Consider the following 62,380-nt stretch of genomic DNA (forward strand, 5'->3'; position numbering starts at 1 on the left):
ATTTGACCCCGGGTATTTCTGGAGCAGTGGTTGTAGCCCTGCCTCTTTCGCCCAGGAAGTTAGAGCCACCTGGCAACAATGTGAGGGTGGAAGAAGTCAAAGAGCAGCCAGGCATGGACTTTTAGGGGAAAGACGGTCATCTTTTTAAGTGGAACTTGAGAAGTGCACTTTGTGTCAGTAAGCGAAGCTGAGAGGTTATGGAGAAAGGGTTCCTGTGCATGAGTGCCTGACTAATTATCAGAGGCACTCTGCCAAAATCATCAGTTGGTCCTGAATTTGATCTAAAAGACCTGCTATTGGAACAAAATCCAGATCTTGAGATGTATACAGATGGGAAACTATTAAGGCTTACCTGCCTAACCACAATTAGGAGGTTGGTTACTACATTTCTTAATCTCTAGTAACGTTTGTATTTTCCAGATGGCAAGTTGCATGGTTAAGATGATGACAGTGCACAGATTCCAACCTGTGACTGGTCCCCCTGTCCTCGGGGGTCAGACAGACAGTGGCTTTAGATACCTGGCTAGACTGAGTCACCAACCTTCGCCAGCATGAAGTATTTGTACAAAATAGACCTTTGTCCTTCATTGACCCTTAAGAATAAGGGATCACAAGTCTGGAACGTGTGGAGGTGGGGAGGGGATGAAAGAGGAATTAGAAGACACCAAAAAAGAAAGATAAACCGAGTCTCAAAATAAAGGCACCCTTTCTCCTGCTCTCCTTTCTCCATCAAGAGCAGAATTTGTCTTCTCCAAGACAGTTCATAGAAACTAGAACCCCTCTGCTCCAAAGCAAGCCATGAAATAGAAACGTCACTCGAACATTTCGTCACCTCTTTGTGTAAGAACTGGCCAAAAAGAAATTCTCTGACATAATTAAAACAAACTGACATTAAGAGTCTCTCGGAAACTAAGGGCAACTCCCTGATAACTTGTTTGTCTGTGTCCTGTATTTCTTCATACCAAGAGGAAGCCTGAAGGCCGTCCCCCACCCCCAACCCGAGAGATGCCAAGGAGGCTGAGAGCAGTAGTTGCCCCTGCCTGACCTGGTGCCAATGTATGCCCTTTGTCTAGCATGGCTGACTGGATCTGCACATGTGTTTCCTGCCGTTTGTCCCACTTTTCTACCTCCTGCATGAAAGCTTTCCTGGCCTTTCAGTTTTCCAAAGATGGGAATTTGAAACATAAAACTTTCTTCTACCTTCCTTCCAAGATGGCTTTAGGTAAAACCTATTTTCCTGCCAATTGACGCTGAGTATTTTCAGAGTGCCAAGCGTGGGGAAGCCTAGCTTGTCCCCGCTGCTGCGTGGTAACGTACCTCCCGGTAGCGTACCTCTCCTGAGAGTGGGTCACAAACCTGAGAAAAAGGAATGCCACACACACAGACTGAGAATCATCTGGACGGACAGAGCAGACAGGCCTTGCTGGATTCCCCACTCCGGCCGTTGTCAGGGTCACATCCTTTCTACCTGATCACATTTCTGCAGATCTGTTCATTCTTCATCCATCAACTCCAGCGACAGTTCCCTGTGTCTTTGGCTTTCACTTCTGAAGGTTCCTGTGTCCTTAATTAAATAATTATGTTATGCTTTTCTCTTACTCACCTGTCTTTTATAGGAGTGTCTGTCACCATGACCCTTATGATGGGGAGGAAAGGAATTCTCTTTCCCCACATGTCTCAGATTACTTTGGTTATTATTTTCCATGAAATTTCTAAATGGGCAGAGGTAAATGTGTATTCAGTTGGAAGCCTTTTTGTCTTACCCGATTCTTTTTTTTTTTTTTTTTTTTAATGATTATCATTAGAAGGTAAATATTCCTTGAGCGGACTCTGAATGGCACCGAGGGAGAATGGCCGGCCCAGCAGTTGCAATTGCATCAAGCTTCTTATTAAACACAACCATAACTGACATTCCTATCGCTATTGTTAGGCTGATGAAATCAAAGCTAGTGCTTTCTGATTTCCCCAGAATTCTGTCATTATCTGGCATTTCCAGCAGCCAAAATCTCTGCTTTTATAATGCATTTAATGATTGTGCTTGAGGGAAGAGGGAGCGGTTTCAGGTAGAGGTGGCACTGCTATTAGGTGCTAGATGAAGGGGCTGAGAGGACCTCATGAATTCTGCAAGAGAAAGCTGCTGGCGTGTTCACGTCTGCAGAGTCCTGCTGTCTTTGTGTTTGGAATTTAAAACTATTCCCCAGGTATGTATGAGCATGCTCTTTGTTCACAGTCCTCTTCCACAACATGATGATCTCTCACAATCCATTATCTGTTTTTCTTTTGATATATATATATTTTTTGGTATTATCACTTTGATCTCGCCTCTGTCCCATTTGTTCTGATTCATGCCTGCTTTCCTTCCATTTTATCATCTCTTTATTTTATTTCAGTTGCTGCACATCTTGTTATGTTGTTTTTTCTTATGAAATTCTACTCTGGTTTAATAAAGGAAAATGATTCTTTTGCCTTGCTGAGAGCAAACTGCATATATCTATGTGTGTATATATATATATATATATTTTTATATATATATATATATATTTTTTTTTTAATCTTGTAGTGTGTGAAGGAAATCTATTGGGGTAGGGGGGTTGTGAAATTTTTAATTGAGCCTTTACTGTCTTGCTTTTTTATTTTTGTTTTGTTCTTGTAATACTGGGTTACTTTGTTTAAAATACTGGATTAATTTGGTTTTGTTTTCTTTAATCTTATGTCTTTATTTTTCTTAAAATTACCTGTATCTTTTGTTCCAGGGGAAGGGAGTGCTGGTTTTAAATTTGGTGATTTAAAACCTGTTTGATTTTAGAGAGAGCTACCTAGAGACAGTGTGAGAATAAACTTGGTCCTAAAAATGTTGCCTTGGGTTTTCTATTCACTCTGGAGCCTCCTCTCCCTGAGAGTGGAGGAGAGACTGTGGTGTGGAATGGCCCAGAGTGTCTTCTGCAGCAGTGAAATCTTTCAATATTTCTTAGTTCCCTCTGTAGATGCAAACTATCAGTTTAAATCATCTACACAAAGAAAAAAGACCTCTCCAAGTCTAATCTGAGATGAAAATCTCCCTGGGAGTGAAGTCTCAGTTCAGAGAACAAAGGAAGAATAGACCAAAGGCTTATGAACCTTCCCCTGCTTCAGGGATCCAAGACAGCCAGCATACAGATGCGAAAGAAGGCTCAGGGCTAGACATCTTTTGCTCTGCTTTTTCTTTCTTCTTCTTTTGTGAAATGAAATAGACAGACCTGCCCAGAGGCAAGGGAGCTAAGCAGTTTCTAAACTTGGGCTAGGGGGCAATGCCGTGCTAGTATTGTAAAAGCCTCTGTTACTGAATAAGGTCAAGAAGATAATAAAATATAGAATCTAGAGAGGAAGCCTTATGGGAATGCTGAGTTTGGGGAAATAAATAGTAATTTTTTCCTTCTGGCAGGATCAACAGGATGAGGAGGACTTCCTTCAGGAGATTCTGATAAGCTAAACTTGGAGAGGGCTCTTTTGCTAACATCCAGCCTGCCTGCGAGAAGCATTAACTGTTAGCGAAGGGTGTCACTCACAGTGGCTGAGGTTAAGACAAGGTGACTTGGGCCCTCACGGTGATGTCCTCAAAGTCAGGTGGTGAGTCCCATCTTCTGCACAGTAATGAGAGAAATACTGGCATCACCACAGCCAGATAGGGAGCTAGAAAACAGAATATCCTTGAAAATGGCCATGAGACCAATGGAGATGTCTGTGGGTTGTCTTTATGTTTACTTTATAATGCTTCATCCTGGATGTCGAGGTATGATGTGTTCTGATTACTTTTATTCTTTTGTTGGAAATGGCATTCAAAGAGCTCTAATTGGGAAAACACACTCCAGCGAGGTAGGCTAATGTTTGACATTCTCAGATCAGAAGTCTCATCCCAGAGGGGTTGTATTCTGACTCCAACCATCTTTATTTCATATTGATCCCAGGAACTTTGTTAATTAGCATAATAGATGTTCCAAATGATTTTTCATGGATGAAGTGAGTTCATTTTGTGTGGATTGGCTAACAGTACTTAGTGGATACTCTTGGCCTTGTGTAAATGGGGTACACAAATCCAGCTAGCCTAAGAGTTCATATACTTTGAATTTCCTCTCCAGACTTTAGATTCCAAACTGTGTTGAGAGCTGTGATGGGAATATTCTGTCCCTTGACTCTACTTGGAAAGTGTTGGGGAGAAGACGATGTAACCTCTTCCCCACCATTTAGTTCTTTGGTTTGATCAAGAAACCAAAGTGACACAAGGCAGATTAATAAGAGAAAACTACATTTTTAAATTAACTTTACATGTATAAAGACCCTCAAAAGTGGAGACCCAAAGAAAGACCAAAGCACAATGTTTTTATACTTTTTAGACACAGAATAATAAATTTGCAAAGAGATGACCCACGCAAAGGGATTTGGGTTAAGAGCAGTAAATTCTAGGGGAGTCACCAGGCGATATACAGAATACTTCTGGGAAGTACACCATTAGGCAACTTTGTTGTTGTGTGAACACCACAGTACACTTACACACACCTAGATGGGTAGCCCGCCACACAACTATGCTTTCTGGTGCGGCCTATTGCTCGTGGGTCATGAACCTCGACAGCACGCCACTGTGCCCAACAGAGTGGGCAGTCACAACCCAGCGCTAAGTATTTATGTATCTAAACACAGCAAAAGTTCAGTAAGGGTATGGCAGGAAGGAAGAAGGGGGTCCACCTGGAAGGGCATCACCAGGCCTGGAGCCTGGAGGGCTGGTGGTTGCCCTGTGGTGGTGTGTGGATGTGACAGTACTGATGTGAGTGTACCGCCGCAGGTTCTAGAAACGCAGCATCTGGGCTGCACTAAAATCATACTTAACAAAATAACGAACTAACCTTAGTGTACTGTGACATGTTTACTTTATAAACCTCAATTTTTTTTAAAAACTGATGCTTTTGTAATATAAAGGAGTAGCTCCTTTGGGACGATGTCCTTGGCAAAGTTAATTTTACCTCCCCTTCCCCTTGCCTTTCTGCAAAGCTGTTGACCCTCCTTAATTCTTTTTCAAGTATTACTGTCCCCTCCCTTTGTCTTGGCATTCTAAAATTCTAAAGAAAGGTGGTTAAGATGGTTAAAATGTTAACCATTAAATAAACTTAAAGATTTACAGAACTCGGAACATGGTTGGATGTTAACTGTCATGGTTAAGAAGTTAACTGTTAAATAATCTCTAAGATTTATAGAACATCTGGTAACATTTGTAATGCCCCTCTTTAATCTTTTTTTTTTTTTTTTTTTTTTTTTTGGTACTGGGGATTGAACTCGGGGTTGCTCTACCACTGAGCTACAACCTTCAAACTTTTTTCCTTTTTGGGACAGGGTTTTGCTAATTTGTCCAGGTTGGCCTAATGTCCATGATCCTCCTGACTCCATCTCTCAGAATGCTTATTACAGGTGTGCACCTCCACACCTGCCTCCTTCGTCTTTTGCATTAACTAACACAAAGCATGGAAATTATTGTGAAGTTTAACTTGAAGAAAAGCTGCTGCGACCAGCGGGACCAAACTCTCCAGCACAGCGAGGGATGAAGGGGGATTGGAAAATAAAGATTCACAAACACAGATTTTGAAGATTAAGCTGGGATCAGGTGGAGCTCTACTCTTTGATGGAGATGCAGATCTAAAGAGTTACACCAGCAATCTTTATTTATATATATCTCATTATCAGGTTAAAGACTATGCAAGCATTATTTTTTGTATTCAGGAAAGTTACAGAAACTAGAAACATCTATGTAACTTTTCTGCGTTGCAATTCCCAGTTGCAAAGTGCAATGTTAGGAGCTTTGTGTAGCTCTCAAGAAAGTCCATTGTTAAAGGTTGCATAAGGTGGGCAGGAACTGGAGAAGCCTAGCTGGTGAAACATTGTGGTTGTCAAGCTTAAGAGTTCCTTCCTTCCTGGGAGCTATGTGCCTGAGATCAAGGTCAGAGCTGATAGGACTCTTGCACAGAGCCTCCTCATGCAGGGCATTGCCACAGCACTAAGCATCCTGTGCCTTGCACAGAAACATTCCCAGGCACCTGGCATGCCACAACTATACGGTCATCAGAGACCCCCATCTCAGTAACTGCTCTCCCATTCTGTTACTGCTCTCCACAAAAAGCAGTAGTATAAAGAACTATAGGAGTTAGCCGTCAGAGCTGAGGTTCCTTTCAATATTCTTGCCAGAGAAGCGATAGGAGACACACACCCTGAGTGGTGAAAGCCCAGCTCAGCACACAGCCTTCTGCCCTGTTTCTCCTTTTCTTCCCTGTGAGAGCCCTTTATGCTCCTGAGTTCCCCAGGAAGGAATTTTGATTTTGTTTTGTGGAATTGAACCCAGGTTCTTGTACATGCTAGGTAAGTACTGTACCCTTTTAATTTAATACTGGCCCTTTTAATTTTATTTTGATATGGGGTCTCAGTAAGTTGCCCAGGATGGCTTCAGACTTGGTATCCTCCTGGCCTCAGTCTCCTGAGGAGCTAGGATTACAGGCACCCAGCCCCGTGATGGAGTTTGAGGATGATAACTCCTGTTTTCCTCAGGGTTGGCCCTTGGATAAAACCAATTCCTTCCTACCAGCTCTCATCTTCTGAATATTGACCTTTGAGCAGTGAGCAGTGCAGTCCTTATTCTGATAAGAATAACACTAAACTTAAAGCACACATACATTGTAAGTGACAGAACTTTTTCAGCTCCATTGGAATTTTAGGGGACCACCAAAGTATATGTAGTCTGTCGTTGACCAAATTGTTATGTGATACATGGCCACGTAGGGGATTAGAGCTAATGGAAGTTAAGGTTACTTTAGTGAGTTCGTGTTATCCTCATTTCTGGCGATCAGGGTTATTTTCATTCTGTGGTAGAAGGAAGTTATCCTCTTACCCCCAAGGAATCTATGCTCTGCTCTTTGTAGGAAAAAGCAGATCAGATACCACTTTTTGTACTACAACTTTTCCAGTGTTTTCAGTGTAAAATAATTGATGTACTAATACATTTTTGGATGGGACACCTTTGATTCCTTTAAGGGTTAGCTGAATCCTGCCCTGCTTATAAGGGTTATTGCAGTTTTGAGAGGTCAGGGAGCTAAGACTTCATCAAGCTCACGAGAAGAGTTATATGACGGGAGACCTGACTGCTAATACATGTTTACCCGTGTGGCAGAATGAGTTCTGTGCTTCGCTTTCATTGTAACATCATCTGGAAGTGAGCTCCTTGTGGTTCTTACCTGTTTCTAACAATCTGAAATGATGACTAACTATCAAAAATCAACTTACCAGGGTGCATGACCAAGCTGGATGATTTTTTTGGCAAAAAAAAATCTATTTGAAATTTTATAACTCAGTATTTTTTATATTTCTTTTGGGTTATTTGAAACAGTGTCACAGATCCTTCCTTACATGGTTCATGGTCTTTGGCCACAAATGCATGCAAATAAATAGGAGAATGTTTTACATTTTTAAAAATTGCATTAGTTTTAAAATCATTTCTTCTTTCTCAAATTATCCTTTATTGTGCCAGCTAGAACTTACATATTTTTATCTGATTCAGAGAATCTGGCATTATGAGAGAAGGAACAAGCTCCATGGAGGAGCTAATAAAAATGAGAATTATGTCAATAAAAGTAGTTTTTTTCTTATTGTGAAATTAACTCTAGCTCTCAGCATGTACAAAAATACATTTAAAGTAAATGAAAGAAAATGAAATAAACACCATAAAAATCACAGAAGACACAGATAATAGTTTAATGTTTGGGAGTCAGGAAATCTCAAGTATGAAACTGTAGGGAAGAAAAATACCTTTTCTTCACTCAGTACTAGGTTCTTCACTGAAGTACAGTAAATAAAATGCAGATTAACAGGTGAAGAGCATACAAACTTATTAAATATAAATTTATTGAATATAAATTTTATTGTGCTATGGGAGGCTTCATAAGGAAATGATAATCCAAAGAAATGAGTAGATCTGTGTATGTTTTTATGCTAGGTTTGATGGAAAAATGAGTAGTTTTGCAGAAATATGATTGTTTAAAGGGGGAAGGACTTAATGGTAATAAACTGAGGAGCACTTTACAAGGCTTGTTTATTCAGATTCTTCTCTGCATCCTGGTGTCTCTAGAGATAAGGATGCTCCTTTCCTCCAGATATAGGGAGGGCACCTTCATACGAGAATCTTATGACCTACTTTAGGAGATGGCCAGAAAATCATTCCTGGGTTTTATGTCCTGCTTCAGGACAGAGGGGTAAGGGAGATGAGAGTAGCTTTATACTTCTGCTCCTTTCTCAGATGCCAAGGTCATATCTTATGGGAGCATGTCCTGAACTCCAACAACACAAAGCTGAGTCAGAGGAGAGGGGGAGAGGGAGGAGGAGGAAGAGGAGGAGGGAGAGGGGAATGGGGAGGGGCAGAGGGAGAAGAAATTGACAGACGTAATCAGAAAGAAGCAAGACATTAAGGTATGGTATCATAAAAAGTGCTGTTAAAAACAACATTTTGGCAGAAAATACTTGCAACATATAAAAAATATTGGAAAATACAATTGTACGACTTCAATGAGGACAGATGATGGTTCTTAATCCCCTAGCAGGTGCATCTATCTTTCATCTCTCTCTCAGTATCGTAATTCTTTACATGTGGTAACACAATTTCAACATGTTTCCATGTTCTTGGGTCTGCTTCTAGAACACAGTTGCTAACAGCTCCATGGTGCTCCACTGTGCTGTGGTTCAGGTGTGGGGGGATGACTCAGGAGGAGAATAAGTGGAACACTTCTCTTTGCCCCCTTACATTCACAATGGACAAATTGATGAAGTAGTGCCACATCTGTAGCCTGCATGGGTTATCAGGTCTCCTGATCCAGAACTGCCTCCCTTTTTTAGGTTTTATCAAAATCTCTTCCTCCCCTCCCCTCTTCCTTCTTTTTAAGCAGAAGACAGAGGTGAGGCGGGAGAGCTGCATTATGTGGTAATACAAAACCAGCAAATGTGTGAAAACTGTGACTAATTTTCTCAAATTATAAGGAACTTTCTCAGCGAATATATATATATATATATAAATATATATATATTTATATATATATATATATACACTTTCACAAAATAACAGAAAACTGAGCTTGACATAAAATTAAATGTAATCTTTCCTTTCTGATACCCATAAATGATCTTTTAATTCACAGAGAATACCAGATTAAAACTGTTTTAACAGTAGTTTCTTTCTTATAGATTTTGAAAATGCTTGTTTTCTATTAAAGTTAGCATCTTACAATTTATTTAACGATTTAAATTGTTTTATTTGGGAAGTCCATGATTTCAGATAAAATGTTAGAAGGTTTACATTCGTGACATAAGTAAAAAACAATGAAGTTGCTTTAACAAAACTAAATGTACTCTAAAATATAATATTTTAATGTTTTGCAAGTTGATGACAGTAATAAATTCTGATTAAAAACTAGGAGGGTTATGAGTGGAAATATCTTTAAAAATCCATTCAAAGACTTATGGCTGTTTTTATTTCTGTCTTCCTTTTCAGTCATTTTCTAAGCAGCAGGTCCTCTCTTTCATCCTCATGATTATATACTATACATGCAAGGTGCATTTTTCATTTTTCATGTGACATAAAACAATGGGTTTTTAACAGAACTTTCATGCTGTAAAAAGAATCTTTCATCAAAAGACTGCTCATTTAAGATAGCATCCCTCTAACAGTGAGAAACAATGTTGCTTAAATAGATATGTTTATAAGTCCCAGTCCAAGTCCAAAGCCATTTTAGAATTTAGAAAGAAGTTTGGATAACATTACTCATTTCAGCTTTCTTCCCAATAGCAAAGAGAATGCTTTTGGCAGCTGGGCTTGTGATATACTGCCAATCACCAGGGGCAATGCCTGACAATTAACTTAGAAAATCTCATTGCTTTTGACTAATAAGAAAGGAAAGGGCTAGTTTCCAATTTATAAATATTTGGTTTATTAGTGCATGGCAGACACAAAAACAAATGTTGCAAGAAAGTGCTGTTGATGTTAAATACATCCTTCCAGTTCCTTGGTGAACAGACATCTTCTGTCTATAGATCAACAATAATTCCAGCAGACATCCCTTAGATACAGGCAGCTCTCAGGGTCATTGTAACCATAATCAATTCAAGCATTGAACCAGGCATTCACATTTGTTCTTAACCTTGGTCCAAGAGGCATCACTCACTCCATCATTTATTTCCCTTTCGTGAAGTCTCGCTGCTCTAGAGAGAGCCTGCTGTGGAAGGTGTGGCCCTCTCAAACATCAGTGCATAGGCTGCTTTATGCTTGCAGACACAATGAATAGTGCACAGAAAATAAAATTAATGCAACTGACCAAAGTTATTTATCTATCTCTTGTACCTGAATTTACCTCCCAGAAGTAGGAACCCTGACTATACAAAGAATGGAAAGCACATAGTGCAACCATTTCAAAGCAAAACTCCCAGTGTGCACAAAACCCTGCTTTCGATAAAAGATGGCAGCTGCAGAGCTGGAATGGTAGCTGGTTGCCATGACTACCAAGGCTCTGATTCAGCCACCATATGCCACCTGGTGTTCTCAGCCTGAAAAAGCAGGTATGGGGTGTCCTCAGTTGGAGATAGGACTATGGCCATAGTTCCTCAGAAACAGTACTGCCCTGGAGGTGAAGTGGTGTTTATATTATTTTGCTCATCAGTAGAAAAAGTGGAAGCTGTAGCCTTGGTACTCAAACTAGGGGTTCAATTGGGGAAAGGAAACACAAGCTTTCTTTTTGTTTCTGATTCTAATTTACTCATGGAAACACTGCTATGTGGATATTCATTCTCAGAGATCAACCCTTTGCTGGGGATATAGCTTAGTAGTTGAGCATATGCTTGGCATATACAAGGCCCTGGGTTCAATTCCCCAGCACCATAATTAATTAATTAAATAAATAAATGAAATCAATTTTTTTCTTCTTTCCAGGGCAAATTTGTTACCCAAAGCTGATAGGTCATACAATACTGCAATAGCAACAAACTCAAAATGCTGGCTACAATGATTGTAGAACATTAGATTTTTATCAATTCTTAACTATCCACAAATGTTAGATCCGTTATCCCCTTATCTCCTTCTAAATGTACCATATGGCAAATAACAGCTTTATAACCTTATTTTTATATTTTTCAGTACTGGAACCCAGGGCCTTGTGCATGCTAGTGAAGCACTCTACCACTGAGCTACATTCCCAGTCCTATAGCATTTTAATATTGAATAATATCTGAATTTTATTTATATACAAATAATATGTAGCTTATAGAAACATTTAAATTCATGTGTCTGTGCATATATGCAGATATACATAAATATACATAATATATGACTATGTATAAGGCAATATTTAATATTACTAACTGAAAACAAGTCTTCTATAAATCTACAATTAATGTTCCATCCCACAATGGAAGGCTGAGATTGGGCTCTGGTCTTGAGACTCCTTGGAAATGTTCTCAGTTGTGGTGTAGTTGCTGTTATGCATAAATAACTAAATTGATAGTGTGTCGTATGATGATGAAATCACACAATTTTAGCTCTTAGTGTAAGTGTTGGGCACTTTGTGTTTGATTTTTCTATTTATAAGGACATCAACTAGGGTAAGATATTGCTAGTGATTCAACATGGAAATAAATATTTCATGTTACCCTTTTTCCAGTGCTACTAAAATATTGATTACTGATTTCATATTAATGATCTGAGCATGCAAATTTGTTATTTTGATGTCATTTAAACCAGTACTGAGGAAACCATGATCAACACAGAAAAGAAAATGGTTAAAAATAAAAAAAAATAAAACCCGTTAATTCTTTGGAATTATTTCTGTATTATAGTGTGTGCTTAAAAAAATTTGCCCCTAGAGATTGCTTTAACATTCAGTATCCTTTTTAATTTTGGGGTTCATTAAAATAGCCTCATTGTTTTAATCAATTGACATAAATAAGTAAATAGTATAAATTCGAATTTATAAAATGTAGCATATCAACCAAAAATTGGTTTTATTTTTCTTAAATAGTGGACTCCCAAATGCAATTCCAAATACAATTCAATTTGCAAAAATAAATTTGCAACTGGGCTCTGTTGCTTAAAAGTATGAAAATCACTAGACTTGATAATGTCAGGCCCTAGCCAAACAGAGTTAGTGGCGGTTTCACTTATAAATTTTTCAGTTTACAATGGCACAGAAGCAATATGCAATCAGTAGAAACCGGACTCCAAATGTGGAACTTTGACTCTTTCCTGATCTTGCAATAATGTGGTTCAACACCTTCTTGCCATGCTGGACAGTGGTAGTGAGTCACAGTTCTAGTCAGCCACATGGTCAGAGAGAACGCAACCAAGACTCTTTGTAGAGTGTGCTGTGTGGCTAAACTCTGATGTCCAGTGATTTGATGCATTTTCAATTGACAATATTTTCAATTTATGACAGAGTTATTGGGATGTGACTCTCATAAACCAGGGAGCATCTGTCCCATTTGGAAAGGAATTAACCCAGTCTGGGCAGAAAAATCAGTCCAAGGCATTTCAGGAACTTTGGTCTCATGGTCCATGTGGAAGTATCATTAGCCATCAGTGCAGACTCAGAACCCATGGGCTGCAGGAGGCAGAGTGGGCTGGACATGGAAAGAAACTGCCCCAGGATAACACAATCCTTGGATGTGTCCAGATGCCATGGAGCTTCAGAAGTGGCAGTTGTGTGACCAAGAAGTCATGAGCAGGTGGCAGTAGGAAGCCTTGGGGCAGCTATGTCCTCTTGCAGAAGGGTTGTCTGTCTTTCTTGCTTGCTTGCTTGCTAGTTTTTTCTACTTCTTCACTCCTGAGCTTATCTAGGAAACGTGGCCTTCTCTGTCTTTGCATTTGTTTGATAATTTCCTGAAAAACTCCTAGTTTTGTCCCTCCAGACTAATCACTGGGCTTTTGACCCTTGGCTTTTTAACTGGGACACTCCCCTGCATGCCTGCGAATGCTGCTCTTAGGGCCACCTCAGCACTGCTATTCTTCCCACCACTACTATTTATTGGCCCCCATCATGAGAGAGGAACATGCTAGTTGCTTCCTCTTACTTTCCCAGATCTTTGCAAAGACTCTTGGAAGTAGATATTCAGATTCCCATTTGCTAGTGGGAAAACAGAGGCTCAGAGACAGGTAAACCAAGTAGTGCAGGTAAACCAGGTTCAGAATTTTTGAAACACATTCAAATCTAGGTCTACCTTTAAAAGGACTTCAAGTGTCCTTTTCTCATTTTTGCTGGACTTGGCCTGAAGAGGCCAGCTGCATTCTGGCATAAGTTCCTTCCACAGCCTACCCAAGGTCCAAATCCATCCAGTTTTATTACAATGGACTGTTCCTGATCACATCCTAATAGAAAACTTGTATTTACATCATTTAAATAGAATGACTTCATCTGATGACTACTATGTACTATATAGTCATTAAAATTATACACATATAATTTTTTAAAAATAACTTTCTTGGTTTCAATGGTTTTTCTCATAGATATCACTGTATCTATTACTAGTCTTGACATATCTTTTCTCTATTACAGATGGGTCGGAAGAAAGTCTATTTTTATAATTTTCCTCCATTCTCATTTCCATTCCTTATAAGTTGGAAGACAAAATAATGATACAAATTCTTCTCTAATGGTTCCCAGAGCCCGGGGTAGGTGGGTGGAGGGAATGGGGAGATGTTGGGTCAAAGGGTATGAAGTTGCAGTTGGACAGGAGGGAAAATGATGAGAATTTAAGGCAAAAGATGTTAATTAGTCTCATTCAGACATTCCACACTGTATGCATACACATGTCCTGTCTCCACTATGTATTCCTTAATCATGTACATAGTTATAACTTGTCCAAAGAAGCCCTCTACTCAGAGCATGAAACTAAATAACTAATTTCTTTCTCAGAGCATGAAACTTAGAAATTAATTTCTTTTTCTTTTAGATATTATTACATTATTATTGTTGTTGTTATCTTGAGTAAGGTGAATGATGTCCCTTCTCCATTTTTTTTTTTTTTTTTTTTTGCGTTGTATGGATAATCAATGTAAGGAGGAATACATACAGGATACGTCTGTATAGCATGGTTTCTAATGCTCTCATGCGAGGAGATGAGGAAGGGAGAGGTGCCCAGTGTCCTTAGGACCTGCAGGCCCTGTGATAAAAGAGTGACGATAGCAATACTAACCGTGTTCCAAGTAACACTGAAGAGTTTGTCGTACAGGTACAATTTTGCACTCATTTTTTTCACTTAAAATTATAAGTATTTTTCATGTTTGCAACTTCATGGTTACAATTTTTTCTTTTTGAATATTTTTTTAGTTGTCAGTGGACCTTTTATTTTATTTATATGCAGTGCTGAGAATCTAAGCCAGTGCCTCACACATGCTAGGCAAGTGCCCGACCACTGAGCTAGGACCTGAGCCCACTATGGTCATAATTTCTAATGACTATGTTTCACTGATGCTTTACCATAATTTCTCAATCATTTTCTTTTTCTTAAGCCTCGAATAGCTTCCTAAGGTGTTGAATCTTTGCCCTTTCTCCCCTGAACATTTAAATGGGCATTTAGATTTGTTTCAATGGCTGGCTTTATTGAGATTTAATTCATATGCCATACAATTCACCCATTAGAAATATACAATATGCTGATTTTATTTGCAAACCATTATTGGATAAATTTAAGAACATTTTTACCATTCCCCAAATAAGTCTCATATCTATCGCTCCCCCTTTCTCTGATTCTCCCGACTCTAATCCACTACCGATCTTTCTGTCTTTATTGACTGTATCCTGGACATTTCGTGTAAATGGGATCATACAATGTGTGGTCACTTGTCTCTGGCTTCTTAGTGTAATGTTTTCAAATTTCATAATGTTTTCAAAATTCAATGTTTGTTGTAGCAAACATCCAAACTTCACTCCTCTTTATGTCTGAATAGTATCTCATTATGTGGATAGAATGAACTATATTTTGTTTACTCATTCATCATCCACCAATGGATCCTTAAGCTATGTTATGGTCACTATGCATCTGTTCTTTGGCTCATGCACCAGACAGCAAAGCTTGTGATCGTGTTGCTTCCTGTCTCCCAATGTAAATGCATGCAGCATGTAACAAAAGCAGAGTGTTGGAATAGGGACTTGGCCAAGAAAAATGGATACAGCAAAGAAACAGAAAGTAATTAATGCTAGAAGGGAAATTTGAATCAAACTAAGTGGAGTGATTGAATAACTGGCTGATGGTGGGAATGTTGACAATGCCACCATTCAAGAGACAGGAGATGGCAGTCAGAGGAACTGGTGCAGGTGAATTTATTGACATAAATAAGGAAGAAATGAAGATGTCTTAGCAGAAATGACATCAGCGAAAAACTTCACATTAGCAGGGCTCAGTGGCACATGCCTGTAGTCCCAGTGACTCAGGAGGCTGAGGCAGGAGGATTGCAAATTCAAGGCCAGTCTGACCTTGTGAGATCCTGTCTCTCCAAGTAAAAGTAAAGGGGACCAAGAAGATCGCTCAGTGGTAGAGTGCCCCTGGGTGCCACCCCAGGACCACAAAACAAAATAAAGCAAAACATTTCACATTAAAGGAATCTCAGACATATTTCATGACATTGAAAGCAGAAGGATAAAATGTTGGCATCAGATCTAGACTTAGGAGTATGAAAATTCTCTGAAGCATTGAAAGATGTTTATTTTTTCCTGCTAGGGGCTGAACCCTGGACCTCACGCATGTTAGGCAAGTGTTCTACTACTGAACTGTATCCCTGCCCTCTTCCAATGCTTAAATAATACTGTACATATTCCGTTCACCAGTGTGTGTGTGCGTGTGTGTGTGTGTGTGTGTGTGTGTGTAAGATAAAAATAAATTGAATCTAAATTCTGTTTTTTCCTCTGCTTACTCTGAAAGGAAAAACCACCAATCTCCTTTCACCTTCTGATAATTGAAAATTCAACATATTGACATTTCAAAAAGATTTTTGTATAGAAAAGTACTTCACAATGATCCCTAAAAACAACATAAAGAGTAAGAAATCAGTAGATTTAAAAAAAAAAAACAGCATTTGTGTTAAAAGTGGAAATTGAAAATAATTTTCAGTACCAATTAAGTTTATAAGTTACCCAAGAATAAATTAAGCAAGAAAGGAGGAATGCTTCTCTAAAGAAAACTGTACAGTTTTACTGGTGGACAAAAAATGAGTGTTTCTATGGTGAACTTAGAAATAGCATGTTTCTGGATAAGGAGATTTTAAAAATGTTGATGTTTCTCAAAATAATATATAAATTTTTCAATTCCAAATAGAATCCCAACAAAACATTTAAGTCAATCTTTGAAAAGTTTCTATTTTCATCTGAAGGGGGAAAATGAAAATTATCAGGAAACTTTTGAAGAATAATAATAGTGAGGGAGGACCTAAAAGTAAACTAAGATATATTATAAAGCATCACTAATGAGTAGTTTGGGTGGAGGAATATTTCAAACATATCAGGGGAATAAAAAGAACCCAGAAATAGACCCATGTACATATGGGAGTGGGGCGTATGATAAGTGTGACTTTTAAAATCAATGAGGAAATGGTGGCACCTGGAATAAAATGACATTGGGAAAACTTTTTCAAGTATGTTTAGATGAATTAAGGAGTTAAATATAAAAATAACAAGCAAAACAACTAGAATTATTAGAAAAAATAGGGGTGATATATTTAATTTAAAGACTGTTAAAAAGCCCATCAAAAGGAAATTTCTGGCTGATTTGATTAGGTGACATTTTATTTTATTTTTATTTTTTGGGTACCAGGAATTGAATTCAGGGACACTTGATCTCTGAGCCACATCCCCAACCCTATTTTGTATTGTAGTTAGAGACAGGGCCTCACTGAGTTGCTTAGTGCCTTGCTTTTGCAGAGGCTGGCTTTGAACTCATAATCCTCCTGCCTCAGCCTCCCGAGCTGCTGGGATTATAGGTGTGCATCACCGCAACTGGCAACATTTCATTTTAATACATGTATATTTCTTAGTTGAACTTCATGTACAGAGAGGATTGAGTTCATCATAATCATACTATATGACACATTTATCTTAATTTCGTGAGGGTCTTTTGTTTTTACATCTGTATATGTTTATCCCTTTCTATCTTCTCATCCTCTTACATGGATTAGCAATTATTATAACATTTTTTTTCCAGCCTGGGGATTAAACTCAGAGTCTCTTTACCTCTGAGCTATATTTCCAGTCTTTTTTATTTTTTACTTTGAGAGAGGGTCTCCTTAAGATATCCAGGCTACCTTCAAACTCGCTATCCCCTTATTTCAGATTCTTGAGTATTTGGCATTATTGGCCTGTGAAGTTCTGAATTATCAACCTAAATAACACCCAGAGAGAGATTCTCCAAAGAATAATATGTATTTGGGAATAGAATTCCAATGGGGATATGCTTGCCATAGTGAACAATGAGTGTTTTCGGAGAGGTTGAGGCAAGAGGAAGTTTTTAAATGCAGAATTGAGGAGAATTACATACCATTTTGAAACAAGAATCCTTGACCATGAGGATTAATAACAAGAGTGGTACCCGTACAAGGTTAAGCCAACAGTGACTGGGCAGACTCCTTGCAGAAGTATATTTTGTGTAAGGGTGCAATGGTTTTGTGCAAGGGCAATCTTTTTTAATAGTCAACTATCAGGCAGCTGCGCTGGGAATCCTTCTTTTATACCCTCCTGGTCTTATCTATTTACTCATTTATTTTTGGTAGGGTTGACCCGAGGAACTCCATTTTGACTCTGTCAACTTTCAGAATCCTCATCTCTAATTTATGTACACTGTATCCCATTATTACACCTCATTCGGCGCTTAGATATCCCTATTGCTTTGTTTACTGTGTGACAGTCTAGTGTGCCCCGATGCACACTCAGCATATACTAAGTCTCTCCCCTACCATGGAACCACATTGCTTCTAACAACCAGTCACCAAAACACTGCTGCCAGGAACCTCTTCATGTATGCAGCCTTCTGGACATGGGTGGAAATGTCTTTGGATTAAATACCCAGGTGCAGAACAATTGGACTATAGCTATAGCTATTTTAGTTTATTTTCTTTTTCTTATTTAAAAAGTTTTAAATTATAATTTTTATTTTTTAATGTACAGACGGGATATTTGCCTACATCATGAATTGACCATGTCCATCCACCCTTCTTCTACCTTTGTCTCTCCCACCTCCAATCCCCCACGCTTTCTAGTCCCTAGTAATCCCTCTTCTGCTTTCTGATCAACCTATTTATTTCTTTTCCTTTTTTATTTTTCACACATGATAGAGAATATGTATCACTTGTCTTTCTGCGTCTGGCTTATTTTTCTTAATATGATGCCCTCCAGTTCTATCCGTTTTCCTGCAAATGATAGATTTTATTCTTCTTTGTGGCTGATAATAAATGTGGGCATGGCTGGGTATGGTGGGCATGTTTGTAATCCCAGTGACTTGGAAGATTGAGGCAAGATGACTGCAAGTCTGGGAAATTTACTGAGACCTCGTCTCAAAAAATAAAAAGGGCTGGGGATATAACTCAGTGGTCAAGCACACCTGGTTTCAATTCCCAGCACCACGAACGAGCAAAAAGTGAGGATAAAGGTATCTTTTTTTTATGCTGACCTCCTTTCCTTTGGAGATATACCTGGGCGTGGGATGACTGGATCATATGTTAGGTCTATTTTTCATTTCAGGAGGGGCTTCCATACTGTTTTTGATAGTGGCTGTGCTAATTTGCATTCTTATCAAATGTGTGTAAGGGTTCCCATTTCTTCACATCCTCACCAGCATGTTATTATCATCATTTTAACTGAGGTGAGATACTGTCTGTAAAGGTTAATTGGGTTCCACCTATAAGGGCTAAGTTCCTAAAATTGTCTCATTGTAGTTTAGTTTTGCATTACCCTGATAGTGAGCAGTTTTTCATATCTTTATGACCATTTGTCTTTCTTTCTTTCTTTTTTTTTGAACTTGGGCCTCTTTAAGTGCTTTACCACTGAGCTACATCCCCACCCATTTTTATTTTGAGACAGGTCTCACCAAGTTACCCAGACTGCCCTTAAACTTGCCATCCTTCTGCCTCAGCCTCCTGAGTAGTTGGGATTATAGGTGTGGGCTACTGTATCGAGCCATTTGTATTTCTTATTCCAAGAAGTGTCCATTTAGATTATTTTCCCATTTTTAATTGGATTTTTTTTGTTTGCTAAAGTTTTTGAATTCTTTACGTATTCTAGATATTCTCTTGTTTGATGAATAGCTGGCACTTGCTTTGTCTTTACATGGCTGGTTATTTCCTTTGCTGTGTAGAGAATTTTTAGTTTGATATAATCCCATTTGTTGATTTTTGCTTTTGTTTCCTATGCTTTGGAGTCTTATCAAGGAAATCATTGCTTGTACCAATATCTTGAAGTGTTTTCTCTATGTTTTGCTCTAGTAGTTTTAGAGTTTCAGATTGTACATTAAGGTTTTTGATCCATTTTGCATTGATTTTTGTACAGGGTGAAAAATAGGAGTCAAGTTTTACTCTTCTACTTGTGGGTATTCAGTTTTCCCAGCACCATTTATTGAAAAGACTGGCTTTTATCCCATGTATTTTGGTCACCTTTGTCATGAGTCAGTTAATTATGGATGCCTAGATTTATTTCTGGGTTCTCTGTTCCTTTGCTCTATGTGTCTGTGTTTATGCCAATACCAGACTGTTTCCATTACTATGGTGTTATGGTTTGGAAGCTCACATGTGAGACAATGCAGGAAGGTTCAGAGGAGAAATTATTAGTTGTAAGAGCCTTAACCCAGTGAATTAATCCCTGATGGGATTAATTGAAGTGGTAGGGTGTGGCTGGAGGAGGTGGGAATTGTGGTGTGGCTATGGGGTATATACTTTGTATCTGGAGAGTGGAGACTGTCTCTCTGCTTCCTGATCACCATGATGTGAGCTGCTTCCATCCACCACTCTCTCCTGCCATGATGTTCAACCTCACCTTGAGCCCCCAGGAATGGAGCCAGCCTTCTATGGACTAAGACTAAGACCTCTGAAACCATGAGCCCTCAAATAAACCTTTCTTCCTCTATAATTGTGCTGGTCAGATCATTTAGTCACAGTAGAGAAATAACTGACTAAGACATATAGCTCTGTAGTATAGCATCAGGTATTATGATGTCTCCAGCTTTGATCTTTTTGATTAAGATTGCTTTTGGCACTTTCATGTGAATTTTAGGATTTTTTTCTATTTCTGCAAAGAATGTCATTGTTATTTTGATGGAAATTGCATTGAATCTGTAGCTTACTTTGGGTAGGATGCACATTTAAAGAATAGTAATTTTTCCAATCTGTGAACATGGAGGGTCTTTCCACCTTTTAGTGTCTTCTTTAATTTTATTTTTCAGTGTTTTTAAATTCCATTGTAGAAATCTTTCACTTCCTTAGTTTATTTTGATTTTGTGTGTGTGTGTGTGTGTATGTGTGTCTATTGTGAATGGGATTGCTTTTATGATTTCTTTCTCAGTGAAATATTGATCCACATATAGAAAGGTGCTGTTTTATATGTTAATTTTGTATCTTGCTACTTTATTGAACTCATTTGTCAGTTATAATGTTTTTTTGATCGAGTTTTTAGATTTTTATATATTTGAAATCATATTACTTGCAAACAGGGATAAATCATTTGTATGTCTTTTTTCTTCTTTTTCTTGACTAATCGCTATGGCTAATATTTCTAGTACTATATTGAATAACAGTAGTGAAAGTGGACACTCTTATCTTGTTCCTAATCTTAGAGGAAATGTTTTCAGTTTTTCCCCATTCATTATAATGTTGGCTATGTGTTTTCATATATAGATTTTATTATGTTGAGGTATGTTTCTTCAAAACCTAATTTGTTTGAGACTTTTATCATGAAGGAATGCTAAATTTTGCTAACTGCTTTCTCTACACCCATTGAGATGATCATATGATTTGTATCTTTCATTCTATTTATGTGATGTCTTACAGTTATTTGTATATTTGAACCATCTTTGCACCTTTGGAATGAAATCAACTTAATTGTGCATACAATCTTATTGATGTGCTGTCAACTTCAATTTGCTACTATTTTGTTGAGGAATTTTGCATCTGTGTTCATCGTGGATATTAGTTTGTAGTTTTCTTTTTTCGTTGTATATTTTTCAGGTTTTGGTAACAGGGTACTCCTGACCTCATAAAATGGGTTTGGAGGGTTTCAGCCCTTTTAATTCTATGCAATGGTTTGAGGAGACTTGGTGTTAGTTCTTTTTAAAAAGTTTGATAAAATTCAGCAACAAAGTCTTCGAGTTCTGGGCTTTTCTTTGTTGGGAGTCTTTTTATTACTGATTCAATCTCATTACTCTCATTACTTGTTATTAATCTATTCAGACTTTTTATATTTGTTTGGTTCAATTTTGTTATGTCATTATATATCCAGAAATTTGTCTGTTTCTTTTCAACTTTCCAATTTGTTAATGTATAGTTCTTTAAAATAATTCCTAAAGATCTTTTGAATTTCTATGTATTAGCTATAATGTCTTCTTTTTCAAATCCATTTTTATTTATTGGACCTTCTGTTCTCTCCTCTTTTCTCCTCTCTCTCTCTCTCTCTTTCTCCTTTTTTGTTTCTTTCATTATTATAGCTCAAGTTTTTCAATTTTCAATTTTATTTTTCAAGGAATGGAATATTTATTTCATCATTTTTTTGTTATAGTTCTTTTCATCTCTATTTCATTTATTTCTGCTCTGGTCTTTATTATTTCTTTTCTAATGATTTTGAGTTTGTTCTTATTCTTCTAAGATATTGTGATGCATCATTAGGTTATTTACTTGAGATCTTTCTCTCTTTTTTTAAATGTAGGCACATATAAACTTCTCTTATAGTACTGCTTTTGCCATGTTCCTTGTTTTGTTATATTGTGTTTCCATAGCTATTTAATTTAATTCAAAGAACTTCTAAAGGTCCCTCTGACTTCCTCAATTTCCCAGTCTGATAAAAAATGTTTGTTTAATATTCATGTATTTATGCAATTTCTATAATTTTTCTTGCTGTTGATTTATAATTTCATTTCATTGTGGTCAGAAGAGATTTGGGATACTATTTCAAAAATTATTTTGTTTTTATTAGTGCATTATAGTTATACATAATAGTGGGGTTTATTTTGACATATTTGTAGATGGATATGGCATAATTTGTTCCATTTAGATCTCCAGTACTTCCCCTTTCCCTCCCTGTCTCCTACATGTTAATCCCCTTCCTCTACTGGTCTTTATTCCATTTATTCATTGCTTTTTAAATTGGGCATTGTAATTATACATAAAAATGGAATTTATTTGATCAATTTAATTCCACAATTCCTTCCCCTTCCCATCCCTCATCCCTTCCTCTGAATTCCTTCACTCTATTCCACTGTTTTCCCTTCTATTTTCACAAGATCTCCCCTCCCTTTTAAAATCCCCATTTCTATCTAGCTTCCATATATAAAAGAAAACATTCAACCTTTGTCTTTCTAAGTCTGTTTTATTTCACTTAGCATGACGTTCTCCAGTTCCATCCATTTACCAGCAAATACCATAATTTCATTCTTATTTGTGGTCAAGTAAAACTCCATTGTGTCAAATTTTTAAAATGCGTTAAGGTTTGTTTTTTGGGCTAATAAATAGCCTATACTAGAAAAAAATTCCATGTTCTGAGGAAAAGAATGTGTATTCTGTGGCTATTGGATGAATGTTCTGTAGATGCCCATTAAGTCTGAAGTCCATGAAAACCATCTGCCTTTGGAAGTCTGGAAGGAGAAAGGATTTTTTACATCTCACCTACAAAACCAACCTCAGTCACTTAGACAGGAGCGGGAGAGAAGGCTTCGGAAAGAACTGGAGAACAAAAGATTTTCTTATAAAAACAGAAACGGGGGTATGTAATGTACAGAGCTGCTCCCCCTGACCTTTCCATTGCAGCCATTTCCCCGCCTCCCAACCACTTGTCAGTCTGTGAACATCCTAGCTAGCTATTGGTTCTTCAGTCAGCTTGCAAGTGTCCTTCTCCGTTATTGGTCCCCTGTTAGTCCGGCAGAATTCAGCTGCTTCTCGGTAGCTTCCCGGCCATCTTTTCTCATGCTTCTCTCTCTCCTCCTCACTTTCTCTATCCTCCTGGTTTTCCACTCTCTCTAGCACGCATGCCCTTTCTCTTTCCCTTTCTTTTCTTCTCATTTTCTCCCTTACCCTGCAGGGAGACACTTTGTTTGCTTAATAAACTCCCTTATGTGATTTCCCGTGTCTGGCGTGGTTTTTGTGGGATTCCTTATAAAGTATTTGATCTGTAGTATAATTTGACTCTGGTGTCTTTTGATGATTTTTATTTTGTCTGAATGATCTATTGGTGTGTGTCATGTATTGAAATCCCCACTATTATTGTATAGGAATCTCTCTCTCTCTGTAGGTCTAATAATGTTTGTTTTATAAAATTAGGTGCTCCAACATTCAGTACACATTCATTTGGGATCATTATATCTTCTTGAAGAATTGATGCCTCTATCATTATGTAGTGACTACCTTTGTCTCTTCTTACTGTATTTTCTTGAAGTCTATTTTGTCAGATTTTAAGTCCATTTTCTGTTGCTAATAATATGATACCACACACTGTTAATTTATAAATAAAAGGAGCTTTATTTTGGCTCACAATTCTGGGTCAAGGATGAGGGTCCACATCTGGTGATGACTTCTTGCTGGCAGAATCCCAAGGTGGCCCAGGGCATCACATGGTAAGAGACAGGGAGGTGTGAGGAACCTAGGCCGACTGGCTTTCACAGCAGGTACATAACAGATAACATGTTAATCCATTAATTACAGGAATGAATTTTTTTCATTGATGAGCACAGACCATAATTTTCTCTTTTTATATTGTTATTTTGGGTGTGGGTACTAGAGATTGAACCCAGTAGTGCTTTACTATGAACTACATTCCCACCCCTTTTCATTTTTTACTTTGAGGCAGAGTCCCACTGTTTCCCAGGTTGGCCTCACACTTGTGATCCTCCTGCTTTAGCCTTGCAAGTTGCTGGGATTACAGGTGTGCATCAACATTAAAATATTATAATGCAAAACATTAAAATATTACACTTTAGAGTGCACATAGATGGGTCTCACCTTTCTATCATCCTGATAATTTCTTCCTTCTACTGTGAAATCTCAAGTGACATTAGAAACAATTACCAATTTGATTGAGTTTTTGTCTACACTTTTTTCTATAAGCATTCAGTTTGCTCCATCTACTCTTTATTCCTGTGCTTTCTATCTTCTTTGGAATGTTTTTATGATTATATTACAGTCTGGATCTGGAATGTTCTTCCCAGTCTCCTGTGTTGGAGTTAAGAGGTGGGGCTTTTAGGGAGTGATTGGATTGTGAGCGCTCTGACCTCATAAGTGGATTAACCCACTGATGGCTGAATGGTCTACTGGGAGGTGGGGTCTACTTGAGGGAGGTCGCTGAGGGTGTTCCTGGGAAGGGTTTATCTTCTCTCTTCCTCTCTGTTTCTGCCTTCAGGAGCCGAGCAGCTTTCCTCTGACATGCAGTTCTCCACGCACTGTTCTCCAGCAGAGCCATGGGGCTAGTTGGCCACAAACTGAAACCTCTGAAACCATGAGCCAAAATGAACTTCTCCTCCTCCAAGTTGTTGCTGTCAGGTATTCCAGTCATAGTGATGAAAAACTGACTCACACAGATCCCATGATTAACTTATTAACTATACTTCTTAAGAATCGCTTTTCTAGAGTTCCCCTATGCATGTTTAATTTAAAACAGGCTATCATCAAATAACTTCACCTTCAGTGAAAACGCTTATTGCAATATACTTCCACTTCCCCCGTGGAGACTGCTGGTTGGTAGCTGGTTGGAGGGGTCAGTGTGGACATTCTGGCCTTCAGAAGGTTGACTGGGGAGTCCTACACTCACTGGTTTGTGCACTCTTCAGAGGCTTTGGGAGTTTGTCGTGGAGTACTTTTGACAGTCTGCCTCTAAACCACACTTTAACTCTTGCCAGGATCCTTCTGTTAGCAACCCTCCTTGAGTTGGGCCAGGCCTGCACCTCTCTCCACATAGGAATTTCTCAGCTACTACGTTTTGGTCAAATAAGATCCAAACCTAGCAGTTTTGGTCACAAGGGGTTATTCTCTTCTTGACATAGTCTTATCTCTTGGGTATCAATTTGGATAATGGAATGGTTGCCTAGTAACACGTTAGCACCTGGCTATCAGACAGAGGAGGGCAGACATATTATGAGAAACTTTGGAAACCTGTGGTTTAACAAGGAGAGTAGTTCACTCAAGTTACTTAAATAAGTGTGTGTGTGTGTGTGTGTGTGTGTGTGTGTGTGTTTAATTTTTTGTTTTTGTGGTACTGGGGATTGAACTCGGTTGTGCATGTGAGGCAAGTGCTCTACCACTGAGCCAATACCCCCTGCATGTATGTGTCTTAATAAGTGTTTTAACTGTTATTTGGTTAATCAAAGATAAATCATGGAAACACATTTTGCTTTCAAAATTCTCTCATGAGTAGAATCCACTGAAATAGAGCTTAACTCCATTTTGACAAGTTTTGATATCAGGCTTTGTTTTAAACACTTTGGCTGGAAAACAAATTCAAGAGTTGGAAATGAGAGTGGTACAGACATCAAAAAGGATTATGATGAAAGGAAAGAGTAAGAAAAAGAAGATACAGTAGCTAATAAAACCTAAGTTCAAACATGCCTCCCTTTTGAAGACTTGGTGAGACCTACACCTGATGCCATCCTGAGTCAAGGAATCTGGAATCACAGAATCCACAGGACGCCATCTGCCTTGGCAGTGGTGTGTTTCTGGAACTCTTTATTGGGTTTCAGTGTCATATTTCTAGCCAGCGTGTATGCCAAAGTTGTAGAATCCTGAGGCCTTTCCTCTTCCTCCTTCTCCCTTTCTCCTCCTCTTCCTCCAATAAAATAGATGTGACAGGGCTGGGGGTGTGGCTCAGTAGTAGAAAGTTTACCTAGTATGTGCAAGGCCCTGGGTTTGATCTGCCATTTATAATGGCACTGCCATTTATAAATACAAAATTTTATTTTATAGGGCTGCTTTACCCCTGAGCTATTCATCCAGTCCCTTTATTTTATTTTAAGATACGATTTCACTAGGTTTCCCAGACTGGCCTCAGACTTAAGATCCTCCTGCCTCAGACTCCTGAGCTGCCAAGACTGTGGCCGTGAAGCAGGCCCATGTCATTTAACGAGTTTTGATTGTACAGTCCACTGGCATTTAGTACGTGCGCTTTGAACTTGCAGCCATCATCACCATCCATTTCCAGGACTTTTTCATCTTCCCAAACTGAAAGTCCAGAGGTATTGAACACTGACTCTGTCGTCCTCCCTCCCTCCAGCTTTTGGCAGCTACGTTCTACTTTCTGTTTCTGAGGACTTGACTTCTTCTCCAGCACCTCCTGTAAGTGGAATCCTTCAGCACTTACCCTTTTATGACTGACGTAACTAAGGAACAATTCTGTTGCTGCTGATTAAGTCTAATGACTCAAGAGGCAAAGATATGGGGAAAGAAAACTTTATTCAGTGACCAAGGGATGGAAAAAGCAGGAGCTCTCCTCGTGCGTCAGCCTCTCCCCTCCAGGGGCCAAGAGATCATAGACGTAGAACAGGAATAACAAAGGAGAGAGAGAGAAGCTAATAAAGGGAAGGGACGTTGATATTCTTTCTGGGAATAGGTGGAGATCTTCCAGCAACTTGGATGCTTCCTCTTTTCACTCCTTTCACGGTCTGCATGTCTGGTCATGGCAGCTGGCAGTTTTCTTTATCCTTGAAGACAGAAGAGAGAGGCAAGGCAAGTCCAGGTCAAGTTAACCTTGTAACAGGGTTTGGGACAAAACATTTCTCAAATGATCAACATGTCTTCACGCAGACTAGAGTATTATCTGACCCAAAGGTTAAAGCAACAGAGGAGGCAGACACAATATGAAGGCAGAGCTGCGAAGAATTTTAATCTCATTCCAGTCACCCTTTGGACCTTTGCAGGTCCAAGGGAAGAGTCAGAGTTTTCAGCAAAGGCAGCCTTCACATCCCTGAAAAGTGGCCTAGGCAACTGTTACCATCCTAACTCACCTGTCAGAGCCAGCAGGAGAAGAATAATATATTGCCCAGATCTGTGACTTCCAAAGCCAACAATTCTTAAATCAACTAAGGGCAAGTGAAGCTAGAGGGTTCATGTGTTTTCCCTTAGTAACAAAGTCTTTGAGTCTCATGCAAGTAGCACTTCTAAACTGGGAGTCCAGAAGCATGATGTTGGAGCTCGTCCGGATGTGTGGCATCTGCTGGTATCTAAGTATGCAAATTAGTTAGATAATAGCCAATGAATGGACCAAGTTCAAGTCTGCCAGTGCAAGGCTCAAGCCAAGCCTCAAGGGAATTTTAAAAGTAATAATTTCCTGTAAACAGTTTATGGAAGTTTTGAGGTAGAGATGCCATTATCCATTTGGGTTAGGGGTAAAACTTTGGGTCAAGAAAGACTAACGTCCTGTCATGGCTGGATAGCATTGACTTCAAGATATCATTAACTTGTCTTTTTCTTCCTAGATCCTTGGAGATGATACAAACTGTTTCCATTTGATGTGAGTACTTTGTATTTCATTTTTTAAAAAATGTTGCTGGTACAATGTGCTTTCATTATTGATTATTTAAGATATTTTTAGGCAGAAAAACAAATCTATATGTGTTTATAGTAGCATGATCATCTTTGAGCAAAGGACTTTTTATTCAAGCATAAGCATTTATTTATAAATAATTATTAAAATATGTATCAAAGCTTTAAACAAAATAAAATTCATTTGTAAATGTTCAAATAATTCTTTAGGTAGGGGTTTTGGTCTTTGGCCTATACCTTCAGGTTTTAGGGATTTATAGAAATTACAGACAAGATTTTTACCAATAATTAGATCTTTATTTATTTTGGATATTAGATTATATAATTATCTTTCAGGTTGGGGATGTAGCTCAGTGGTAGAACACTTGCCTGGCATGTCAGGCCCTGGATTTGATACCCAGCACCATACAAAAAAGAAACAAAACCAAACAAACAAAAACTATTTATTGACTATAAGTGTTTTACCTTTTTTTTGGTATCGAAAGCATTGTTTTTAAAATTTAATAAAATTGGTATTTTTAAATGCTTCATCAAAGACATTTCCTTTCTTCTTTCTCTTTTTCTCTCACTCCTTTCTTTTTTTCTTTCTTTCTTCAATTTTCTTTTTCTTTTTTCTACAGGGTCTTACTATGTTTCCCTGTGTGGCCTCAAACTCACAATCCTTTTGCCTCAGCCCCTGAGTAGCTGGGAAACCAGCATTTTCTTCCACTGTGAGTGGTGGTGATCAATACAATGACTACTGAATCACTACTGTGATTTATGTTCAGGATCCAGCAATTATACCCACTGTTGCTTTTGCATCATTAGTGAAAATGTCAATTCTATAAAAACTGCAAACCATATGTTACTATTACTCTGAAATAGTTTAACTTTGTCAATCCATGAAAGGGTCCTGGGAAGCCCCCTGAGGTTAACAGACCACGATTTGAGAATACTAGGTTATATCATTAGGACTAAGGACATCATATTCAAAAGTTTGAATTGGGTTTGAATCCTACTTTACTATTAACTAGCTATAAGAATTTTGGATAGTTACTTCTCTCAGTTCCACTTGCTTATCAGCAAAATAGGTATAAGACCCCGTAGGGCTTCTGAGAAGACTTAGTGCCATGATGTATGCAAGTACTCATTACAGACCTGTTGTTGTTACTAAGTGCTAATGGTTCTCCAATATCATTTATTCTGGAATACATGTTCCCTCAGGTTTTGACTCCCTCTTCATCCAGCATGAAAAGAACCAGCCTCAAGACTTGCCACCAATGATCAGGAGTCATGTTGCCTGGTGGGGTCTTCATCAGCTGCATTATTGGCTTTGCCTCAGTCCTGAGGCTTGTGAAGTTTCTTGGGCACTAACAGAGCAACGGTAACTATGGCCTGGATGATTCCCTCTTGTTGGTGGAGCAATGCAGATGAGTAAGTTCTTTCTGAACTGTTCAGCCCAGGAAAATGGTGACAACCCTTACTAAGCGGGTGGATTTTGTTGTAGCACTGGGGATTGAATGCAGGCGTGCTCTACCACTGAGCTACACTCACAACCTTTTTTATTTTGAGATAAGTTGCTAAGTTGCTCTGGTTAGTCTTGAGCTTGAGCTCTTCCTGCCTTAGCCTCGCAAGCAGCTGAGATTACAGGTGTGTACCACAATGCCCAGCTCAAAGTAGGTACTTACCTGTACTAGGCACTGTTCTAAGTGCTATACAAATATGAAATCCTTAAGTACACCATGTAAGTAGGTATAATGATGTTGCATAATAACTCAGGTAAAGCATTTTCTTTGCTAGCTTTAAGCTTATAAGATTTTCTTTGCATTTTGGCTCATCTGCAGTGATTTTAATGGACTTCATAAAGGAGATAGAAAAATCCTTTATTTTCAAAGCATGGCAAATTCATGAACAACTTTAAACTCATATCTACTAAAGATGTTGATTCTTAAACCTCTGGTAATGCAGAATGCTTGGGTCAGAACTGTGTGATTAGAATGATTTACTGGTAACAGTATTTTATAAAAAATATTTATAAATGTCCTTATTTTAATACCAAATAACATGATATTAAGAGTATCATCATCATCAAAATTGAGTACCAGAAAAATTAAAGTGATAAAAATTTAGGGTTTTACCTTAGCACTTTTATTCAAACATAACTTTGACTTTTATTCATTTATTTTTTGCAGTTTTGGGGACTGAACTCAGGGCCTCATTTGTACTAGGCAAGTCCTTTACCACTAGGTCGCATCCCCAGACCTACAACCTTGACTTTCAAGACTAGCGGAAAAAGCTTAGCAAAGGAAGCTGCCCAAGATGGTGGAATAGAGGAGGTGGTTTTCCAGGTGCTCCGTGGCATGAACCCAGGCAGGCAGTTTCTCAGTAAGGTGAGTAAAAAATAAAGTGGGGGGGGGGTACACTGGGAGTTAATACTGGATAGTCAAAGGAGACTGGAGACTCAGGAGGTTGGATATAAATAGCAAAAGGAAGAAATTCCCCCCCTGCTGCTGGCGCCTGCAGGAGCAGTCTCTTCCCAAAGTGGAAGGAGAGCAGACTAAAGGGAACCCACACTTTTAGGAGGCATGTCTTCATATGGAAAAATCAGAGACCAAAGACACCGCTGGACTAACCTGAAAGTGCAATAGTACTTTTGTGTGGGAAAGAAGACACGATCTCCTGGCTGCTGTGGAGAACAGAGGCAGAAGCTGTGTTCAGCCACAAAGCAGGGGCTGGCGGCTGTGGGTGCAGAGTCCTGGCAAACCTGAGCTGGGTTCAAAAAACAGGCCTGACAAACCAGCACCCCATGTCACGGAGCATGCCTAAGTGGCCAGGAGAAAATCAGATGTGGAGAGGGTTTTACACAGGGGACTATGGGAAGTGGAAGCCCACCCAGCTCCCCGCTCCCTCTTGAGTCCAGTGGCTTGTAGGACCAGCTGGAGGGCTGTGCCAGGCTGCGAATTGGAAGGGGTGTGGGAGTAACTAAGTCTGGGCACTGAACCAGAGAGTCCAGGAAAGGTGGGGCCCACAGGTGACAGAGGGGCAAAGGATTGGCTCCTCCACTGCATAAATGGTTCTGTTTTAGTCGGCTATTTTGCAGCTGTGACTACAGAATCTGACCAGAACTATTTAAAGGAGGAAAAGTTCATTTAAGGGCTCACAGTTTCAGAGGTCTTAGTCCATAGAAGGCCGGCCCTATTCCTTGGGGCTCGAGGAGAGGCAGAACATCATGGTGGAAGAGTGTGGCAGAGGAAAGCAGCTTGCATCATCAGGAAGCAGAGAGAGAGAGAGAGAGAGAGTGAGAGAGAGAGAGAGAGAGAGAGAGAGAGAGAGAGAGAGACTCTACTAGCCAGATACAAATACTCTGTAGCCATTCCCCAATTCCCACCTCCTCCAGCCATACCCTACCTGCCTCCAGTTACCACTTAGTTAATACCATCAGGGATTAATTCACTGATTAGGTCAAGAGTCTCAAAACCCAATCATTTCTCTCTGAACCTTCTTACATAGTCTCACACGTGAGCTTTTGGGGGACATCTCACATCCAAACCATAACAGGCACCCAAAAGAGAGTCCTGGGATGCAGTCTTCCAGCATGAACCAATAGCTGCTGGGCCCTGGAGGTGAGCTGACTTAAAATCTTCAGACGAGTCACCATTCAACACAGAATCTGGAGCCTACCTAGACCTAGAGTCTTCAGGAGCTCTGCCTGAGAGAACTCCTCTCACAGAACACTCCCTGAGGGTGGAGCAGACATACCCTCCAGCCCACCATCTCACATGACCAAGAAGGGAAGCTGAGAATTTCTGAACTCCAACTGGTGACCTGATGAGCAAGGATTTGACAGCCTGTGGTCAGTACTTTTGAGCACACTATACACCTCAAGAAGAAATGAAAAGAAAGACATTTTGGAATAGACAACAAACATATTTTCATTGAAAAAATTTGGCCACTGCAATGGAAAAAATTCCTTAACTTTTCACAGAAACTTTTTCTTTTCTGTGTAATGGTGAGTTGACTGCCTCATGAACACTTATACATATCTGTCTCTCTTTTTTTTTTCTAATTTCTAGAATTTTTTGAAGGCAGTTATTTTTCAAGTCTCAGTCTTTTGAGGGCTGGGATGTTTGATTAGCATATTTTGGTTTTGTTTTATATATATTTCTATTTTTTTTCTCTCAGTTGTTTCCCTTGATTATCTCTTTTTTTCTGCTAACAAACAAAATCTACTGTTCTCTTTCACTCTTCCTTTAATTTTTTTACTTCTATTTTCTATCCTCCTCCCTCATAATCACATCCTATATCTCTTCTGTCCTCTCCCTGTTCACCTTTTGAAATTACAAACCCTTTTGCAAACATACTGTTTCTACTGGGGGACTTTATTGGGGGGCATTAGCTCAGCACATCATTTCTGTTTATTGTGACAATAAGGATTATAAATGTCATAGTAGGAACTATTTGGTTTAATGCTGTATTATCATTTGCATTGGTTGTTGTTATTTGTCTCTCCCTAAACAGTGAGGTACTAGAAACCTTTAGGAACACTATAAGTTCACAGGTAGAAACTCTACTGCCTCAGATCCATACTGTTATCAGGTAGACACACAAACAACATGGAAAGGCAAAGGAACAAACCATCTCAAACAAACCAGTATGCCTCAATTAAAAAAAAAAATCCACTGACACCACAGTGAAAGAAATATTAGAGAAGAAATTTAGAAAGTTCATAATTAAACTGGTCTGCAAGGTAAAAGATGATGTAAGGAATGAAATCCAAGTGAAAATACAGGAAGTGAACGATCACTTCAATAAAGAGATATAAATTCTAAAAAAAAATCAAATGGAAATCCTTGAAATGAAGGAACCAATAAACTGAATTAAAAATTCAATGGAAAGCATCACCAAGAGACTACGCCACTTGGAAGACAGAGTTTCAGGCAACAAATGCAAAATATATAACCTTGAGGATACAGTTGACCGTGGACAAAAGATGTTAAGAGACCATGAGCAGACCTTCCAAAAAATATGGGATAACATGAAAAGACCAAATATAAGATTTATAGGAATAGATGAAGGTCTGGAAATACAAACTAAAGGAATACATAATCTTTCCAATGAAATAAAACCAGGAAATTTCCCAAACTGTAAGAATGAAATGGAGAGGTTGAGAAAAATGGCAGATTAGAGAAGGTCACTTTCTTGGTTGTTCTGTAGGGTGAAACTAAGATCTCAGACACACACCTTCTCAACAAGGTGAGAGAAGGGATGTTTCCTGGGAAATAAATGGACATTCAAAACAGATTGGGGAATTAGATGGTTGGATAGAACAAAATAAAAGAGATCCCAGGGATGCTACTTCTGGCAACAGCACCATTGGGTGAGATTTCTCCTGTGCTAAAATTGTGGAGTGACATTCAATTAAAGAACCCCCAATGTGGGGAGGTCTGAGGTGTGTGTAGATATGGAGAGATCGTAGTTCAAAGTCACTGCACCTGAAGGGTGTCTTGCACAACAATATTGTGGAGAGGGGAAAGGGAGGAAAACATGTCTCCTCAGCTACCAGGGATATTGGAGAAAGGAACAATCTTGCAGCTCCAGCACAGGGGAATGACAGCAGGGAGACCTGAGTCTCGAACAGCTGTCCCTGGTCTGAAGAACATTTGGCAAGCCCACAACACTTGGCATAGTATATGTCTAAGAGACCAGAAGAAAATCAAAAGCAGAGCAAGATTTTTACAGGGGAAATCTGGTCGGGAAAACACACCCAGCTTCCCCCACCCCTTCCCCCAAATGGTCATTTGTAAGATCCCCTGCTTGAAAGTACAGCTTGAAAGGTGCCCAGCTGAGAATTAGAAAGGGTGGGGAGGAATTCATTGAGTTTGAAGTCTGAACATGGGAATCCTACAAACATGAAGTTTCTGTGTGTCTGAGGGGAACGAGAATTGACCTCTGCACTGCATGAGTGAAACCAAGGGATTTTTCTTGGGGGACAATCTCCCAGTGTGGCCCAGAATCTGATGCCAGCCGGAAAGGTGCAACGATTCAAAATCTTCAGACCAATCTGAGGAAGAGCTTAGAAGCTAACAAAGCCTAAACTTCACCCACCATGGTCCTGCCTGTGGGATCTCCCGTCTCTCCAGCAATCCCAGCCATCACATCAGAAGAATATTTGGAATTCCAACAGAAACAATTCCCTAATTTTTCAGCAAGATCCTCTTCTTTATTTCATTTTTATTTTTTTACTTTTTACTTTTTAATTTTTTCTAGTCACTGTTCAATTGTGACCTGACTGGTTCACGGACACTTAAACATATTCAGATCTGTCTTTTGTTTTTGTTTTGTTTTGATTTTTGTTTGATTGGTTGGGTTTGATTTTTTTCTCTGTTTGTTTCTTATTCCTAACATTTTTCTAAGGCAGTTTCTCATAAGTCGATAGTTTGAGGACTATGATGTTTAATTAGGATATAGCAATTTTGTTCTTGCACTCTTATTTTTATTTTTACTATTGCTTTTTAAATTTTTATTCTGTACACGTTTTTCTCTCACTAATCTGTTTCCCTTGATCTTTTTTCCCTCTTTTCCTCAGCTAACAACCAACCTTTACTCATCTATCACTCATCCTCTATATTCTACTTCTATTTTCTGTCCCTCTTCACAATTGAAAATTGTAAAATCTGTAAGTAAACTTACTGTATTGACCATGGGCAATAACTGAACATATCACCTCTGTTTATTGTGGTAGTTAACATAGTAGATACCAAAGCAGGAACTATTTGGATTGATGTTGCAAATTGTTTGCATTGGTTGTTGTTATTATCTGTTTCTCCCTACATTGTGAGGTACTGGAAACCTTCAGAGTCTCTATAAGTCCACAGGGTAGAAACTCTACTACCTCAAAACCATACTGTCAAATGGGTGGACACACAAACAACATGAAAAAGCAAGGGAAGAAATCACCCCAAACAAACCAATATAATTCAATAACAGAATCCAACAACACCACAGTGGAAGAAAGACAGAAGGAATTTAGGATGTTCATAGTTGAATTGATCTACAAGGTAAAAAGATGATGCAAGGGAAAATTACCAAAAGCAAAAGATCACTTTAATAAAGAGAGAGACATTCTGGAAAAAAAAAAAAAAAAAGCAGAAATCCTCAAAATGAAGGAATCAGTAAACCAAATTAAGCATTGGAAAGCATCGTCAGCAAATTAGACCAATTGGAAGACAGAGTTTCAGGCAATGAAGACAAAATATATAATCTAGAAAATAAAGTTGACCATGGAGAAAAGATGTTGAAAGAATACGAAGATAACTTAGAAGAAGTATGGGATAACGTGAAAAGACCAAACTCAGGATTTATCAGAATAGAAAAAAACTTGGAGATACAAACCAAAGGAATATACAATCTTTTCAATGACATAATATCTGAAAATTTCCCAAACCTAAAGAATGAAATAGAAAACCAAATACAGAAAGCTTACAGGATCCCAAATATAAAAAATTACAACAGACCCACACCAAGTCACATTATTATGAAAATGCCCAACATGCAGAATAAGTATAGAATTTTAGAGACTGCCAGAAACAGTGGGGTAACATTTAGAGGGAAAACAATCCAAATCTCAGCTGTTTTCTCAGTTCAGACCCTCAGAGCTAGCAGGAATACTAAGCTCTGAAAGAAAACGAATATTAGCCAAGAACACTATATCCAGCAAAACTAAGCTTCAGAATTGATGAAGTAAAAACCTTCCATGATAAACAAAAAGTGAAAGAACTCACATCTAGGAAACCTGCACTACAAAACACAATATTTCATGAAGAAAAAATGAAAAATAAAAGTGAAAACAAGCAAAGGGAGGAACTACACTAGAATAGTCAATCAAAGGAGAAACTGATACAAATTAAAAACCAGAAATAAATTGAAATGACAGGGAATAAATATTATTTCTCAATAATAACACTGAATGTCAAAGGCCTAAACTCATCAGAAGACAAAGACTGGCAGACTGGATTAAAAAGCAAGATCCAACAATATGCTGTCTCCAAGAGGCTCACCTCATAGACAAAGACATCCACAGACTGAAGGTGAAAAGGTGACAAAATACATACCATTCACATAGATCTCATAATTAAGCAAGAATTTATATCATATCAGATAAAGTGAACTTCAAGCCAAAGCTAATCAGAAGGGACAAAGAAGGACATTTCATACTGCTTAAGGGAATTATGCATCAACAAGACATGACAATCTTAAGTATTCATGCCCCAAATTATGGAGCATCTACATACATCAAACAAGTTTGAAAGCACTCACAATTTTAAGAATCAAATAGACCACAACAGAATAATACTGGGTGACTTTCACATGCCTCTCTCACCACTTGATAGGTCTTCCAACAAAAACAAAGAGGCTATAGAACTAAAAAATACAATTTATAATTTAGACCTAATAAACATATATAGAATATTTCATCCATCAATAACTGAATATACTCTCTTCTCAGTAGTACATAGACCATATCCTAGGTCACAAGGCAGCTCTTAGCAAATACAAAAAACAAAACAAAACAAAATAGATAATACCTTACATTTTATCAGATCATAATAGAATGAAATTAGAAATTAGTGATAAAAATAAACAGTAGAAGCTGCTTTAACATCTGGAGGATAAATACTACACTATTGAATGATAATGGATAGCTGAAGAAACCAGGAATGAAATTAAAAAAATACTTAGAGTTAAAAGAGAATAGTGACACAACTTATCAAAATCTCTGGGACATTATGTAAGTATTTCTAAGAGGAAAGTTCATTGCATTGAGAGCATGCTTTAAATGAATAGAAAGTCACCAATTAAATAACCCTAACTTTACATCTCAAAACCCTAAAAAAAAGAACAAATCAACACCAAAAGCAGTAGAAGACAAGAAATAATTAAAGTTAGAACTGAAATTAATGAAATTTTTAAATCTTTTCAAAAAAATCAATGAAACAAAAAGTTAGTTCTTTAAAAAAATAAATAAAATTGACAAATCCTCAGCCAAGCTAATGAAGATAAAGAGCGAAATGTCAAATTGCTAAAATCTGAGATAAAATAGGAAATATCATCACAGACACCATTGAGATACAGAAGATAATCAGAAACTACTTAGAAAATCTGTACTCCAATAAAATAGAAAATCATGAAGATATGGTCAGATTTCTAGACGAATATAACCTATCCAAATTGAATCAGGAGGTCATAGAAAATTTATATAGATTGACCTCAAGCAATGAAATTGAAGATGTCACCAAAAGCCTACCAATAAAGAAAACTCCAGGACCAGATGGCTTCCCAGCTGAGTTGCACAAGAGCTTCAAAGAAGAACTAACACCAATCCTTCTCAAATTATTTCATGAAATAGAAAAGGGGGTAACCCTTCCAAAGTCACTCTATGAAGTTAATATCACCCTGATACCAAAACCAGACGAAGATACATCAAGGAAAGAAAACATCAGACTGATATCCCTGCTGAACATAGATGCAAAAATTCTTAATAAAATCCTGGAAAATTGCATACAAAAACATTAAAAAGAGAGTGTCCCATGATCAAGTAGAGTGCATTCCAGGGATGTAAGGCTGGTTCAACATACAGAAATCAATAAATGTTATCCATCACATCAATAGACTTAAGGACAAGAATCACATGATTATCTCAATAGATGCAGAAAAAACATTTGATGAAATTCAGCATACATTCATGCCCAAAACACTAGAAAAACTAGGGAAAGTAGAAACATCCCTCAACATTGTAAAAGCTATCTATGCTAAATCCAAGGTCAACATCATTCTAAATGGAGAAAAACTGAAAGCATTCCCTCTAAAAACTAGACCAAGACAGGGATGCCCTCTGTCACCACTCCTATTCAACATAGTCCTGGAAGCCCCAGCCAAAGCGATTAGACAGAAGAGAGAAATTAAAGGGATATGAATAGGGAAAGAAGAGTTCAAAATATCCCTATTTGCTGATGTCATGGTTCTATATTTAGAAGACCCAAAAAACCACCAGAAAGCTTCTAGAACTCATAAATGAATTCAGCAAAGTAGCAGAAAATAAAATTAACACCCATAAATAGACTGAGTTCCTATATACCAATGGCAAATCAGTTGATATTGAAGTCAGGAAAACTATTCCATTCACAATAGCCTCAAAAAATAAAAATAAAATATTTGGGAATCAGTCTAACAAAAGAGGGAAAGGCCTCTGTTGGGAACATGAAGTGGAAAGAGGCTTACATTGCCTACGTGAGAAGCTCTCAGGGCTCAGCACACTGAGCCCGGATACTGTGGGTGGCACTCTAATCACACCTAGCTCCATCGCTATGGTAACCTAGCCCTCCTTTCATCCTCAGCGTGTTCCTTTCCTCTTGTTTTGCTGCCAGTGATCTTTTAGCCCATTGGTTATGATCCCTGCACATGTTGCAAGCCCATTGGGTCATACAACTCTCAGACATATTCTGCCCAGCGACTGCTTGACAATATAAGCCTGCCTATGTCACAATAAAGTAGATGGAATTCTCTGAAACTGGTCTCTGGAGGTCCTTCTTTGACTCCATTGTCACACCCTCCTCAACTGTTTGGTGGTCCTGGCTGGAGCGGGAGACCCACAGACCTCTACAACAAAAGCTACAGAACACTGAAGAGAGAAATTGAAGAAGACCTTAGAAGATGGAAAGATCGTCATGTTCTTGGATGGGTAGCATGAATATTGTCACAATGGCCATGCTACCAAAAGTGCTATGCTGATTCTGTGCAATTCTTATTAAAATTTCAATTATATTCTTCATAGAAAGAGAAAAAGCAGTCATGGAATTCATTTGGAAAAATAAAGGCCCAGAATAGCCAAAGCAATCCTTAGTGAGAAAAGTAACACGGGAGGTATCACAATACCAGTCTTTAAATTATACTACAGAGCTATAGTAACAAAAATGGCATGGTATTGGCACCAAAACAGACATGAGGACCAATGGAACAGATTAGAAGGTGCAGAGTCAAACCCACATAAATACAGTTATCTCATACTAGGCAGAGGTGCCGTAAATATACTTTGGAGAAAAGATAACCTCTTCTACAACTGGTGCTAGGAAAACTGGAAATCCATATGTAGTAGAATGAAATTGAACCCCTATCTCTTACCTTTCACAAAACTCAACTCAAAGTGGACCAAGGACCTAGTATTAGACCAGGGACCCTGTGCCCACTAGAAGAAAAAGTAGGCCCAACTCTCCATCATGTCAGCTTAGGAACAGATTTCCTCAAGAAGACTCCTAAAGTATAAGAAGTAAAATCAAGAATCAATAAATGGATGGTATCAAACTAAAAAACTTCTTCACTCAAAGGAAACAATCAAGAACACAAGAAAGCCTACAGAATGGAAGAAATTCTTTGCCACCTGCACCTCAGATAAAGCATTAATCTCCAGGGCATACAAAGAATTCCTAAACAACACAAAACAAACAAACAACAACAACAACAAAACAAATAATCAATAAATGGGCAAAGGAACTGAACAGGCTCTTCACAGAAAAAGAAATTCAAATGGTTAACAAATATATGAAAAAATGTTCAACATCTCTAGCAATTAAAGAATGCAAATCAAAACTACTCTAAGATTTTATATCATTCCAATTAGAATGCCAATTATGAAGAATACAAGCAACAATAAATATTGGCAAGTATGTGGGGGGAAAGGTACACTCAAACATTGCTGGTGGGACTCTAATTGGTGCAACCACTCTGGAAAGCAGAGTGGGGATTCCTCAGAAAACTTGGAATGGAACTACCATTTGACCCTGTTATCCCACTCCTCAGTTTATATCCCAAGGACTTAAAATTATTATACTACAGTGACACAGCCACATCAATGTTTATAGCAGCTCCATTCACAATAGCTAAGCTTTGGAACCAACAGAGGTGCCCTACAGCAGATGGATGGATAAAAAAAAAAGTGGTACACATACACAGTGGAATGTTACTAAGCCATAAAGGAGAATGAAATGATGGCATTTGCCAGTAAATGGATGGATCTGGAGAATATCATGCTAAGTGAAGTAAGACAATCCCAAAAAACCAAAGGCAAAATGTTCTCTCTGGTATGTGGTGGTGGAGAATAGTAGTTCATTGGATTAGACAAAGGGAATGAAGGGAAGGGAGGCGGATGGGAATAGGAAAGACTGGAATAAACCTGACACAATACGGATATGAATACACCACCAGTGAAACTCCACTACATGTACAACCACAAGACTGGAATCCCAGTTAGAATAAGATATACTTCTGTTCATATAAATATGTCAAAATATACTGTCGCATGCATCTAAAAAGAGCAAAGAAAGAAAGAAAAGGCTTAGCAAAGTTAGAAATGCATGTAGCTTGAAGGTTATTGTAATATTTAAGATTAGAAAGGACTTGTTTAGAATCTGGCTTCCAAGATATAACTGTGCAATATCCAACTGTTGCAGAGGACTTTTGTAACTTTCTAACACAGAGAAACTCGAAAGGCAGAGAAAGAAACTATTTAGCAATGACTGCATAGTAGTGCTGTTATCTGTTGAATTTCAAGGTAGAAAATAAATGCATATGTATTATCATATAAAGGCATTTTCATTGTTTGGTCTGCTAATTGATGGTTATTCTGCAGTTTTTCTAAAAACAAAAGAATAAGTGTAAACAGAATGATGTGAAGTGACTGATGTTTTATATCTTTATTTTACTTTGATATTTTCTGGGTATAGGAAGATAATTCAATAATTAATTTAATATTAGTTTAAGATTGTAAAACTAAGAATTTGGGCATTATAATTTATGCTGGCACATTAAATCTGTACAAATGACAGCACTGTAGAACTCTCCAGGTATCAAGAGCTATCTATTATAATTCAACTTAAGTTGACATAATTGTAATATTTTATAAACTTGTATCAATCAGCTTATTTGACCATTAAAATCAATAGAAGAAATTTAGAAAATTCAATTTAATTTGCCTTTGTATTTGAAAATAAAACAACTTGCTGAAACAAGAAAATATGGTAAACAATTTAATACTGATTAAAATAGGGAAAAGACAGTTATTTCTTTTTTATTTTAAATATATATATGTATGTATGTATGTATGTATGTATGTATTTCTGCTATACTGTGAAGTGAATCCAGAATACTGTACTACTGAGCTATATCCCCAATCCTTTAAAAAAATTTTTTTTGAAACAGGTTCTCACTAAATTACCTGGGCTGGCCTCAAACTTTCAATCCTCCTGCCTCAGCCTCCCAAGTTACTGGGATTACAGGTACACACCACCACACTGGAAGACAGATGTTTCTAAACTAAAAGTATTAAACCAGTTTAATTTAGTCAAGGAATCATCTTGAGTAAGATTATTACATAAAACTTTTCAGCCGGGCACAGTGGTGTACACCTATAATCCCAGCTTCTCAAGAGCCTGAGGCAGGAGGACTGCAAGTTTGAGACCAGCCTGGACAACTTAGTGAGACCCGCTCACAAGATAAAATTAAAAGGGCTAGGGATGCAGCTGAGTGGTAGAATCCTTGCTTAGAATGTGCAAGGTCTTTTGTTTGACCCCCAAGTATCACAAACAAACAAAAAAACAACTAAAACCACTTTTCCTTATATAACTCTATACCTGGTATATTTAAAAACAATTTTTGCTATTACCATGATTCCTAGTGACTATTGATTTTGTTTTGTTTTGGTGGCGGGGATTGAACCCCAGGACCTCATGCATACTAAGGAAGCACTCTACTGCAGAGCTACAATCCCCAGCCCCAGAGTTAAAGTTTTCAAAAATAGTTTTCTTTTTTTCCCACCCTTCTACTTTCCCCCCTCCTGCTCCTTTTCCCATCCCCCCAATTCTGGGCTCCAGTAATCCCTCTTCTACCTTCAAGGGGACTTTAATTGTTTGTTTTTCTTTTATAGTTTCCACATATGGGATAGAACCTGAGGTACTTGTCTTTCTGTGTCTGACTTATTTTGCAGAATACAAGGTCCTCTGGTTCCTTCTATTTTCCTGCATATGACAGAATTTCATTCTTCTTTATGGCTGACGTGTGTGTGTGTGTGTGTGTGTGTGTGTGAATTCTGTATCCATTCAAATGTTGACTGAGACCTAGGTTCATTCCGTATCTAAGTTGTTGTGAATAAGGCTTCAACAAACATAGGCCTTTGTTTCTTTTGTAGACTGACTTCATTTTCTTTGGGTATATTCTCAGGATAGGGATAGCTAGCTCCTACGTTAGTTCTATATTTAAGTTTTTGAGGAACCTCCGTACCATTTTCCATATTGCTGTGCTATTACATTATTACTACTAGTGTGGAAGTTTTCCTTTATCTCCATGTCATCACCAGCCATAATGATTGGGGTGAGACAGGCTCTCATTGTATTTTTGCTTTTTATTTCCAGGCTGGCTAATGATCCTGAGCATTTTTCATATACATTTATTGTCCTTTTGTGTTTTTTTTTCCTTTGAAAAGTGTCTATTCAGATCATTAGTCCATTTTAAAATGGAATTATTCTGTTTTGGGTTGTTGCTACATTTTTGAATATTTTATATATTCTGGACAATAACTTTTTGTTAGATGAGTAGCTGGTAAAGATTTCTTTTTTCCATTCTGTAGGCTGTCTCTTCACTCTGTTGATTGTTTCTTTTTGCTGTGCAGAAGCTTTTTCATCTTATATAATCCAATTTATTAATTTTTGCTTTTGTTTCTTGTACTTTGGGGTCCTATCCAGGAAATCACTGCCTGTACCAATATCTTGGGATCTTGCCCCTATGTTTTCCTCTAGTATTTTTAGAGATTCAGATCTTACATGAAGGCCTTCAATTCATTTCACAATGATTTTTGTACAGGATGATGATAGGGGTCAAGTTTGTGTCTTTTGTATGTGAATATCCAATTTCCCAGCCCCACGTGTTGAAAGGCTCCTTTTTCCTAATGTGTAGTTTGGAGCAGCTTTATTGAGAATCAGTTGGCTGAAGATGCCTATATTTATTTTTGGTTCTCTCTTATATTTCATTGTTCTATGTGTCTGTTTTTATGCCAACACCAAACTGTTTTTGTTACTATGTCTCTGTACTATATTTTGAAATCAGATATTGTGATGTCTTTAGCTTTGTTATTTTTTCTCAAGATTGCTTTGGCCATTCTGGGTCTCTTTGACTTCCATATGAATTGAAAAAAAAATGTTTTTTTAGTTGTTGATAGACCTTTATTTTATTAATTTATTTATATGCAGTGCTGAGACTCGAACCCAGTGCTTCACACATGCTAGGCAAGCGCTGTGCCACTGAGCCACGACCCCAGCCACTTCCATATGAATTTTACAATTTTTCTTCTAGTTTTGGGATGAATGTCACTGTTATTCGATGGGAATTGTGCTGAATATACAAGTTACTTTGGGTAGTATGGACATCTTAACAATATTAATTCTTCCAATCCACAATCATGAAAGGTCTGTTAGACCCAAGCAGAAATAGTGTAATAGAGATCAAAAGAACAACACAAAGGATTACTGAAACGAAGAGTTGGTTCTTTGAAAAGATAAACAGAATTTAAAGTCTTTAGCTAGATTGAGAAGACAGAGGGAGAGAGAGAGTCAAATAAAAAAATTGGTAATGAAACTTTTAAACATTACAACTGATACCACAGAAATTCCAAGAACGAACGGGGATTCTTTAGAAAAACTGTATGCTAACAATTGGAAAATGGAGGAGAAATGAATAAATTTCTGGACACATATAACTGAACCAAGAGAATATAAAAATCTAAATGGATCCATAATAATTAGTGCAATGTAATCAATGATAAAAACAACTCTCAAGAATGAAAAGCCAAGAACCAAGTGGCTTCACTGCTGAATCCTACCAAACTTTTAAAGAAGAGCTAATACCAACATTCCTCACAGTATTACATAGAACCGGAAAGGAGGGGACCTCCCTAACTCATTGATGAGGCCGGCATTACCCTCTTACCAAAACTGACAAGGACAAACTGAAAAAGAAAACTATGGATCAATGTCCCTGAGGATGCAGATGCCAAAGTCCTCAACAAAATACTTCCAAAGTGACTTTAACAGCACAGCAGTAAGATTACACAACATGATCACTTTGGTCTATGCCAGGGACACAGGGAAGGTTCAACACCTGTAAATCAATCAATGTGACACATGTAAATGCAATCATGGATAGAATGTAGGATAAAAATCATATTATTATATCACTAGATGATCAAAAAAGAAATAGAAGAAGCCATTAAAAACCTACCATCCAAGAAAAACCCAGGACCAGACAGATTCTCAGTCGAGTTCTGTAAGACCTCAAAGAAGACCTCATTCCAATACTTCTCAAAGTATTCCAGGAAATAGAAAAGGAGGGTACCCTACCAAACTCATTCTATGAAGCTAATATCACCCTCATACCCAAACCAGGCAAAGACACATCAAGGAAAGAAAATTTTAAACCAATATCCTTGATGAATATAGGTACAAAGATCCTTAATAAAATATTGGCAAACTGTATCCAAAAACATATTAAGAAAATTGTGTACCACGATCAAGTGGGGTTCATCCCTGGAATGCAAGGATGGTTTAACATCTGTAAATCAATAAACGTAATCCATCATGTCAATAGACTTAAGGATAAGAATCATATGGTTATTTCCATTGATGCAGAAAAAGCGTTCAACAAAATATAACACTCCTTCATGCTCAAAACACTAGAAAAAATAGGGATAATAGGAACATACCTGAACATTACAAAGGCTATTTATGCTAAGCCCATGGCCAACATCATTCTTAATGGAGAAAAACTGAAACCATTCCCTTTAAAAATGGGAACAAGACAGGGGTGTCCTCTTTCACCACTTCTATTCAACATTGTCCTTGAAACTCTAGCCAGAGCAATTAGGCGGACTAAAGAAATTAAAGGGATACGAATAGGAAAAGAGAAACTTAAGCTGTCACTATTTGCTGATGACATGATTCTATATTTAGAGGATCCAAAAAACTCCTCCAGAAAACTTCTAGACCTCATCAATGAATTCAGCAAAATAGCAGGCTATAAAATCAACATGCATAAATCTAAAGCATTTTTATATGCAAGTGACAAAACATCTGAAAGGGAAATGAGGAAAACAACTCCATTTGCAATAGCCTCAAAAAAAAAAATACTTGGGAATCAATCTAACCAAAGAGGTAAAAGATCTCTACAATGAAAACTACAAAACATTGAAGAAAGAAATTGAGGTAGATGATCAAAAAGCATTTGATCGAGTTCACCAGCCTTTCACAATAAAAACCCTGAGAAAATTAGGTTCAGAAGGATCATACCCCAACAGAATCAGGGCTATATCTGAAAATAGGTAGCCATTGTCAAACTGAATGAGGAAAAACTGAAAAGCATTTCCTTTAACTCAAGAACAAGACGAGACTGTCCACTCTCACTGCTCTTATTCAATATAGTGTTATAGTATTATTTGTTTCCTCCTATAAATTTTGGTTTGGTTTGTTCTTGCTTTTTAGAGACCCTGAGATGCATCCATAGAGTACTTGTTTGTCTGAGCTGTTTCTACCTTTTTTTTTTTTTGGTACCAGAGATTAAACTCAGGGGCACGTGGCCACTGAGCCACATTCCCGGCCCTACTGTATATTTTATTTAGAGATGGTCTCACTGAGTTGCTTAGCACCCTGCTTTTTCTGAGGTTGACTTTGAACTCATGATCCTCCTGCCTCAGCCTCCCCAGCCTCTGGGATTGCAGGTGTGTGCCCTGCGCCAGACTGTTTCTGTTAGGGGTCGCTGGCTCAGTTGTGGCTCACCGATAGCTCCCAGAAAAAATGCTCTGCAGACATGAGATCTCACACAAAAGACTTTATTTATACAGACGGCTAAGGCGTCCGCTCGGGGTGGAAAAAGGAAAAAAAAGAGAGAAGATGGCATATGGCTTCTCCCAGATATTGGAATCTCATGGGCTGGGAGGAACCAATCACAGAGGAGAATTCTTGCAGGCCAATAGCATGTTAGGACATAATGTGGGAGGCAGGAAGATGGCGGCAGTGTAAGCCGGAAATTCCTGTAACGTAAGAGGCGGGCAGAGCACAGATTGACAGGTGTTGGGGAGGCCAGAAATTCCTGTAACGGGAGAGGCGGGCGGAGCACAGATTGACGAGTGGCTGGGAGGCGGGAAATTATTCCTGTAATGGGAGAGACGGGCGGCTTTATACCTTCCATTTCCTTTTTTATAAAAAAAAATATTTTTTTTTGGGTACATGGGTGAAGGTCAGTCTTCTGTAATTACTTCCTGCTGAGTGTGAATGTAGAGCTGATTCAAGGGAGAGATATCATTGTGGCAGGAAGAGTTGAGGACTTGATAGTTCCTCTGGGGGCACACCTGTAGCCGAGCTCTGATTTTTGTGAGATTTTGATATTTTCTGTAATCATAAGGAGAGGAATAGCAGAGGAGTCTTGGCTGAGGCGCATGGTGGGTGAGAAGGAAATAGAGGCATCCAATTTGGTTAGGCTGTCCCTTCCCAGAAGGGGAATGGGACATGAAGGAATTATTAAAAAGGAATGAGTAAAGCCAATTTGTCCTATATGGCAGCTTATTGGAGGGGTTTGTAAGGGGTTATATGGTTTTCCCTCTACCTCTACCCCGACAATAGAGGATTTGGGAGAGAAAGTGGGTCCCCAAAACTCCCGCAGCACTGAGAAGGTGGCTCCAGTGTCTGTAAGGAAAGGGATCTGCCTGCCTGCCACCGTAAGGGTCACCCGGGGCTCCTGAGTGGTGATGGTCGTTGGGTGCAGAAGTCCCGGACCCTTCATTCATCCATTGCCAATCCCAGCAAGTAACCGGAGGGAGGGGCCAAGGATGACCTGGCACTTCTCTGAGCACCAGGGCAATCCATTGCCCAATGTCCCAGTTGGTGGCATCTTGGACAAGGACTTGGGGGCTGCCGGGGGTTGGGGCAGGCTCGTGCCCAGTGGCCCTCTTGCCCGCACTTGAGGCATGAGCTTGGAGGTCTTCTGGGAGCTTGGGCGCCCCTAGCGGTGGACAGTTGGGCAGGTCTCGCTGGCTGAAAGACTTTGGCCAGCATTTGGTATTTTAATTTTTGGTTTTTTTTCTTCTCTTCCATTATAAACCTTGAATGCCACTGCTAGAACCTCTGGCTGTGGGGTAAGGGGCCCCTATCCAACCGCCTCAATTTAGCCTTTATGTCAGGGTAACTTTGGGAATAGTAATAAGTCATAAGTAGCTGCCATCCCTCCAGGGTTTCGGGATCCTGGTTAGTGTACCTGAGCAAGGCCTCTGTAAGGCGGCTTAGAAATGCTGATGGGTTTTCTTCTCTGTCCTGTATTACTTCCTGAAGTTTATCATAGTTAATAAGTTTAATAGTAGCCTTTTGTAGACCTGCGAGGATGCAAGTTTGAAACCTATCCCACTGTAGACACCCAGCCTCGGTATTATAGTTCCATAGGGGCTCCCTATCCGGTACCGCTTCAGCCCCAATGGGGTGGGTTGGGGTCGATTGATGAATCTCATCTGCATAATTGCATGCCTGTTCCCAGACTCTCCTGCGCTCCTCAGGGGTTAGGGTGTTGGACATGATCATGTAAATGTCATGCCAGGTAAGGTTATAAGACTGGGTAAGGTACTGAAATTCCTTAATGAAGGTTGCAGGGTTGGAGGTGAAGGAACCTAGCCGCTTCTCTATTTGAGACAGATCAGACAGTGAAAAGGGGACATGAACTCTGATTACTCCCTCCATGCCAGCCACCTCCCATAAAGGAGCTAGAACATGTGCACGAGACCGCGTGTGGGGGGACTTAGTGGGCTGAATGGAGGAGCAGAAGGAGAAACAGAATGAGGCAAAGAAGAGGAATGAACAGGGGCTTCTGCAGTAGGAGGGCTGTAAGGAGATGACTTATCAGCTGGATCAAACTTGGAAGAGAAAGAAGGGTTAAAAGGGGGAGGAGAAGCCAAGAGAACGTGTTCTTTTTGAGGAGAGCAGAGATTAGGTTTAGCCTGAAAGAAAGGAAAAACACAAAAGGGAAAAGTCTCTTTCCATTCACCAGGTTGCCCACATATGTACTTAATTATACCTAGTATAATTATGCATATAATTATACCTAGTATAAAGCTAGAATTTAGGGTGTCATAAATAGACCATTCTGACTTACTATCTAAAGGACAGTTTAACTCTAATTCAGGGAACAGGTGAAGGTGTTTGAGATGGTTTAATAAACATCTCAGGGGCAAGTTTACTGGGGTGGAAGACCTAGATCCCATGGTGAAGACTGAGACCCATCTAGTTAAGTGATCGATGGTGGCCCACGACCACGTGCTAGGCAATGAGAAGGTTAGTATGCAGGTCTGTCGTCACACAGTACTGGTGCCTACCAGGCATTAGCTGAGAGAGTTTGAGGACCTGACCAGGATTTTGAGTGAGATGAAAAAATATAAAATGAGTCTCAAACCTGAGAAAGAATCTGAGCACCATAAAATCAGGAATCCACCCAGCATTAAGACCAACTATAGGGACCAACTGTAACTATGAAAGTCATGGTTGGAGGCACCCCCACACCTCGGCAGTCTTGAGAGCCCCGGATATTCAACGGCTGCTTCTCAGATCAGCCGAGATGTGTTTAAGTGGTCAGGGGACCTGCCTAAGGGGAACTCACCAATTTGGAGTCCGGTGTTGCATGCAGAAAACTGGGCGTTCAGGTAAATGGAAGGTGAGCCTCTATCCACGGGCACTGGGGCTATCAGATGGGATTCCGCTTGCTTAGTCAGCAGAAAGACCCATCCCGGGTGTCGGCACCAGATGTTAGGGGTCGCTGGCTCAGTTGTGGCTCGCCAATAGCTCCCAGAAAAAATGCTCCGCAGACACGAGATCTCACGCAAAAGACTTTTTATTTATGCGGACAGCTAAGACGTCTGCTCGGGGCAGAAAAAGGAAAAAAAAAAGAGAGAAGATGGTGTATGGCTTCTCCCAGATATTGGAATCTCGTGGGCTGGGAGGAACCAATCACAGAGGAGAATTCTTGCAGGCCAATAGCATGTTAGGACGTAATGTGGGAGGCAGGAAGATGGCGGCAGCGTAAGCCGGAAATTCCTGTAATGTAAGAGGCGGACAGAGCGCAGACTGACAGGTGATGGGGAGGCCGGAAATTCCTGTAATGGGAGAGATGGGCGGCTTTATACCTTACAGTTTCTACTTTTTTTGATATCTGCATTCTTACCTATAAAGCTTCCTCTTACTATGGTGTTTGCTGTATCACACAGGCTCAGTAGCTGTGTTTCCATTTTCATTTAATTCAAGGAATTTCAAAAAATTTTCCCTTCTGGCGTCCTCAAAGACTTTCTGTTCATACAAAGTGTGTTATTCAATCTCCAAGTATTCGTACAATTTCTCCAGTTTCTCTTACTTTTGACTTCTAGTTTCATTTCATTTTGATCAAAAAAGATGCAGGATAGTACTTCAATTTTTTTTCTTGCTTTTTATAAGGCTTGTTTTGTGGTCAAAATATATGGTCTATTCAAGAAAATGTTTCATACACTGACCAAAAGAATGTTTATTCTGTAGATGTTGGATGGAATGTTTTTTAAATGTTTGTTAAGTCTCTTTGATCTATAGCATAACTCTAATTTTTCCTTGTTGATTTATTTTTGTCTTGGTGATTTATCTATTAGCGTGAATGGTGTATTGAAATCCCCACTATTATCATATTGAAGCCTATTTCTGTGCAGATAGACTTGTAATCATTATGTTTCCTTGATGAATTGATGTGTATGGGTTTTTTGTTTGTTTGTTTGTTTGTTTTTTGCTATCCAGGATTGAACCTAGGGACACTTAACCACTGAGCCACATCCCAAGCCCTTTTTATTTTTTATTTTGAGACACAGTCTCACTAAGTTTCTTAGGGCCTTACTAAACTGCTGAGACTGGCCTTGAACTTGTCATTCTCCTGCCCCAACCTTCCAAGTTTCTGGGATTATAGGCATGTGCCATGGTGCCCAACTGATGTATTGATCAATAGATACTTTCTTTGTCTCCTCCTGTTTTTGTCTTAAAGTCTATTTTGTTTGATATAAGTATGGCTACTCCTTCTTGCTGTTGGGTTCCATTTTCTTGGAATATAATTTTCCATCTTTTCAGTCTGTGCGTTTCTTTACTTTTGAGTTCTAAGTAGGATAGAAGAAATAAGAAATAGATATAAAGGAGATATAAAGGAAGGAAAAGGAAATAAGATTTTAATTCAGAAGTTGTGTATACTTTTCCAGGCATGTAACTCCCTAATCCAGTCTTTTTTTCAGGACTATTACTCCCAGTATTCCTGGGAAACCTATAAATCTACTTGTGCACTGTTAATTAACCCCCAATAAATAACTGAAGCAAAGAGAGGTATGATATCCTGAGTAACCTATAATTTAGGAAACTTTCTAGCACTATCTCTTGATCAGATAAGAAAGACCACATCAACCTGAGGATCCAGACATTGACCAGACTACCAGAAACTATCTTGAGATCACTGGACTATTCCTAAATACTTTTCCATACCTACCCCTCACCAAGTTTCCTTTAAAAGAAGAGTCAGGAACCCTGAAAACATCTCTCACTCTTGAGATGGTCTCCATTCTCACTTGAACACATACCTTGCCTTAATTCCAAAGGCACCTCTCTCTTGAGATCTCCTTCATTCTCCCTTGAATAGGTATCTGCTTTCCTAAATAAACCTCTGTCAATGCCTCTTATTGGCACTTGCTGAAATTCTTTACTGTTATATAAACCAAGAACCCCCTAGTCCTGGACTGAATCCTCGATTCTTTCCAGAAACTCCTCAGATCCTTCTTAGGGGAGGTAGTTCCTATGATAGATTTATTTTCTTGTATGCAGAAAATTGTTGGGTCTTGCTTTTTAATCCATTCAGTCAGTCCGTCCGTTTTAACTGGAGAATAAAGCACTTTTACCCTCAGAGTTATTGAAAGACTAGTAATCATTCCTCTCATTTTGTTAATTTTTTTCTCATTTTGAATATTATTCATTCATTTAAACATTTTTTCTATTACCACTGTCATGTTTTCCCCATGAAGACATTACACTTACACACTCACACACAACACACACCACACATACCTAGACATCTTTGAGCCCCTTTTCACCTTAACATTTGGTCTATTCAGATTTAATTTTTTAAGTCCTTTGTGTATACACCAAGGAGTGGGATAACGGGGTCAAACGGTGGTTCCGTTCCAAGTTTTATGAGGTATCTCCATATTGCTTTCCAGAGTGGCTGCACCAATCTGTAGTCCCACCAGCAATGTATGAACGTTCCTTTTCCCCCTCATCCTCACCAACACTTATCGTTTCTTGTACTCTTGATAATTGCCATTCTGATTGGAGAGAGATGAAATCCAGTGTAGTTTTAATTTGCATTTCTCTAATTGCTAGAGATAGTGAACATTTTTTCATATATTTGTTGATTGATAGTATTTATTCTGTGAAGTGTCTGTTCAGTTTCTTTGCCCATTTATTGATTGGGTTATTTGGTTTTTTGTGTGTATAAAGTTTTTTGAGTTCTTTATATATCCTGGAAATTGATGCTCTATCTGATGTGCATGTGGTAAAGATTTTCTCCCATTCTGTAGGCTCTCTTTTCACCTTATTGATTGTTTTCTTTGCCGTGAAGAAGCTTTTTAGTTTGATTCCACTCCATTTATTGATTCTTGATTTTACTTCTTGTGCTTTAGAAGTCTTGTTAAGGAAATCAATTCCTAAACTGACATGGTAGATAGAGATTTGGGCCCACTTTTTCTTCTACTAGGAGCAGGGTCTCTGTTCTAGTGCCTAAGTCCTTAATCCACTTTGAGTCGAGTTTGCAGGGTGAGAGAAGGGTTTCATTTCATTTTGTCAAAATGCATTCTACTGTCATGTATAATTAGAACAAATTTTCAAAAGATTTAATTTTTTCTATTAGAAATTAGAATAAGATCCCACATCTTTAAATTTTAAGAAATCTTATAACCTGACTTATTAGTTTTCCCTCGTGGTGGATAAGGTATGTGTTAGCTTAAACATTTATATTTGTTTAATTTTTTAAAAAATTCCAGCCAAGTTTTAATTGATTACAACTGTTTAAAGGTCAAAGAATGTCCAACTGGCATTTAATCTACTTAAATGAATGAAAGTATTCATCGGTGACATTTAATTTTAGTGTATTTTCAAAAACATCCCGACTCACATTACTATGCATTTGTGTGTATACTTACACAAACTCATAGGCATCATCCATTCCCCCATCTGAAGTTCACCCTCCTACAAGGCTGCGTCTCTGGGGCTCCAAAGACTACTAGTCAGAGTTGGCGTTTCCAGGAGCTCTTAGGTCTTGGCATCGGACTGCCGGTGTGGTGGCTTTCCCCTAGAGCAGAGTCCGTTCCACAGCACCAGCGTCTTGGACGAGTTCCGCAGGCAGCAAGCCGCTTCTCTTCTCTTCCATCTGCACCGTGCAGATGCGGCTTCCCTTGCAGCCCAGGTTCACAGATCCAGGTGCCTGTGGAGGCGACGACTTTCCTCTTTTTGACTTCTGTTGCTGTTTATTCCCCAGGGCTTCCCAGCTCCATTCTCAGAGGTCACACTCCCAGGCCTGTCACCCATCACAGCCCCAACCCCTTTGGCCAAAGCTCTCACATTCTCTTGATGAAAAAAAGTGTCCTCGACAACTTTTCCATCTGCCTTTTTTTTTTTTTTTTTTTTAATTTCTACCTGGCTACATTTTTATTTCATCCCTAGTCATTTCCTTCCCTACGAATTGCTGGTGTTGGTGCTGAAATGTCACAGGATCTCTTCCAGGAGGAGGCTGGCAGTACAGTAGTTTCCCGCTGACATAATCCTTTAGGACATGCCGTGCAGACTGAAGCAGGCTGGCTGTCCGCGTGCTGTCACGAACCCTCCCAAACTGCCAGGAGCTCAACAGTTCTGAGGTTGGAGGGCGGCACGGATCTTCATCTTCTCTATGAAATTTATGCCTAGGTGGCCTCTAAAACATGCCCTGGAATATTCTGGCATAGTAGTGATAGAGGTGGGACATGAGCTCTCACCCGGTCACTTGGAGAATTCCACTGTAATCTCTCTGCCTTGGTGACACAAACGATGGCACCACCCGACCTGGGCAGTCACACACACAGGCCAGGCTCCATGTGAAGTCCAGAAATGCTCGCCGTGACCAGCTGTGGCAGACACAGATACTTTCTTGCCCACGATGGCCTTGATGGTTGAAATTCTAGAAGCATCCGGGTAGCCCAGCAGTCCAACAGTAAGGAGCCCATCCTTCTGCTTCTTCCCAGTGTGCTTAAACAGCTCCAGTCATTCCTGCTTTGGTACCTTGTGGTTAAAATTGTGTATTTGTCTCCTCTGTGGGGTTTTCCTGCCCTGAGCCTCAGAATCCACGGTGTAGCTTTCCTTCTAGCCCTGAGCACAGGCCTCCTCATCAGGGTAGCTATCTTCTTTTTTATTTTTCTCTTAATTTTTTTTTTTTTATTTTTACAGACTGCACATTTTGATTCATTGTACACAAATGGGGTACAGCTTTTCATTTCTGTGGCTGTACACAATGTAGATTCACACCATTCATGTAATCATACATATGCATAGGGTAATACTGTTTCATTCTATCTTTTCGTCTCCCACCCCCTCCCACCCCTTTCTCCTCTACCCCATCCAAAGTTCCTTCATTCTTCTGTTTCCCCTGTCAACCCCCCTCATTATATATCATCATCCACTTATCAAAGAAAACATTTGACCTTTGGTGTTTTGGGCTTGGCCTATTGCACTTAGCATGATATTTTCCAACTTCATCCATTTACCAGCAAATGCCATAATTTTATTCTTCTTTATGGCTGAGTAATATTCCATTGTGTATGTATACCACAGTTTTTTTTTTTATCCATTCATTAATTGAAGGGCATCTCAGTTGGTTCCACAATCTAGCTATTGTGAATTGAGCTGCTGTGAAATTCTGAGCATGTCTGCCAATCTTTTTCCTCCTCCTCCTGACACTCTTCCTACTCACTATCATCTTCATCACTAGAGGAATCACCAGGTAAGAGAGAATCCCTGTCTGGGAGGTGGTGGGTCTCATTCTGTGGAATTTCATTCTCCTCAAAACTGGAGTTCTCAGACTCGGATGTGTTGGCTTCTCCAGCATCTGGGGTCTCTTGTTCCTTAGAGTCACCATTCAGTTGAGCAGTTTTGGCCAAAGCTGACCAGAAAATAACCTTCACATCTTCTTTTTCAAAGGACGTGGCCCAGCTGCTCCGCTGCTTAGCAGTCAGCGAGTCAGTCCTGCTTATCGGAAGCCTGTTCTCAGCATCTGTCTCCTTCACACAACATCCCAAACCTCCGCATCCAAACAGGAGTGGGTTTCAAGCACCTGCTGTCTGGACCACGATGTCACTTCTCTCAGTGACCCTCCAGAGTTGGCGCCAGAAGTCCAAACTTCATTCAAATGGAGTCAATACTAACTCTTGTTCCTCTTCTAGCAGGACAAGCCGACATCTCCATTTTAAGATGTCATCTTTCTCTGCCTTTTAAGCTCTTCTGGGCTAGTTTTTTGGTCTCAGTTTGGTCTCCTTGGTCTACACAAGAACTGTCTGTTTTCTTCATGGAGTTTCTTAATTCTCTGGCTTTCTTCAAAAGACAGCAGTCCAGTTCTAGCCTCAGGGAGAGCAAACTTAATATTAACTTCCCCGTGGGTTGACCTGCAGTGGCTCTGGCTCCCCTGGGTTTGATGGTGGGTAAGGGCTGGACCCAGAGACCCACTACCCAGCGCTCTCCTCCGACTCTTAGCAACCCAGCTGTGGTACGAACCAAAACATTTATATTTATAATGCGGGAAATTTTACCAGCTCTTGTGCAAGCTAGCTGTGCACCAGTGATAAAGTAGCAGCTGCCAGCATGGAACACAGGTGTCAGGACCTATTAAAAATATTTACCATTTAAAGAAACATAGACATCTAATTATGTATCCTCACGATCCCTAAGGTGAGTCATTACTGAAATCTCAGTCATTTTATTTTATTATATCCTTCTGCATATAGCAATATTATCTCTTTCCTTATGTCTCTCTTTTCAGTGTCTGTCCCTTCTCCTAACACCAATCTTTTATCTTTATTTTCTTGTGCGGGGCCAAATCAAAATAAAACAAACCCGAATGGTAACAGACCTTGTCATTGAGGAGCTCTGCTTTGTTGCTGGTAAGTTGTTTTATAACCCAAAGCTGTTTCCTCATTAGGTAACAACAACAACAACAACAAAAAAAACCTTACACCTGTCAGGAACTAGGAGAAGACGAGAGAAGAAGATGAGAAACTGTCTCATTACAGTGCCAGCTGAGGAAGGGTTATGGTTCATATCTGTAATGTCCCCTGAAGCTCAAGTGCGGAAGGCTTGGTTCCTAATGCACTAATGTCCACAGGAGGGCTTTGGGGGAGGAGATTGGGTCATAAGGGCTCTGACTTTATCCATGGATTAATCCATTAATAGCGGAAGGGACTCCCAGCAGGTGGTGGAAATCGCAGGCAGGTGGGGCATGGTAGGAGAAGTGGGTCACCAGGAGCATACTCTTTGGGGCTATATCTTGTCCCTGTCCCATTTCTCTCTCTTTTCCAAATGCCTCTGCTACTGTCATGCTCTTCTGCCATAATCTACGTCACCTCAGGAGCAAAGCAATGGTATCGGTTTGACCTCCAGCTAAAACCTCTGATTCCCTGAGCCAAGATAAACCCTTCCTCCTCCACGTTGTTCTTGTTAGGTGTTTTGGTCACAGTGATGAAAGGCTGACTGAGAAAAGTGAGTGAGAAACGTCCCTGAAGAATCTTCTCGAAAGTCTCATGAACTCATGTTTGGGGAGGATTCACGACGTTCCTCCAGGACTGGTCAGCTGCAGTTCAAGCTTTCCCTTGTGCCCTTTGTGACTATGTGCAAGGTCACCAGAGGCCAGCACCGAGCAATTCTTCTCCATTAAATAGTGAAGCTCTGTCTTGGGGACTTATGGCCATGGACGTGTGTGTGAGGCGTCTGGTGGGTCTAACACCAGGCTGGCCTGCGGTCTTCAGTTCAGAGATTCCAGAGTGGAGATGGACACTGATGGCACTCGTCACCAGTGAAGCTTTGACCCACGGCAGCCACGTGCCAGGACAGACTTTTCCAGCCATGTCCCTTTGAAGAATGGTCCTGGTGTCCTGGCGATCAGTCCGTGTAAATAAAGCCTTATTTGTTCTTCCTGCTAGACGCCTAGTTGCCCGAGGCCATTTCCGGCAACTCCCTGTTGTGATCTTCGTCGCAGAGGCTGGTGTAACCCATACGCTGTAATCGTTTCTCACCTCTCCACAGTAGACTCTGGTCTTCAGATGTCCTCTCAGGTTCTTTGCCCAGAAGGCAGGTGGAGTTGGCAAGAGGAGAGATCTGGTTTTATGGCATCCATGGAAGTTGTTCATGCCACTGGTTTCTTTGTCTTCACCAGAGGGATGTTGGGAGGGTGATGTTTACACAAGACCTACCCTGTGCCTTGGCTCTGATGTCACCCAAGGGACTCACTGAATACTGATAGAGTTTCTTGTTCCTATCACCACATCCTCCCCCTCCTTATTTCCATAGCTGTATTCCAGAAATAAATGTCAAAATCAGCTCCACTCTTATTCTTCTGTCTTCGGCCATTTGGGTGGCTTTTGAATGTACCCAGCCTGTGCCGTGTCCCTCCCCAGGCCAGGCACTGTGTCACTCCACGTCCAGGCTTAGTACTCCCATCGGTAGAAAGCAGTGAACGGCAGCCAGAAGAACACACTGGCTCCTGACCCCCTGAGCCGTGTGCGTAGGAAGGACTAGCACTGGCAGAGTACATTGCTTGTCTAACAATTTTAAATGTAGGGGTTTTTTTTTTTGGTTTTGTTTCGGCACTGGTAATTAATCCCAGGGGTACTTTATCACTGAGTTACATACCTGGTCCTTTTTTATTTTTAATTCTTTTAATTTTGAGACAGGTTCTTGCTAAACTGCTGAGGCTGGCCTCAAACTTGCAATCCGCCTGCCTCAGCCTCCTGAGTTGCTGGAATTAACCCTTGAACCATCATGACCAGCTAAATGCACATTTTTAATGAATTATCTGATGATTCCCTAAAAGCTTCTACTTTTTAAATTTTTTTATTTGATCGTAAAGCTGGAGTATGTCTAAAATTTCCCATATCTTTGCAATAACTGCTTACTGTAAGTATTTTGGACTATAGTTTTCTCTACGTTTATTTATTGGCCAGTCTCATCCCTTCTTTCTATCCTTGAGGGCTTATCCTTTCTTTATTCTAGAGGTGGTATGAACGTGATGTTTTTAGTTGTCTTTTCTCATGGTTATTTTAAGAAATTTGGGGAAAGAAGGAAAGCAGACAACTAGCTTAATCTGATCTCTCTGATTGCTCCATCTTTTGTATCAGTATGTTATTTACCAGAGAAATTTTCTCTCGACACTGAGGAAATAATTTGTAATTTACAATTTCTGTTTTTTTCTTACATTATTTTCACTGGGACTCATTTTTCCATGTTCTCTAAGCTCAAATACTAAAAGCACAAAACCCATTATGAGTTTAACAATCCAAGAAAAGATAAAATGCATGGAAAAACATAGACAAGTTATAAGGGATGGGCTGTTTACTTTAAGTGCTATAGAAGTGAGTCTAAATGGATTAGCTGGCAGTTATATGCAATGAGCCGAAATTATGGCATTAGGAATCTGCACATTGTAACATTTATAAAGAAAGGATCTTTATGAGCAAGTTTTCTTGATCTCTGCATTATTGACATTTGGGACTTGGATAAATCTTCGTTGTAATTGCCTGCACATTATAGGATGTTTAGAAGTATCTCCATCTCCACCTACCAGGTGCTGGTATCACCTCTGTGTTCCCAACTCAAGTTGGAACAACCAAAAATATCTGCAGACATTTTCAAAATGTCCCCTGGGGAGGTGGGACAAAATTACCCCTAGTTAAGAGCCAGTGTGGTAAAGGAATAAAGCCAGTCAGTACAGCTTTTCCAATATTAAATGTTAAAGATTTATAACACATGAATGTATGTCCATTTATCCAACTCAATATTTTAAAATAGAATCAATCTTGTCACAATCTCATGAATTATTAAAAATATTGATCAATGATATTATCTGAGCTCAGCATGATTAAAAGTAGAATATCAAAGCTTAGAAGATAAAGCTCTAACATTAGAAAGTAAAATATAATAAGAACTCTTGTAAACAACTATTAATCGAAGAAGAAACCAAAGTCAAATTGCAGAAAATCCTGAATATAAAATTGAAAGCATTACATTTATGACATCATATGTAAAACAGTTCTCAGAAGAAAATTCATTGCATTCAATGTTTCTATGACTAAACAAGAAAAAGAAAAACTTGGGGGTGGGGGTATAACTCAGTGGCAAAGTACATGCCTCACATATGTGTGGCCCTGGGTTTGATCCCTAGTACCAACATAGGGAAAAGAAAACAAATCAAAAAGTGAAAAAATAATCAATGAAACAACTATTCAACCAAGAAGTTAGAAACCTATTTATAAACTTGAAAAAGATAAGAGGTCAGTACAAGAAAATGAGATATTAATGAATTCAAAAACAGGGAAGAGTATAGTTTAGGGGTGTCATGCCTAAGTAACATGTGTAAGGCATGGGTTTGATCCCCAGCTCTGAAATAAAAGAACTCCAGAAAACCAGAACTAATAAAAATATTTCTTTTATTTGCTCTAAGTGAAATCCAGAAGGAGGGAGAGAGAGAGAGAGAAGGAGGAGGAGGAGGGGGAGGAGGAGAAGAGAAAGAAGTTAGGTAATCATTAACTAACTAAAAGGAAAAGAAATAAAAGCACAAATGTATAAAATAAGAATGGAAAGAAGAAAATAGCCATACATATAGGAAAATTAAAGGAATCATAAGAGTATAAGCATGAAGTGTTGAGAATTCAAGGATATTTGTTTTGCTTACTGATGTAGTCCAAGTGCTTAGAATAGAACCTAGCACAGAATAGGTATACAAAAAAATTTGATGGATAAACAAATAAATAGAAACACTTTTGCTAAACTGTATGACATCAATACACTGTGAAAAAAAAGATAAATTTGCAAAATTGAACCTAGGTGGAATTGAAAATATATGGGCTTCCTGGTGCCAAGAGATAAAACTTTCAGGTAAATTCCCCTATTATTTAAGGAACAAATGATTTTAATTATACTTAATTTACATAATTAGCAATTATGTAATTATTAAAATCATGTACCACATAATTACAGTTATACATAAAAAAAACCTCACTTTGATAGTGAGATGAACATACCACTGATTATAGAACTAATTAAAGAGTATGCACTCTGGGTATCATGGTACATGCCAGTAATCCCAGCAGCTCAGGAGGCTGAGGCAGAGGAATCGTGAGTTCAAACTCAGCCTCAGCAACCTAGTGAGACTGTAAGCAATTCAGCGAGACCCTGTATGTTATCAAATAGCAGTACAGTAAAGGAAAAAACACATTCAAGGACTGGGGTTGTGGCTCAGTGGTAGAGTGCTTGCCTAGCATGTGTGAGGCACTGGGTTTGAGTCTCAGCACCACATAAAAATAACTAACTAACTAACTAACTAAATAAATAAATAAATAAAATAAAAGGTTCAGCAACAACTAGAAAATATTTTTTAAGAAATACGTTCAATCATTTCCACCCAGAGACCATCAGAACTAATACCCAACTCTCTCTTTATATCTTTGTGCAAGTTACCAACAGAGTTCCAAGACACTTGGTTTTTAATACAGAAACGTTGGCTATTATAATATTTGTTGAATTTTTCAATAAAAGTTGTTGGGGATCTTGAAAAACAAACAGTATTTTTCCCCTGGAATTAGGAAGAAATTGTTAGATCTTTTCCGTTAGCATGTAGGTCTGGGCAAATGGAATCCTAACTTCTGAAAAACAGAGTTAAAAACAGAGTAATTTCAGCAAGATGTTGGCGTAGGAGATGCCTGCATTCATCCCCTCCTGTCACCCCCCCCCCCACACACACACACAAATTAGCTATCCAAAACAAAAAATAGTGTTAGAGGGCTCAAGGAACCAATGGAGAACATGGAGCAACACCGTGGAACCAAAAACAGGGCAGTCACACAGAAAGGATTGCCCGGGAGGTCGGCATACCTGAGATACCTGAAGCTGGCTAGCGACAAAGAAGGAGGCGCTATGGAAATCGGCCTTGTGACCCATAGGAAATGCACTGCAGAAGACACTCGCTAGCAGATTTTGCCCCTGAGGTAAACAGAATCCATCACTGCTGCAAACTCTCCAGAGAGGGAAATGCTGCTCACCCCTGTTTCCCCCAAAAGAAGCCATTACTGTACCACTTTGGGACTGAGCCCACCTCCTCCAACCCTACACAGGCCTCAGCTCCTAGACCCACAGCTGTTGCGTGTATAGATGTGCTGAAGACTGTGTGCCATGACTGTACTGCTTGCTCCCATGCCTCAGACACCACACCAGAGTCCCACAGAGGCTAGCTCCACTCTGGGCCCCCGAGCTGAGGCTTCTCAGCATGTGCATGTAATCGAGACCTCAGCTCCCTGGTCAGCTGGGAGTGCCTATGCCTTGGACATTAGAACCACCTTCACAGCAAGCTAGCCTGTACCCCGAGGCCCAGAGCCACCACTGCTGTGCACATGCCTATTCCAGACCGGCGTTCCTTGGCTGCTCTGCAAGCACTTGTGTTCTTGCACTGGAGGCGGCGCTGCAGCGAGTGTATCCGTGTTCCATTCCATGAAGTCGTGGTATGCCAGCAACGCCTGTGCTCCCAACCCAGGCTCTGCAGTCATTGTAAGTTCATGTGCCTCACTCAGTGTCACCAATGCAGCGGTGGAGGGCTTGTCCTCCAGGCACGAGCGCCACCGCAGCTCCGAGTCCCACTGCAGGGTCCTTCCACTCGCACCGACGCTCCGGATCCCTGAGTTACGGCTATTCCAAGGCTCTGTGCGTCAGACACTGTACCACTGCCAATGTAAGTGCACCCACGAGCTGGACCTGACCCTCACAGGGATCCCTTTGGTCATGACGTCGTCCATGGAAGAATCAGAGATCAGGAGAACCCCAGCAGCTTACATCACCAAAGACCCAGACGGCTCTCAACACTGCTGAAGACCCCTGCAGATGAGACCACCGAGATCCCTGTCATCTAATCCTCACCAGTTCTTGCTCTCAGCTGAAAGAGATCCATGACGACTAGGCCACTTTGCACGCATCGAGCTGCAGTAGCTGGAACTTCTGTACCCCACCCAGCCAGTAACGTCGTACCCACCCACAGCGAAAGTCTTTCCTCACAAATCCAGTGTCAGGGAGAGGTGATTGGTCCCTCAAATGAGACAACAAGAACTATGAAAAACTAAGGAAATACATCATCACCAAAAGAAGATGAAAATTATTCAGTAACTGATGCCTCTCCATGGAAATATGCAAATTACTCAACAATTAGTTCAAAATAATTGTCTTAAGAAAGTTCAACAAGCTCCAAGAGGACACAGCTTAATGAAATCAGGAAAATAAATTGTGAAGTTTGGTACAGAAATAACACAAAGATAACCAAATAAATCGTGCAAATGAAGAATACAATGAATAAAATGAAAAATGGATTAGAGCGTCAACAGCAGACTTCATCAAGCAGAAAAAAAGACTGTGAACCCAAAGACAGAAGCAATTAGTCAAGGGAGCAAAAAGAAAGAAGAATGAAAAAGTATGGACAAAGCCTACAGGGTTTATCCTGGGGCATCATCAAGACAGCTAACTTTCACATTATAGGATTTATGGAAGGAGAAGGGAGAGTTAAAGGGACAAAGAAACCTTAAAGGTAGAGTAGCTGAAAACTTAACAAATCTGGGGAAAGATATCAATATTAAGGTACAGAAAACCCAAGGACCTCCAATTATAATTATGTTCAGCTCAAAGAAGAATCAATAGGACATATTACAGCCTGTATCAAATATCAAAAAAAGTTTTCCTATAATACTAGGGATCAAACCAAGGCCTTATCCATGTGAGGCAAGTGCTCTACTACTGACATATCCCTAGTCTTAAAACAGAATATTGAAAGGAACAAGAGGATAAAGATTGCTTACATACCAGTGAACTCCAGAATGTCTGTGTATTTCTCAGAACAAACTTTGCTTGTATGTGTGTGCATGTGTGTGTGTGTGTGTGTGTGTGTGTGTGTGTCTGTGTGTGTGTGTCTGTGTGATGGGCAGTGATAGAGAGGTAGACAGAGAGACAGAGGGGGAATATTATCTTGCAAGTTTTTTTTCCTTCTTTTTTGTTTTGGTGATGCGGGATAGTCTCTGTGCATTTTGGGTAAATGCTCAACTACTGAGCTTTTTCCCCAGCTCTGGGATGATATTTTCAATGTGTTGAAAGAAAAAAATTTTCAACCAAGAATATACTGGTACTTAGCAAAGTTGTACTTCACAAACGATGGAGAGATAAAAGCTTTTCCAAACAAACAAAACTGATGGAAGTCATCACTCCTAAACCT

The 62,380-nt window shown here is 39.3% G+C and overlaps 1 pseudogene; it reads right to left on the bottom strand.

Moving 5' to 3' along the window:
- Positions 1 to 52,311: 52,311 nt before the first annotated feature.
- Positions 52,312 to 60,623, bottom strand: LOC124991264 (large subunit GTPase 1 homolog; annotated as a pseudogene).
- Positions 60,624 to 62,380: the final 1,757 nt, after the last annotated feature.

The sequence above is a fragment of the Sciurus carolinensis genome, chromosome 8 (genome assembly GCF_902686445.1).
Source record: "Sciurus carolinensis chromosome 8, mSciCar1.2, whole genome shotgun sequence".
Taxonomy (NCBI): Eukaryota; Metazoa; Chordata; class Mammalia; order Rodentia; family Sciuridae; genus Sciurus; species Sciurus carolinensis.